The 68,796-nt window shown below is 48.5% G+C and overlaps 4 protein-coding genes across 7 annotated transcripts; all 4 read left to right on the top strand.

Moving 5' to 3' along the window:
- The first annotated feature begins 4,885 nt into the window (after nt 1–4,885).
- Nucleotides 4,886–9,618, top strand: ANKRD65 (ankyrin repeat domain 65). Its single transcript, XM_063317405.1, has 4 exons — nt 4,886–5,145; nt 5,595–5,823; nt 7,524–8,073; nt 9,036–9,618. The coding sequence occupies exons 1-4, from the start codon at nt 5,139–5,141 to the stop codon at nt 9,477–9,479; spliced, it is 1,230 nt and encodes a 409-aa protein (XP_063173475.1). The 5' UTR covers nt 4,886–5,138; the 3' UTR covers nt 9,480–9,618.
- Nucleotides 9,619–11,300: 1,682 nt separating this feature from the next.
- On the top strand, nt 11,301–14,991 carry MRPL20 (mitochondrial ribosomal protein L20). Its single transcript, XM_063317492.1, has 4 exons — nt 11,301–11,541; nt 13,194–13,304; nt 13,794–13,871; nt 14,743–14,991. The coding sequence occupies exons 1-4, from the start codon at nt 11,455–11,457 to the stop codon at nt 14,914–14,916; spliced, it is 450 nt and encodes a 149-aa protein (XP_063173562.1). The 5' UTR covers nt 11,301–11,454; the 3' UTR covers nt 14,917–14,991.
- A 2,111-nt stretch (nt 14,992–17,102) lies between these two features.
- On the top strand, nt 17,103–32,627 carry CCNL2 (cyclin L2). Of its 3 annotated transcripts, none has more exons than XM_063317573.1 (7): nt 23,348–23,755; nt 26,594–26,693; nt 27,422–27,526; nt 28,097–28,238; nt 29,046–29,163; nt 30,344–30,436; nt 31,248–32,627. In XM_063317573.1, exons 1-7 carry the CDS (start codon nt 23,700–23,702, stop codon nt 31,603–31,605), a joined length of 972 nt encoding a protein of 323 aa, XP_063173643.1. In that variant the 5' UTR covers nt 23,348–23,699; the 3' UTR covers nt 31,606–32,627. The 3 variants fall into 3 exon arrangements, with proteins under 3 accessions (XP_063173646.1, XP_063173643.1, XP_063173645.1); XM_063317575.1 differs by having other exon boundaries at nt 23,349–23,755; nt 24,475–26,693; XM_063317576.1 differs by lacking the exons at nt 26,594–26,693; nt 27,422–27,526; nt 28,097–28,238; ... (1 more) ...; nt 30,344–30,436; nt 31,248–32,627 and adding exons at nt 17,103–17,507; nt 20,584–20,658; nt 21,337–21,446; nt 22,099–22,219; nt 24,475–26,536 and having other exon boundaries at nt 23,691–23,755.
- Nucleotides 32,628–34,065: 1,438 nt separating this feature from the next.
- Nucleotides 34,066–36,949, top strand: AURKAIP1 (aurora kinase A interacting protein 1). Of its 2 annotated transcripts, none has more exons than XM_063317734.1 (4): nt 34,066–34,165; nt 34,415–34,477; nt 35,420–35,889; nt 36,790–36,949. In XM_063317734.1, the coding sequence occupies exons 2-4, from the start codon at nt 34,426–34,428 to the stop codon at nt 36,895–36,897; spliced, it is 630 nt and encodes a 209-aa protein (XP_063173804.1). In that variant the 5' UTR covers nt 34,066–34,165; nt 34,415–34,425; the 3' UTR covers nt 36,898–36,949. The 2 variants fall into 2 exon arrangements, with proteins under 2 accessions (XP_063173804.1, XP_063173802.1); XM_063317732.1 differs by lacking the exon at nt 34,066–34,165 and adding an exon at nt 34,180–34,224.
- The last annotated feature ends 31,847 nt before the right edge of the window (nt 36,950–68,796 follow it).

The following is a 68,796-nucleotide window of genomic DNA, read 5'->3' on the forward strand; positions in this document are numbered from 1 at the left end:
TATCTACTTAAGGAGCAAGAAGTGGGACTCCTATGAGCAACGAGGCCTCCTCATGGGAAGATTACAAAGGTCTCTGGTGTTTTGCCCCTGAGCTTCATGCAGCTGTGATAGCTCTGGCTTAGCCTACAGTGCCCGGTAGCTAGAACAACATCTGTTTACTGGCCCTCGCTTTGTTGGTCTTGTCCAGTCAGTTGCTTGCTCCTTTATTGAACTCATCACCTCTCTCAGACTTGGACTTTAGCTTCATCCCAAATCAGAGCATTTTCACTTAATGTGCAGGGTTTGTTTTTTTTTTAAAAAGGGAGAGTAACTTGGGTACCATAGGGGGCATTCTGATTCTGCAGAACAGAATCAGATAGGGAATGGCATCTTCTGCCACTCCAAGAAAATTTCTCCTCTAGTATTAGCATTTTGTCAGGTTCCACCACTCCTTAACAGCACCATTATGGAAATGGATCAGTCCTTGGAGAAACTGACCATTTCTGATCCCAGAGGGTAGATCAAGGGGAACTGGAGGCCAGTAGCCCTCCTGAGATGACTTCCCCAGTGGATGTTCCCCTTGAGAAGGTTATGATTCCAGAATTGGAAGAACCAAAGCACCCAAACTCTGAACTTCCACCTCCAGGATCAGCTGCAAAACTTCAGAAACACAGGATTTGAATCCCTACCTGGTGGTATTTTAGAGTTCCTGGGTTCTCCTCTTGAGAAGCAGACATGTTCTGAAATCCAGCTTCGTGAGATGGTACAGCAACCCCAACCTACTTCATAAAGCTTCTTTCTCTGCTGGAACTTGGCCACTGCTCCACCCTAGACAAGAGCTTCCACTAACCAGAGCTTTTTATCTGCAGCTCAGAGGGCTATTCTTTGTAAGGCGCACACAGATCCATGGAACGGGTGGAAAGGAGAGGATCTATTTGCCCTTAGGATGAAATGCCCCCTTTGGTACCCAAGTTACTCTCCCTTCTGGCCTCTCCTGGTTTTCAGGTTCAGCAAGAATAGGACAGAGATTTCTAGCTGGATGAAGTGGTTCTTCAGCAAGTGCTAATTAAGATAGCGATGCTAACGCGATGGCATTAGTGCTGATTAACTGCTGCTGTGAATGGTCACTTAATTGAATTGCCACAGATAGCACTCTTCTTTGGCATTTTATTGCTCTTGGAGTTCAGCAATCCTCATTTTATCCCCCTCAGAAGCTATATATAGACCTTCAAACGGAGGACCATCTTGATGGTGGACTGTAACCCACTTCTCTTGTCAAACAAACGTATAGAGATGCCAGAGCTCTTTTGGAGGCGTCAAATGGCTATGGTGCTGTCTCTCTTTTGTTCTTGCTTATAGCACCATCTTGTGAGCAGCTGCAGAATGTCTTTCTTTTCTTTTTTTTTTAAGAAAAACCTCCTAGTTGTAGTTCAGTACCTCTCCTTTCCTTGTGCCTTGTGAATGGGTAATGGTATGTGGGAATGACCTTGAGAGATGGGGTGAAGGGGGGAAGAGATGCTGCCAGGGAATGATCAGATAAGAGAGGGCATTGCCCACAGCTGGATAACGGGAAGGGAAAGAGGCTCAGAAAGGACCCTCCTTAGTTTCTTGGGCTGTAAAGGAGTTGGTGGGACATTTGTACTTTCAGACTTGCAAGATTAATGTAGCCTTACAGTAAAGTAGCATTTGGTCATGTTTCTTGTCTGGTCTACTTGGGAAGGCCAGCAATCTGATTGCTCAGTGCTGGGCCCCAGTTAAAGAAACAAAAACAAAAACAGCAAAGGCATGATTCAAAATGTGAAAAGGGGTCCAGAGGGAACTGGAAATAAGCAAACAGTGGTGGGGTGTTGTTCCCTACCCTAATGGGATTTACATCCATTGCCTTCTTCCCAGCATGAAGTTAATCCACAACCTCACTGTCCAATCTTCCTTGTCAGGAGCAGAAAATGGAAAAGATTCCTGCATGCCTCTACTTCCTGAAGTAGAGGATGGAAATATAATCAATGACAATATAAAAACGTTGCATACAATATGGCAGCTTTGGGTCCACAAATTTAATTGCGTTCCTCTGCTTTGTATAATGGGCTTATTAAGAAACATTGGACAGATCATATAAGCAATGATGTCTAGATAATGAGCACAATGACTTGGCAGGTTAAAGGAAGCCCAGCGATGGTGAATTGCTTGAGTCGGTGACTCCATAATACAAGAACGTAGCTGGTTTCCTGCAAGCTGCAAAGCTGAAATGAAACATGAAATGCGTAAAACACATTTACGAGTATAATATGGCCTAGCAGGATGTGCAGGTTTGTTTGTTTGTTAAGCCGCCTGATTCTAAGTGGATGTTAGCCCTGTAAGGTAGTCAAGACAAGAAGCACAACCAGGAGTATTAGCTCCATCTTTATTCTCAGGTTACATTAACAGAATCTTTGTAATGGTATGTGGGAATGACCTTGGGAGATGGGGGGAAGAGATGCTGCCTAGGAATGATCAGATAAGAGAGGGCACAGCCCAGAGCTGCATAATGGGGAGGGAAAGAAACTCAGAAAGGAACCTCCCTAACTTATCAGGTGGTAAAAGAGATGGCAGGAGAACTGCACTTTCAGACGCTTCCCGTTATGCAGCCATGGGCTATGCCCTCTCTTATCTGATCATTCCCTAGGCAGCATCTCTCCCCCCACCAAGGTAATTCCCACATACTGTCCTGATTACCAGGAAACACACTGAGGCGAGGACTTGGTCTCTAATATTTATTAGTAGTACTTAACAAGAATCCTAACAAACTGAGAAAGCGTGGGAAAACCCAGCCATATAAACCCCAAAGGTTAAGGCGGTCCCGATCTGTGTCTCTTGGAATGGCTGAACAGTTCCTCAGTGCTACGCATGCGCTTGACAGTCTGGGTGAGAGCCCCCTGCTCGCCATCCTTACTCATGACACATACCATTACAATCTTGCAAGATTGAAAGTATTTCTCCCCTCCTTTCCTTTTACTCTCCTGAAAACTAGGGAGGGTCCCTTCTGAAATGCTTCCCATGCCCTCCCTCCTCCTGTGGGCTGAGATACCTTTTACGTGACGTCTGCCGCTATCCCTCCTGTCTCCCAAGGTCATTCCCACATACCATTACATACATTAAATCTAGAAAGAGCTTTATGGCAAGAACTAAAACCCTTGAGGGGCCCAAAGAACAGAGTCGAATAAGTAAATGGAGGAATGAGCTCACTGATTTAAGAATTCTACCGAAGGAAGAAATAGCCGCAGGAAGCACTCTCCCATATACAGTTTGGAGGACAATCAATAGGATGAGGGTGGGGGTGCCAAAGTGTAAGATGAATCTATTTAAGTGGGGGTTGCTGGCTGACGGCAATATATTATGTGAATGCGAAGAAATCCAAGACCCGGCGCATCTGATGCTGCGCCGATTATTGCCGGAGCCTTGTACCGTCAGTGACCTACAGCAAGCTAATGACAAAGCTGTGGTGGTGGCTGCATTCTGGCAGAGCAAAGTTTGGTCTGGACACGAAATAAGTAAATAAAACCATTACAGCGGCTTACAAAGCAACAGAAATATAAGTTAAAAAAAGAAAACAAGGACCCTGGCCAACCAGAAGAACAACACCCCCTGCCCACATTTGGCAGACATCGCAAACATAACGAAAGAGTTTAATTGGCGGGTGGCGGATTTCAGATCCCTAAGCAGTTCTGGTGCCAATGATTAATTCCTACCCAATTGGGTTCAGAGAACAGTTGTATGCTTTTAAAAAAATCATTGTTTCGTTGAGCTGAGGCCCAGCACCCTCCCTTCAGATCGTGGTGTGCAAAGAAGGGATAATGACTCAGAGTGACTGAGTTTTGAGGTGTCAAAGGCCAGCTTGCCAGACCACTGCAGAGAAGCAAAGTTAATGATCAATCCTTCTGCTCTGAACATCTCTAGACACAGCTCAGACTCTGGGCCCAATCACCATATGATCACTGTTCTACTATTTATTTATCTAAACAAATCAATAAGTATTCGGCGTAGACTCTTTTCTTTTGATTGCATTATTTTAACAAGTAACATTCATTTATTTAAAAAAGAAAAGAAGTTCCAGTCATGAGTAACAAAACAAAACAGGTCACTGAATAACAGATGTAACCTCGGAAAGAAGACATGTTGGAGCATGCCAGATGGTCTGTAACAAAATCTCCCACTTGTATTTGTTTTTGTCTGCTATGCCTCCAAGGTTAAGTATCCTTTTGGCTCTAAGCTACCCACCCAGGTTTTTTTTTTCAGAAGCTGCGAATGGAACCAGCAGCCAGCATTGAATCAAACCGGGGTGCCCACAAAGGGTGTTTTCACTGTTCCCTTTTCCTTTAACGTGGGGAAGGACGAGTGAGGATTTGGTTCAACTTATCTTTCAGAGTTTTTGTTTTTTTTAAAGAAGAACCCAGCAACACAGGCATTTCCGTCTGGATGGGCTGAGGAGTTTGCCAAAATTGGATCCGTCTGGTGGAGAACTCTACAACCCTCTGCAAATCCTAAGCTTTGGGTTTCACCTGGGAGGCACGGCATGATGGTCTCTGCCTAAGCACCACCACCGCTTTTCACAGCTGCCTTCCCAAACCTGAAATCAATGCCTGTGTTGGACTACAAGCCCCATGTTCCTCAAGCGTCAGGCTGCTTCAAACCTAAACCGGCTTAAAAAGCATTTCCGTAAGTGTGTCTGTTGTCTGCGTGTACACACAAAAGAGAAACAAACTGGCTAGGTGACATCCAATCAGCGATTCGTAGACACGTCCTCTTCCCTCCTTATGTCCACTTAGTTATTAAATAAACAGCTCTTTGCACGCTCAAGCGTAGATTGTAAGGAACAATCTGCTGGACTTGGCTCACCGGCTCCATTCCTGGACTGGCTGGATACTTATGGAGCAAATATTGTCAGGATAAAATATGGCCTGTTCCCATTCTTTGCAGAGCTGCCATGGGAATTCTGCTTCGTGGGCCAAGAGTAGCTACACCGTGTTGCACAGGCATCCCAGGCAGTGAACCAACCCAGGAGAACAGATTGCCAAGCTTCACAGCAGCCCCTGAAAAGAAGCAACTAAGTGGCATAAACACGCCTTTTCCACCCATCGTTGGTGCATCTTGTTATAGTGAGAAGTCAGCAGTGGAGGAGGAAAATGACTGGTAAGAAATAAAAATGTCTTGCCCCTTAAAATATATTTTTATGCTTTTAGAACGGAGCCAAGAATCTCAGCTTGGAAGCATTGAATTAGATAGTGCAAAGGACCATATAGCTCAGATTGGATAATTTCTCCCTCTAGCTTAATGTTATTTATAAATGACCAGCTATTTACCAACGTTTCAAGTAGAGGCCAATCTTTCCTGCCAAAGGGGATGGCCAGACATTTTCAGTCAAGGGTCACATTTCCTCAGAAGAGGAAGAGGGGGGATGAAGCCCCAGGTGGGCGGGACTTATACAGGGACTGGGCGGGGCTTCCCAAAGTGGGTGGGGCCTCCCCTTCCTTTTCTTTTTGATGCCCTCCTTTCTTCCCGTCTTTCTCTCTGCCTCTCACTTTTTTGCTGATGCACAGAGTCTAATGTTGACCAGGTTTTCCCCATCCTCCCTTTGACAGATGCAAAAGCCCAGGCTGAGCTGGTGAGAAAGTGGATGGTGCTGGCGGAAACAACGGCAGGGGGAATCCGAGAGGAGGAAGGCTGGGCGCTTGCTGCGAAGGGTCCTGAAAATTGTTTGTTCCCAACAGCCAAGCCAGCGGGGTGGAGGGAGCTCCACCAGGCAGCCAGGAATGGGGACCTGCGGCTGGTAAAGCAGTTGTTGAAGCGAGGGGCAGCCACGGACAGCAGGTGAAGTCTGGGGGCCCTCACAGAAGTTTCCCACAATTGCTTTTGTTGAGTGTATTTTTTAGAAAATCACTATTGCATTTCTAGCCCACTTTTTCTCTTGAGAGCACCAACCAGCTTATGTGGAAGTATCTCCTTTTTATCGCCAGCACAACCCACAGTGTAGATTGATGGAAAGAGTAGCCCAGACAGCTCCATGGCTGAGGAAAGACTAATTAGCTTAAAGGTTGTGTTGATTCATTAGCTAAAGGTTGTGTTGCTTCATGCTTGAACTGCTTCCTGATTTAACCCCTCTTCTGGGTTTGTACCGGTTATTTAGTTGGACTCTAAACTAACCAAACAGGTAGGCTTCACGTAACTCAGTTAACCACTGCGACAAAAAAAAATTCCTTAAGCAAGGTTAATGCTAACCATGATTAGCGTGTAGCTGCTAGGTGGGCAAACTCCATTAAAGCACCAGCCATTTTGTTTCTGAATCTGGCTTTCACAAACGCACACGCCGGAACTGAAATCAGCAAAGGGTGGGGTGGGGGGGGAGACCTTTCTGAATAAAAAGGTCTTTGCCTTAACTATTTGTTTAAAAAGTGGCAGAGCAGAGCCATGGTGAACTTCCTTGGGGAGAAGAATCCAACACCATGCCATAATTTCTGACTGTGCACTTTACAGTCTGTTCCTGCCAATGGGAGCTTAAGACAGCTTTGGGATGGCTTCCCTGAATTCAGAATGTAAAAAGGCAGCCCCTGCTTCATTTCGATTCCACCCAATTCCTTTTGCTACCCACCCCCTGCCAGTGGGGCCTCAATTCCCCCCTCCCCAAATCCTCTCCAGCCAGCCAAATACCCATGAGAAACAAACCACAGGCCAGTGTTAAGGGCTGGGTGGGCTTCCAGTCCTTCAGATAACCAGGTCCCTGTTTCCCACCAAAGACTGAACTTGGTACTTTGGCATAGGATGTTAGTGGCACCAGCCCTAAAGAACATGGGTATATTTTCCAGGCCTGTGGCATAGTAAGAGATCTTCTGGCCTATCTTCTCGGTTCATTTATCTCACGCTTGCCTGTAGATGTCGTTCCAAGGATCCTGACCAGTTGAAAGATGGGGAAAGGGAGTGGATAATGGATCCAGGGAAGAGAAGAGTATGGGAGGACTTGATGTCTTTCTCTCCCTGCACTGGGTCACTCAAACGAGGACCGTGCAGGAAAGTTCTCTATCGCCACGCGAGCAAAGTTGTTCCCCAACTTCCTTTCAAAGCAGAAGAGGATTTGAGTGTCATTTTCCTGAGTAAGGATCGGTTCATTGCCAGGAAGCTAGAATGACCCGGGAATGTTAGAAAGCGGCATCAAGGGAAAAACAAAATCCCCAACGATAGCTCCTCTTCGCCGCTTCAAGCCATCAAACTCTCTCAGAAACGCCCCAAGAGAAATATGAAAGAAATTCTCAAGCTCCTTGAGAATAAGTTAGAAAAGCCAAAACATCTTTTGCTCGAGGAGAAAATGTTGGAGAACTTGCAACATGCATTTTGGCTTAGCATTCATTTAAAGGCATGCATTCTTAGTTTCGAATCTGAAGAGACTTGGCTGTTGCCAAACTCCAGCTGTGCGTAGATCCAGAACTACCCTTCCCAGCATTCCCTGGGGAGGGTAGCCCTGCTTTCCGTACGAGGCCTTCTTAGCTTTCTTCCTTTTTTCAATCGACCCTTTTTAGAGACGAAAATGGGTGGACCCCCCTGCACGTCGCTTCCTTGCACAGTTACATCCCGTTGGTGAAGTTTCTCATCCAGCGTGGAGCAACGACCCACACAGACAACAGGGCCAGCTACACCCCTCTGCACCATGCTGCGTGGAGTGGCCATACACAAGTAGCGGATCTCCTCTTGGCTCGGGGGGCACCAGCAAGTGAGTCCACCAAAGGGGGCCTTACCCCGTTTCATTGTGCGGCCGCCAACGGCCACACCTTGATGATGCAGCTGCTCCTACGGAATGGGACGGATCCCACCGCTACCGACTGTAATCAGTGGACCGCCTTGCACTGGGCTACAGCTGGCAACCAGCTTCATATAGTAAATGGGCTGATTTCCCAAGGGGTCAATCCTGATCTCCAGAGTAAGGGGGGCTTTGCACCTTTACACATAGCTGCCGAGATTGGAAAACCCAAAACGATGCGTCTCTTGCTTGCAAAAGGGGCCAACGTGAATCTTCAAGACGACTGGGGAAGGACTGCGCTCTCTGTCGCTTCGAAAAACAGCCATCATGAGGTAGTCTTACTTTTTAGATCATACCTATACTAATAGCAGTGTTATTATTCATCATAATAATTAACAACAGTTAATATTATTATGAGAGCCAGTTTGGTGTGGTGGTTAAGGCGAGGTGGTTTGGTGTGGTGTGAGTTCTAGTCCTGCATTGGGGTGTGTGGGTGACCTTGGGCCAGTCCCTCTCTCTCAGCCCCAGGAAGAAGGCAATGGCCAACCACTTCTGAAAAGCCTTGCCGAGAAAACTGCAGGGACTTGTCCAGACGGTCTCTGAGAATCGGACACGAATGAACGGGAAAAAAAATTATTATACTGAAACTAGCGGGTGTGATTTCTGTTCATGAATCAGGAGGGCTGTTTTTTTATTCTTTATCACAAGTAGAAAAATATTTGGGGAATACTTTGTTGGCTTTTCTTGACCTTTCAGCTTAGAAAAGGGAGTCTAACCATCAACAGACCAGACACCAGTTCAACTCCCCAGTCAGAAGTTCTCTGCTTCTAACTGAAGCAGAGCAGCTGTTTTGGGTCCATGAAACCCACATCATCAGAAGCTCCATTTCCATTACAAGGTGTCTGCAAAATAGCATTGTGCAAAGATTCTTTTTCAGAGATCTGTTTCTCAGAGGTCTGGGTTGTTCTGATCATTGTGTTTGAATTTCCATAGTCCCCCGAAGCACTGAATCTGAGTTGATTTGAAGTGATTTCTATCCCAGGCAGCAATTGGATAGGCTTTTCTGCAGGTGCATAGACACGTTGGTTTCCAAACTTAACCCATCTGGTTTTCTAAATGGATCGAAAACCCAGATCTGAAAAGTCAAGTTGTTTCAGAAACTCAAAGCGAACTTTAGCGCAAAACCTGGGCTGTTGGATTCCTCAACTGGGGCTAAGCTCTGAGGCACGGCTTCCGTTGCTCCAGAGTCGGCTTGACCACTGCTTTTTCAAGCTTTTCCTCTCTCTCCCTTCAGATTGTGAAGCTGTTGCTCGAGAACCAAGCGGATCGAAACTTAGCCGACTCCCATGGTTGCATCCCGCTCCACAAGGCGGCAGGTGCTGGGTGCCTGCTGGCTGTCCACCTTTTGGTCAAAGGAAGCACCACTGCGGGCATTGATCAAAGAGATGCCCTCCGGCTCACGCCGCTCCACCGAGCAGTCATTTGTGGCCATGCCGATGTTGCCAGTTATCTCTTGGAGCATGGGGCACAGATTAACGCGGCTGGGCGGCTGGGCAAAACCTCTTTGCACTTGGCTGCAGAAAAAAAAATATTTCCCCTAATGGAACTTTTGTTAGCAAAGGGCGCAGATCTTAACCAGAAGACTCGGTGGAAGGAGACCGCGGAACAGCTGGCCTTGGGGAGTTCGGGGCCTGGAGTTTGCTCTAGTTATGCTCTCCCTGGGTGTCCCCAAGTGTAGCGTCTGTCTTTTTGGCTTCATCATCCCCGTCTAACATTAAAAGCTTATCCTTTTCAACTGCCCGGAGAGGTCATACTGTGTCAAAGGGGGCTAGTAATTTCCCACTGCAAAGGAGCTTCTGCTTTTCCTCCTCCTTCCCAGGGAGCTTGAGAATTTCTTTCCCATTTCTCTTGGGGACGGGTGTGGGTTTGCTGGAGGTGATGAAAGGAGCATTTGGGGTGGTACCTCTTTTACCCCTCACCGCAGCCTCCTGCCCAGACTTTCTGATCTTAAAAGGTGTTTCCCAATGATACACGAAGACCTCACAGCTCTTGGAGTGGTGTTGGGTGCATAAGCGGGTTCCTTATGGCAGTTACACTCAGGATCTAAGACAGTTGGAGCTGGGGATAGGAAAGAGCCCAGGATGGGGGTAGAACAGATGTCCTTTGGGCTCTTTCTACCACTTTGCTGAGCAATTGAAGCAAATGGCTTCCTTCTAATAATAATTGTGCCAACAGCAGTGGAGCCAAATGGAGTGGGCACCAACAGGACAGGTATCAGAAAGCCCTGATGAAGCCTACTGATCTAGAAATATGTATGAGGATAACTCTCTTTCCAGTGGCCCAACATTGACTGAGGTTGCTTGGTTGCCACAGACCACCATTTCTCAACCTGGGGATAGCTTAGCTGTCTGGGGAATTCTGGGAGTTGAAGTCCACACACCTTAAAGTCCCCAAGGTTGAGAAACACTGCCAGAGACTATAATTGGCAAGTCAAACAAGGAAAAAAAGATACAGAGTATTCTGTTTCTGGGGGACATTTGGCTTGATCAAATCAGCAGCTACTCCATTGCGTCCCACTTCTCCCTTGATACAATCAGGCTGACCCTTTGCTGGCTGGGGAGAATGAGATTTGGAGTCCGACATCAACCCACCTGGATTCTGGACTGATTGCTCTCTCAACAGGAGCTGGGGAGATTGCCCCTCTTCTGCAAGAATGCCCCCCCACCCATAGAGAGCGTCTAGACACCGAGGGAAAGGCAGGATGAGGCCCTTGGGTGACCCCAAAAGGCATTTAGGCTGCTGCAAATTGAACCTTGGGGGCACCCGAGACTTCTCTGGAAAAGGCATGACGTATAATGCACGCAGAGACAAAAACTGGAGGTTGGCAAACTCTTTACGAAAGGGGAAAATAAACCTCCTTTAGTTTGATTTTTCTCCTTCGGACACTGCAGTGTGCTTTGCGTGACAGTGTCTCTGGCGCACCCCACCTTTCCAGAAACAAAAGTGCGTGAAAAACGTGGGTTGCGTTTGCCGGGGCACGTATAAAACGAACAGGCGCCTTCGTGCTGAGCCTGGTAAGTGTTGGCCGTTGTGTGCGCGTGTGTAGCCTGTGTGAACCCAGTGAGTTCATTATTCAGTGTATCGTGCAAATAGAGGAAATAGCATCCTCCAGGAGACAGGTTGTGGTGTAAACGCAGGCTTTGAGGTGCGCGGGAAGCACGAAACACAAATGCAGAAAAGGAAGCCGCTTTGAGCCCCACGGGATTTACTTCCAGCGGGGCGCGTCGCTAAGAATCGCAGTTGCATTTTGCTCCTTGTTTTGGTTTTCCTCTTTCCTTCTTGAGGGGCAACTCCCACTGAAATGGATGCGAAAGGGGCACGAAGAGGCCTGCACGGCGGGTCGGTCTCCCATGCAAAGAAGCAATCTCCCCCCACTTACCCCTGCCCCCTCCCACTCCGAGCTGAACGCAAAGGCTGGGTTTCCTCTTCCTCCCTTCTCCACTCAAGCGACGATGCCCCACTAGCGTCGGAAGTGCGGGGCTGCGGGTGGCGCGCGCTTCCTCTTGGCTCCCGGGCCTTTTGCAGCAATTGCCGCGAAGTCCTGCGGACGAAGCGGGTGGAGGCAGTGGCGCCGCGTGGCTCCGTGACCTCCAGCCCGGCGACCGCCGCCCCACCCCGCCACCCCCTTGTTTGCAAAGCTCAGGGTCGCCGGCATGGTTTTCCTCACTTTCCAGCTTTGGCTCCGCAGCCGGTTGACCGACCGCTTCTGGCGCAAGCAGGAGATCCTTAAGCATGCCCGGGTAAGGCAGGAGGGTCGCCACCCACCCCACTGGTCTTCCTTCTCGCCTCCTTCCGCCCCTTTAGCCCCGATGTGGCCGGTAGTTGGCTGATCTCGGGAGCCAGGCAGCGCCCGGCCTGGCAGCCAGGGATGGGAGACCACTAGGAAAGGGTGGTGCTGGAGCCTAGGTTGAGAAGTCAGAGAAACATCCTGGAAGGAGGCAAGGGCGCGCTACTTCCGTCTTGTTGCCAAGAATGCAACCTGAACGTCGAGCTGGAGCTGAGCTCGACTCAAGGACATATTTACTTCAGAACTGCTGGAAACTGTTGCTCTTAGTAGTACGGTTATTGTACTACTTATGGTTGCTCCTAGTAGTAATAGGATGGGTCTTAGTACTGCATTGTGCTTACTTTGTTATTGCTATGCTTGTTACTGCTCTTGCTAACTGTAAGCAATTGGAAACACAGATTGCTGCTTTCACCCAGCAGGCAGCTTTCCATAAGTTCCCCTGCCAGATGTTTGGAACTACAGCTCCCAGAATTCCCCATTCTCAGTAGACTGACCTCTGCTGAACAGGTGCCTGTCTTGGATTATGCCAATGCTTGATTAGTGGATTGAAGGGACAGGTTAACAATTTCAGATTCGGTACAGTGATGCCGATGATACCACTTTGATGGCTGAAAGCGAAGAGGAACTGAGGAGCCTTATGATGAAGGTGAAAGAAGAAAGTGCAAAAGCTGGCTTGCAGCTAAACCTCAAAAAAACCAAGATTATGATTGATAACTGGCAGCTTGATTGATAACTGGCAAATAGAGGGAGAAAATGTAGAAGCAGTGAAAGACTTTGTATTTCTAGGTGCGAAGATTACTGCAGTTGCTGACTGCAGTCAGGAAATCAGAAGACGCTTAATCCTTGGGAGAAGAGCAATGACAAATCTCGATAAAATAGTTAAGAGCAGAGACATCACACTGACAACAAAGGCCCGCATAGTTAAAGCAATGGTGTTCCCCGTAGTAACATATGGCTGCGAGAGCTGGACCATCAGGAAGGCTGAGCAAAGGAAGATCGATGCTTTTGAACTGTGGTGTTGGAGGAAAATCCTGAGAGTGCCTTGGACTGCAAGAAGATCCAACCAGTCCATCCTCCAAGAAATAAAGCCAGACTGCTCACTTGAGGGAACGATATTAAAGGCAAAACTGAAGTACTTTGGCCACACAATGAGAAGACAGACACCCTGGAGAAGATGCTGAGAGTGGAGGGCAAAAGGAAGAGGGGCCGACCAAGGGCAAGATGGACGGATGACATTCTAGAGGTGACGGACTCGCCCCTGGGGGAGCTGGGGGTGTTGACGACCGACAGGAAGCTCTGGCGTGGGCTGGTCCATGAAGTCACGAAGAGTCGGAAGCGACTGAATGAATAAACAACAAACAACACAGTGATGCCAATCTGCAGTTGTGCTGCTGAGTTTTGTCAATTACAGTGTTTCTCAACCTTGGCAACTTTCAGATGTGTGGACTTCAACTCCCAGAATTCCCCAGCCAGCCATGGTTAAAGTTGCCGAGGTTGAGAAACACTTGTCTAACACATCAAGCATCTTCAGGGTGGGTTTTGCGAGAGCTGTTTACTAGGACTGGAAATAATCTTGTTTTCCTATCTTTGTGTCCTTCTTTCCAGCATTTTCGTGGACGGAAGAACCGTTGTTACAGTTTGGCATACCGGGCTGTTCGGAGGGCCTTTGTTTATGCCACCAAGGCCAGAGTGCTAAAAAAGAGAGACATGCGGAAGGTAAAGAAGAGAGTGGGCAAGACGTTTGGGATATTTATCTGCCTTCAGTGTAGTGACTCCTGAACTGCCTTAAAGGATGAATCTTCTGCTCGGTTCCTATCTTCTGTTATTGTTGGGTAGCATCTGGTGCTCATTTAAGAAAATGTGCTTTATTTATTTAATGGAGCAGAGAAAAGATGAGAAGAGTATCTAACAGAGAGAAGCAAGGGATTTCCTGGCAATAAAAAGGGCGCGGAGAATCCATTTCCATCCTCTAGCGGTCAGCTTCCATGTAGTAGATACGTAGTTTCCGTGTAATAGATAAACACTTTGAAAGCCCTAGATTTAATCTAGCATCTCCAGGCACGACGGGGAACAGATTTTCCCCTGGTTTGGATGCCGGGGATGGCCCGCCGCCATACAGACAATAAAATGAATGTTAGATTTGTTAGCTAGTTCCTTGCCGTGTTCCGTACCAAAATCCCATGAATATTCCACTTTCCCTTTCAGCTTTGGGAAACCAGGATTGAAGCGGCATCGCTGGAGCATGATGTGAAGTACCACGTTTTCATAAGTGGCCTTTATAAGGTAATTGGCAGTGATGTTGTTGAGGTTTTCTCCCAATGCGTGAAGGCTGTTAAGGTCTGGATGGAGAAAAACTGGCTTAAATTCGTCCCTGAAAAGGCCAAGGGGCTGTGTATTTTTGGTTCTATGGATTTTTCATCTTCAGTTCTGAGTGGGGTTGCGCTTCCCTGGACAGAACTGGGGCACAGTTTGGAGTCCCCTTGGACTTGCCCAGATTGTTTGTTGACTATTGCAACATGCCACTCGAAAGGTGTAGCCGGTCCAGAACTCAGCAGCGAGGGCCCTTGTGGGTGTACCTTGGAGCACCAGTGTAAGACCTCTGTTGTATGAGCTGCACTGGAGCAATCCAGGGTGCTGGTTGTAGAAAGCCCATCATGGCTTGGGGCAGGGTTACTTGTGGGACCACCTGTCTCCCATTGTGTCTGCCTGTCCAGTAAAATCGAGATCAGCATGCGCCAGGTCCCATCATCTGATGGAGTCTAGAAGGCGTGCCTTCTCTGTCACTGTGCTTGCCCTCTGGAGTAGTGTCCCTCCAGAGTTTCGAGAAACCTTGACTATGCTATCCTTGAAACAGATCTTACAGGCCAGCTTTTATCCTAGCCTCTGGGTGAGGAAGTATGTGCCTTCTGAGTGAAATAATGTTAATGTGTTGGGTATGATTGGTCCCCTGGTTATTGCCATGACTTACTTATTTTATTGTACTGGCCTTTGTTTTTAATTTGTATGCCACCCAGAGTTAGCATGAGTCAGGCTGTATGATTTCATTTATAAATTAATTAAATTGAGCTTGGCTTCTGATTTTTCAGACCCTCTGCTGCTGTTGGGATCCTGGTTCCTGCAGATTTTATCTTTTTTCTTTTCTCTTGCATCATAGTGTCAGGTGGAACTGAATCGGAAATCACTGGCTGACCTAGCAATCTATGAACCGAAGACATTCAAATCTTTAGCTGCTTTAGCCAAAAGGAGAGGAGAAGAAGGGCTCCTTGCTGCCCAGGGAGAAGAAAAGGAACCTGAAGGAATATTTTCCCGCTTATTGAAATATCCGTGAAGGGGATGCTCTCCAGATGAGCTGGGATCAAATTAAAAAGGGACATTTTTAAAATAAAAGTTTTGAAAAAATTTCCCTCTGCTTGAGCCAAACCCACGTTTTCTGAGGTCATCCAGTTTTGCCTGTCGTTTGTTGCAATTCAGCTTGAGGCATATATCTTCATTCTGCAATAAGTTGGGTAAAATCTAGTTCGGGGACTTAATTTTCTTTTCAATTATTAACAACAACTAAAGCAAAACAAAGGAAAATAATACGTATAAATACATACAATGAACTTTACAGTAGAGTGAAGGGTGATGTGAAATACGATGGTTTTAAAAAGATTTTGGTTATAGTTTTTTTTTTAAGGCAAAATGAAAAGATAAACATTCTAGCAACTCTCCTCTCTCCCCTCCTTTCCTCCACCAGCTGACTTATTTTTAAGTTGTGTGAAGCACTTTTTAGGCCTCTCCATTCTCTTACCTTCCATCCCTCCCTGTTTTAAGTATTCTGGGCTTTCTGCTCAGGCCTGCTTTCCCTTGCCAAACAGCTTTTGCTAGTTGAAGTTTGGCAAGAGCAATCAAGCAGCTCTGCTAAATGGTCCCTTGCATTTTTTTTTTTAAATGCAAGAGATAGGAACAAAATGCCCTTTGCAATTTGGAAGCAATACCTCTATTTGTGAATGCAGATCTTGGGCCCAACTTTAGAAACCCTGGATTGGCCTTAGCTTCTGGCATAACCTATTTCAATTCTGAACAAGGCTGTGAATTGCGAATTGTGGTTCAAGCAGAGCACGTAATGGGGAGGCACCCACAATCCAGCATTTTTGCTTGATGCGTAGATTAACGTTTCTCTGAAGCAAATGGGCTGCCTTCATTTGCCTGTGGAACCAGGTTCAGAGGCTTCACTTCCACAAAGAGGTTCAGGTTAACTATGGTTAGCTTTTTGCCAGCTTAGGCTGTTGGGCAAACCTGGCCCACTTGATGAGTTTACACTTTGGAGGGTTGTGCAAATCCCCAAAATGGGTTAATTCATTAACCAGGGTCAGTGTTCTGTGCCAACACAGCCAGCGCAAGGACCATATTAGCAAAATCCACCCCAGATTATGAGCACAGCAGTTTTTAAAGCTTTATTGTATCTTACCTCATTTTGTCTTACTGTATTTTACTGCAGTTGATGTTTTGATATGGTCAAATAGACTAATCAGGTATAAAGCTATGAACTTGGTCATGGTAATACTAAAATAGGACAAGACGTTGGAATGCCTGAATCTATGGTAGATATTTTTTTGTTTTTATTTTGCTTTCTCTAACTACTCTGTGACTTTGCTAAGCATACATTTAAATTAAAAGTGTATTGTATTGTATTTTATTGTAAACCGCCCAGAGTCCCTCCATGGGAGGGAGATGGGTGATGATAAATTTTATAAATTTGATTTATGCAATAACAACAACAACAATAGGAAATGCTTCCATACGTGGTTCCACTGAATGATTTTGTGTACAGTGTATCAGTTCATTTCAGGGTAATGTGGGGAGGACTACATTCCCTATAATTCCCAGCCAGCACAGCTCTTGTTCATCCTGACTAGGGATGACCGGAGGGCTTAAAAGGACGCTTTTTAAAACATCAAAATGGATTTTGGGGAGGAATTATGCCATCCTTTGCAGCAACAAGCGAGCAGAGAAGCTGCCAATTCAGAAGTTTGCCTTGTATCTGGGCTGCACCATTACAACGCACGGGGGGGCTGAAGTAGGTGTTCTTCCCCTCTTAAAAAAATAAAAATAGCCGGAAAGGTTACCAAAAACTGTTCCTTGCCGTGTTATTTCTCTATACGGACGTCTGGCAAAATGAAAACGGACTATTCCATGAACAGGCTGCCCCCCCTCCGCTTTTTGTGGTGGTAGGGCCCCACATTTCCTGAGAATAAGCGGCGCGCGTGCGTTGCACGCTGGGAAGCTTTATCCTTCCGCTTCGCACTCCAACGGATTCCCACCCGCCTCAACCTCCCCCCTCGTTCGAAACCTCGGGGGAAAAAAATTGAATTTTCCACCGTTGCGTCACAAGGAAGAACCGGCGGGCGCGGGCCAATCGGAAAGCACCGCCTCCTGACGGCAGGCCAATGAGAGGTGTAGCGCCGGCAGGGTGGGGACAAAAGCCTTGCGCGAGCCGGAAGCAGGGGGAGGGGAGGCCGGAAGAGGAGATTGAGTCAGTCAGGGAGTGAGCGGAGGCTGCGACGTCGTCGAGATAAGATGGCGGCGATGATGGCGCCCGCGGGGGGAGCAGCGGCGGCGACGGGCTTCGGGCCTGGCTCGGCGGGGGTGGCCGCCGCTTCGGGGGGCTCCTCGTCCTCGTCGTCGTCGTCGTCTTCCAGCGGCGGCCCGGGCGCCCTCCCGCCGCCTCCCATGCCGCCTCCGCCCGGGGCGGTCCGCATCGGCGACCGGCTCTACTCGGGGGTGCTGATCACCCTGGAGAACTGTCTCCTGCCGGACGACGCCCTTCGCTTCACACCTTCCATGGGCAACGGCCTCGACGCCGAGACCGAGGCGCAGCTCCGAATCACCGGCTGCGAGCTCATCCAGGCCGCCGGGATCCTGCTCCGACTCCCTCAGGTGCGGAGGCCTCAGGCCTCATTCGAGACTAGTCCGCGAGAGGCGGCGGCGGCGGCGGCGGGGCCGGGGTGGGGGGGCTTGGAATGGGACCGAGGGAAGGAGCGCGGAACGGGCCTGAACCTTTCTAAGACGGTAGTCCACTGCCCCCAGAGCGCGTCCGACTGCAATACCCATCTTGGCCTGGGGAGGTTGGGAGTTGTAGTCCCATGCCGGCCTTCCGTTGCAGTCGGCTGAGATGCTAATGCATAATAAGTACAGTAAGCGCCACTTTGGAGTTACTGTTTACTGTCAGGTAATTCGATGTTGCTGTAATGGTGGGGATTCTTTTTTTTCTCAAGAATTTGAAAACTGATCTTTACCATATATAAATTCTTAACCTTCGAGGGTGGAGAAGAGTCCCTGAGAAGTCCAGTGGTGGTTTTCTCCCACTTTACAACTGTATTGTTGTAAGGGAGCTTATAACAATAGTCCATTAGCATTTTAAAAGAAGTACTTAAGCCTGCATAAAACCTTTATGCAGATGCCTTAACCTGGCAGGATTAAAAAAGATCCCTCTTGGGCACACTGTACCCTCCCCTGTGCTGGGTGGAGATGGTAGGAATTGTCATCCAAAATGTTTGGTCTGCCATTATAGCCTAATCTCAGATCTGCAAAATCTGTCCTTCCCAGGAATAGCAGGAAAGCTTGGGTCTTGTAAGCCTAATGGCTGTACAGAGATAGACATAAATTAATGTATGGTACTGCTTTTTGCAGGAAGTTAGTGCTAGATACTGATTTACTGTCTTTTCGTTCTCCTACTCTGCTCAGCCTTGCCAAGTGCTTTTTCCCTAGTCCCTTATCTGCTCACAAAATGTGCCCAGAGAATGGTAAGGCAGCAGTCTTGATTTGGGTTTTTGTAGTCTCTGGTATTTTTTGGAACCATTTCCAAATTTGGAATTTGGGGGGGATCCTCTTAAGAGCTGGCAGTTTGGATCTGGAAAAATCCAGACCTCTGCTGAACAATAACAAGGAGATACTGAAAATTCAGAGTGCCAGATGAAACTCAAAATTCCAGACAACTACTAGATTAGTAAAGGTAAAGGTTTCCCTTGACATGAAGTCCAGCCGTGTCCGACTCTAGGGGGTGGCACTCATCTCCGTTTCAAAGCCGAAGAGCCGGCATTTGTCCGTAGACACTTCCTCTGTGGTCATGTGGCCGGCATGACTACACGGAACGCTGTTACCTGCCCGCCGAAGCGGTACCTATTGATCTACTCACATTTGCATGTTCTCTTACAGCAGAATTATTCTTCTCAGATATGGTAGTCCTGAACTAATACTAACACAAAGGTTTCTTTCTCTGCTCAGATAAATGAAGTATACAGTAATGGTGGTGACAATGTTATACATGTTCCCCAGCTTTTGTTTCATTTTTTTGTCTGAATGGTTTGTCCTTCTGAAATAGTGTTTTGGATGTGTGCACGTCACTGGGAAGTACTGATCATAACATGTTTGTGAGGCTTTTATGTACAAATGTGGCTGTGGAATTCTTGTTTGTATCCACTGGTAAGCAGATTTTATATAAAAAAGTTGTTGGCTGATTTGTCGACTGATAAATATGTCATTAGGATCGCAATGGACAGTCCACTTGAAGCCAATTAGGGAAAGGGAATTTATAAACACAAAAAGTTGTAGTATTTAAAGTGGGAGATGAAACTATGTGGAATTCTCTTCTAAGGAGGAAGAGGAAATCCAAGTATAACTGCCCAGAGTCCCTCCTTTGTTGCATGGGAGATGGGCAGTGATAAAATTCGATAAAGTAGCATCCCATATTCTAATATTTCTATATCTAGAAAATATTTAGGAACTCAGTACAAAGAGGCTGCTTCTGAGTCAGTTGTTTTGGCTTTGTTTTGTTTTTTCCTTGCTGATTAAAACTCAGGGCTTTTTTCAAAGCGCTTGATCCCAGGCTTGCAAAAATAAGAGCTAATCCACGGGGAATTCTGCTACAGGAAACAGGGAGGCAGAGAGGAGAATGTTGCTTTAATGAATGTTCTCTAGCACAGCACAGCCCAGGCAAGCCGGCATTCTTGCAACAGCCCTTTGACCAGAAATGACAACCAGAAGTGACGCAAAAGCCCTTTGGCCAGAAATGACAGCTGTTCCCTCCCTTGCAAGTTCTGTATTGTTTGCCAAGGAAACCAGCTGATTACTGCTCTTTCAGATTGGATTGGAGTATTTCAGAGCTACAGTTCCAGCTTGCTCTTTGGCTGATTCATCCCCAAATTCCCGTACAATTGTTGAAGAATCTATTCTTGTTTTCTTCTCTAGAGCTGTCTTTTATGCCAACGTATTGGGTTTTTAATTGCTGCTTTCCAGCAGTAAATAGCTGCTGGCCCTTTCATTTTCTGTGTTCGGAGAAAGTGGGCGGAAGGCCATTTAGTGTTCTCCACCTTAGAATCCTTTCAAGTTGTCTATCAACACCAAACAATGCAGATTTCTCACTTGCCTGCTATTAGAAAGGGCCATCCTTTCAAATACATTAAATAGTCTCTCCCTATCATTTCCTTGGACCCTAGGAAGTGTGCAGTGTGAGTGCTGATATTGCCAATAAAAACATTTTTGAGTTCCTCCCTTAAATAAGGAAAAAAGATACTTTGTGAGCGTTTTTCCCAAGTCAAGTTGGGTATAATGCACACCTGGGAGAAGGCATAAGGGGATGGGGGGAAATGTAGCTGCAGAGTCTCTATAGCAGCCTTTCTCAACCTTTTGACCCTGGAGGAACCCTTGAAATATTTTTCAGGCATCTGGGAACTCCTACACATTCGGGCTCAAATATAGGCCAGAAGTTACAAAATTATATTTGTTTCATGATGCATTAACGATGTTCTTAAACTAAAAATGAAGAATGAAACTTACCTCTTTAATGTGAAGTTGCCTGAATTTGAAATTTTTTTTTAAACAAATTGTGATCTCCCAAGTAACCCCTAGTGACCTCTTGAGAAACCCTACTTTATAGGTTCCAAATCCCTGTTCATTTAAATTTTCTACTGGAAGAGTATTCATATATATTCTGGTTTTTCTTCCTATTTTCCAGGTGGCCATGGCTACAGGGCAGGTGCTGTTCCAACGTTTCTTTTATACAAAATCATTTGTGAAGCATTCCATGGAGGTATGTGGTATAATTTATGAAACCGGAGGGTGCAAACTCGGTCTTCATTTTGGAACATAAGACTATTGAGGGTTTGTTTTTTTTTGGCTTGACATCCCAAACTGATATTACTTGCCCATAGTTCCTGTTGATCTCAAATACGAATGTTTTCAGGACTGCAGTTTGGCATGAATATGAATCTATATATCTTTTTCTCTTGGTCTATATCCATAATATATTGATACTAAATTTTGGTTTGATTTAAATATATACTGCTTTCCTTTCATGGTTTACATTTGAGCAGCTTCTAAAAGATTAATTCCACCTCCCTCAACAGAAAAATATGCTAATGTCTCACCAAATATCTAAATACTGTACATATAGGATTGCCATTTTTTTCTTCCAAAGATTATAATGAAGGCAATGTTGAGGTCATTTGGAAAGACTTATATTGGAGTTTCACTGTGAGGAGCTTAATTATAGAAAAGGCCCCTTGTGAGGGGGGGAGTTAACAGTCCTGGTCTCATAACGGCACAGTCTTTTAAAAGTGAAGTGTTGCTTTGGACTGAGCTCAGAAACAAATGGGGCAGCTCAGTGAGGTTAGATATGCCGTGTGAAGACTGGCTCAGCTGCCACCTGTCCAAGTTGATCTGCTGCAGTCCAGAATCAAATTTCTGTTGTATGTCCTCCTTTTTCCAGCATGTGTCCATGGCCTGTGTTCACTTGGCCTCCAAAATTGAAGAAGCCCCACGGCGCATAAGAGATGTTATTAACGTATTCCACAGACTTCGGTATATGAGGGAGAAAAAGTAAGTCTGGAATGCAACGTGCTTGTGTCCGTTCTCATGCTGTAATTCTTCATTCTTGCAATAATTCTTTTAAGCCTCGGTAATGACCCCCTACAGCCACTCGCCTTGCCTCTCAAATTCATGCCCCGGCCATTTTTCCCGTACCCGCACCCAGCATAGGGGTGTTTTAAGGATCCTGTCGTTCGTGGATTGTGGATCACAACCAATTTGGAAAATGGGTTCACTGAGATTCCTCCCCTCTCCCCGTGAAGAAGACTGGTCCCTCGTGTTCTTGTCTGTAGGTTGGTCACCCCTGATCTCAGCAAGGGGAAGACTGCCGTGTGGCGGGAATAATTGCCGGGAGGGCCTAAACAGGGCTGGACTAGGAGTGGGGCTTTGAGAGGGAGTGAAGCTCAGTCATTCTCTGGCTGAAGGAGCTGTTAAGGGGGGTGAATTCGAGCTTGGCACTCACCAAAAGGATCTTGGGGATTCCAGATGGAGATGCAAGCCTTTCTCCTTGAATTCAGCTGCATTGGATTCCAACAGGGGATGCAGGTTGTGGCCTCAATTGGGCTGATTTTCCCATTCAAACTGTTCAAAAGATGGCCATAAAATTCCTGTGGTGTTTTACTGTTTGGGCTTCAACCAAGACCTTCCCTCCCTCCCCACACAGGAAACCTGTACCTCTAATACTGGACCAAGAATACGTTAACTTAAAGAACCAAATCATCAAGGCAGAGAGGAGAGTTTTGAAGGAACTTGGATTTTGTGTGCATGTGAAGCATCCTCACAAGGTTTGTGTTTGGTTTTCCTGTCTTTATTTCCCATACAATTGTTGATCAGGCAGGCGAAAGAGTTGTCTGTGCTGTTTTTTCCCCCTCATTTGAAAAAAATACCTCCTGCTTGTCTCAAGTGTGACTGAAGACTGGTGGCTCCCCATTTTAAGTGTTGATTATACCTAAATGTTATGAATTCCTTATTTCAAGCCTTTAGCAGGAAAGAAGTATATTTTGTCCAGATAACTCACTGTGTAACTTTTCATTAGCAAAACAAGTCTTTGCTGTGCACCAAATCTTCCGAAACGCTCACTTGTCCTTGTTAAGGGGAGCATTCTCTTCCTTCCCCTCTGCTTTGCTCTACAGCTTCCTTTTTTGCCCCAGAAACCTTTAAGTCAGCAGCACTATCCCTTTAAGATGCAAGCAAGCTGGCAATTTGGGGAAGTGGAGAAGCTGCATCTACTCAGAACTCGAATTCTAAGCCTCTTGTGTGGGGATGGGTAGCCTCTTCATCAGGTGTCCCCCGTCAGGGGTGGTGCTGCTTGAATTACACTGTGGCTCACAAACAGCTTGGCATGGTTTTCTCTCTGGTTGGTTGTGCCAGGAAAGGCATGGAGCATGGAGGCTTTCCTGTGCAGGCACCTTTGCCAACTTCACAGCCAAATCATGCACATCTCTGGTCTTGGTGGTCCGAGCCCAACATCTTAACAAAGGAAATTATCATCAGTAAATTACTGGTGGTTCTTCTGGGGCGCTCAGAAACAGAGCATGGTGGGTGGACTGCTTGTCTTGAGCTTGCTGGCTGACCCTGGATTCTGCGCTGTCCCTCACTTACTCTGAACTCAAACAGAATAGAGGGGGGGCGGAATCTGGATAAAATGCTTTTGCATTAATGAAATCTGGTTTGTCAGCTGCAGAAATGTGGACACTGCAGCCATAGCCTGGGGCTATCTTGAGTAGTGGAAGCACTATCTCCTCTGTCGCTCCTTGGGTTTTTGTCTTCCACCACCCTTCCTTTTCCGAGAAAGCGCCCGCTTCTGAATCAGCTTGAGTGTCCTAACCCCTCCTCCTTCCCCACCTGGCCAGTCTTATTCATCCATAGAAAAGCTTTGCAGCCCAAGCTAAGATAGAACAGTTCTTTTTTTTTCCCTCTCTTCAGCAATTAGTAGTGTGTTTGAAGTGGATGCTGAAGGAGGAAGTGCTCTCTGCTTTGAACTTCCTTTGGAAGATCTGTGCAGGGTGAAGAGAGCCAGGTGTTGAGGCCAGGACTGTAAACATAAATGCACAGGAGAAAGCTTTGTGCTATGTGTCTGTCCTTTGAGTCCCACTTCTCTGCTCCTGGCGGGCCTGTATTTAGCATTATATGTGGCTCAGTGAAGTCTGGCAGGAGGAAATCGGTCCAGAAGGATATGAGCCGGCCTCCTCTCTAAATTAAAACCTCTCTCCGCCGCTTGATCACCTGTATAACTCCGTCACCCGTATCTTCCAGATAATCGTTATGTACCTTCAGGTATTAGAATGTGAACGTAACCAGCACCTGGTCCAGACCTCATGGTAAGTTGATGTTTCTTGTTTCTGTTGAGGCCAGCGGGGCAGTGGCAGGAATGTGTCATAGTTGGGGGCTGTGTGCGTGTGCTCCACTGCCATGTGCGTGGCCTTCCGTTCTTAACCCGGAATGCCACCTCTGTCCCTCCGAGTGGACGGTCCTCTTTGCTAAAAGATTCAGGCACTATCTTAATGGTAAGAGAGCGCGCTCCCCTTTGCTCTTCCTTTCTCTACTGCTGCGGTTTTAAGGGAAAGTTTGCTCTGGGGCTTGGAGGGAGGACGTCTGGGCTTGTCGGGACCCCAGAAATCCATTTTACACAGGGGGCCCTTTCCAGGAGGGGCCAGACTAATAGCCTTGGAAGTGCTCTCCAGCAGCAGCCCTCCCATTCACAGCATTTGTGGTTCGAAAACGCACTGCCCCTGGGTGGGCCTTCTTTGCCGCTTATCGTGGGCGCGGGGTGGTGATCGCTTGGTGCGTAGCTGTTTGGGTGGAAAACTGACCCCTTGCAGCCCTGCAACAGTCCCCATTTCCACCTGTGTTTGTGGTTTTCTGGATTCTGAACCCGAGTCACAGCCAGCCTCCCCCTGTTCCGAGAAAGGTCGCAGCTAACCCGTGAACCTGCCAGGGTGTAAACGTTGATCTCGAAGCAATTGTTATGAACTGTCTGGCGTGGTTTTGAAGGAGAACCTGTTTTGACTTTTTTTTTTCTGTACTCTTTTGATCAAAGGGTAGCCTCTGAGGGTAAGTGACTAAGACTTCTCCTCTGCTGCCCAAGAACAATGGTGCAGGGATTACTGGCGTCTTCAGTCAAACCCAAGCAGGCTCCACAGAGAGAAGGCTGGCTCTAGACAGGTGGTATGCGTACGCTAGTAGAGTTAAACACTGGCCGAACTGCTGCTTGTGATTTTATTTTCCTTTGTTTCCAACCTCTTTACCGTTTTGTTTGCACACTTTTCCAGATAAGCCTGTGTTACTGTCAAGATGCTCTGATGCCATGTTTGATATTAGTTCAATGCAAATGTTTTTTTTTTAAACTAAAATTGGCTTTTTAAATTGTCGCTGAGGTTCGGGGTGGGGGTGGGGAATCGTGCTCTGAACGCCAGTCATTGCATCTGAATCTATTATGCTTTCGTATTGTATTGCAGTTTAAGAACAAAACAAAACAAAAAAAAGTGTGTCAACTTTCCTGGCTCTCGAAATCACATAGCGTGGCCCAGGTCTTCTGTTTGGGCTTTCAAAGTTGGATCTTCGCCATCGCTATTTTCCTGCCTTCTGGAATGAATTCCTTCAATAGTCGTTGAGTTAGAACTTTTGATTATCTGCTGGAATTAATGCTGTCTGAAGGGGGTGGGGAAAGGAACCCAAGATTCCCATTCTGCGTAACTACCCTTTTTAGTTGTTTCCAAGGGCTGTCCTTGATCAGAGTGTTGGAAGCCACCACACTTAATTCATTTTGGTGTGCCTTCTGAATCGAAGTAGCTACATCCAAAGGTTAGTTGGACAACTGGCCCCAGCCTCTTTGTGTCTCTAGAATGGTATTAACCCCTTCTTTTCCTCCCCTGGACCTGTTGTGCCATGTCCTGGGGCAATGGAGTTGATCAGATACCATTCAGCTCATTCTAGTTTGCCTAGGTATTTTGGAGGAGAAGAGGCATTCCTCTTAAATAACTGTAAAAAGCCTCAAAAGCCCATGCGCTTCTGCTTCGTTCTTCCATTTTTAGGACCAAACTTGCCACTCTTTAGACCCAAGTCTGGGTTTAATGGGCAGGCTTGGCTCTTGTTCTAATAAAGAATGCAGCCTGGAAGTTAAATCCCTCTGGGTGCAAACATTCACAAGACATAGTTCCCCATAGCATAATACAGCCTGTTTTGGGCTCTAGTAACCCAATACAACTTGGAAAAAAATGACAACTTGGAAAATGACAACTTGGAAAAAAAATCTTTGAAAAGGTTGAGGTTGTGAAAATAGACTGTGGTGCTCACATTGCCTTTCGTGTTCCAGTGTGCAGGATGGACTGATCGTAGGTCATGTGCAATATTTTACGCTTGCTTCATTCTGTGAACATTTGTTTTGAGAAGCCTTGTTACGGTGGGGCGGCTGGAGCGGCCCAAGGACAGCTGAAAAGCTCGACTGGTTGGAATCATGGTCCATCGGCAAAGACAGCGCATCAGGACGGAAACGCCCGGGCCGGCTCTCTCAAACGGATTGGGGTCTGGTTGTTTCCCCAGGCGAAGGAGGGTCCCTTCAGAAGCCGCTTGCGACAGAAGAGTCTGGCAGTTGGAAAAGGCCTGGATTTCTCCCCCCAAAAAACAATTGAACCTGCTCCTTCAGACTTTGTTTTTGCATTTGCTGCGTTGCGAGACAGTCTTCTGGCTGCTACAACTTGTGCCAAGCGATAACTTTAACCGTGTTCTTTGCGTAAGAACAGGCCAGTAGATTGTACCCAAGAGGAAAGTTAAAACGGGTTCTCTTTCATAAAACGCCCACATCCAGTTGGTGACATTCTAGGTCAACGTTTCTCGACTGTGGCAGCTTGAAAATGTGTGGGCTTCAACTCCCAGAATTTCCCAACCAGCCATGTTGGCTGGGGAATTCTGGGAGTTGAAGTCCACACATCTTCAAGCTGCCATGGTTGAGAAACACTGTTCTAGATTGATGCTCTTCTGTGAGATGAAGCAGCTCATTCCCTTTCCATCTTGTTGGGTTTCACAGGGTTACCTAGCGAACCAACCTAGCTGTAAAAAGTTAGCTCAATTAGATCAAAAAAGCAGGCTACTATAGAAAGAAATTTGATGGAAGTTAGCAACTCCTCCCTCCCATTTCTCTCTCTCTTCAATCTTCTCAGGAATTACATGAACGACAGCCTGCGGACAGATGTCTTCGTGAGATTTCACCCGGAGAGTATCGCATGCGCCTGTATTTATCTTGCTGCTCGGACTCTTGAGGTTGGCATATAAAATCAGGCCGTGTGGTTCGTGGGAGTTCTGTGTTTCCTAATAGGGTGGCTGCTTTGGTGGGGCATCTAGGAGTGAATCGTTTTTCTGTATTGAGCATCAAATGACTTTTCTTCTCACAGAGAAAAAGGAAATGTGACTGTAGGAAACTAGGTTAAGGAAGAAAAATTACTTAGAAGTGGTTGAATTCACTGTTTTCGGTCCTGGGCTTCTACGGAAATCGTGTTGATTCCGAAACACCTTCTAAAAATGTACTAGGAGTTCTGAGTGAGATTGCGGTTAAACGCTTTATACTTTGATTCCCAAAGCAAGTCTTCCTTGCTTTGGGTTGTAAGTGGGGAAAGCAGTGCCTTTTTTAAACCAGTCGGGAAATTTTTCCACTGCACACTTACATTTTTAGAAATCAAGGGATTGGTTCTGAACGTCCCAATGGTCTGAAGGGTAACCAGAAGTCAGGATGATACCCAGTAAAACATTTCCTGTGTCAGTCTTCTGCACTCTCTTCAGATTCATGACTTTGATGTTAGCTCAATCCTTGTAACGTCTTACCTAAGGAAGCAGTCTTGAGATTTTGAAAACTGACTGCAGTTTTGGGCAATGACCCATCATTACTGCCTGCTGTAAACAGTGCAAAGCATCAGACGGTGGGGGGAAGTGACACTGGTCTGAAGGGGGGGGGCGGCTGGTGGCTGACGATGGGCAATGCCTTTTCTTTGCAGATTCCTCTTCCAAATCGTCCTCACTGGTTCCTTCTCTTTGGGGCTTCCGAGGAGGACATTCAGGAGATCTGCCTGAAAATTTTACAGCTCTACACACGGAAAAAGGTTCGTTGCTGCCTCTGTGGCAGATTTCCCCAATGTGAGGGCGTGGAAGTCGGTTAAGAGGCTCTCTTCCTGGGAAGTGTTACCCATATCCACGTCCATCCAGCAATCCTCCTTAAGGTTGGGGCTCAAGCCCTGCTGTTGGCAGCAAAGGAAATCCTATTCTGATTTCTCTGGAGGAGGAACAAAGTAAAACCACCTGCACATCCACTCCCAGTGATCCTGTGCATGGAGAAAGGGCATGTGTCGATCATGGGTGTTTCATGGTGGCGCCTTGAAGGCCAGCTGTGATTCGCAAGCCCGCTCCTTGTTGGTAAAGCTTCAGAGCTGCTTTCAAGAAAGTCCATTTTTAATGCCTGGTCATCTTCACGGCAGGAAAAGTTGCCTTGCTGTTCCACGCATGATATACTCCAAGAAATAATCTTACCTTCTACCCCACCTCCTCCTCTTTTTTCCTTTTTTGATCCCCATCCCACCTCTTGTCTCCGGCTTTTCCCTTCCATGCAGTGCTTTCATGCTTTTCGGATAAGTAAAGGTTGTCTTAAAGGCGTGGCTCTTCCTTTGCCCTCTCAGGTTGACCTGGCGGTTCTGGAAAGCCGCGTTGAAAAGAAGAAGCTCGCCATCGAAGAGGCAAAAGCACAGGCCAAAGGCCTCTTGCCAGATGGAGCACCCCACCTCGATACAGTGGCAGGTTTTTCTCCAGTCCCCAAAACAGGTGGGTGTCTCTTGTCCTGAACTTATTTATGTGGACAGGGTTTTTCTTGAAACTAGCCCATCAAAGGAGAAGGTGCTGATTGTTTTGTGCCAAGAATTTGTAGAGGAAGGAAGCATTCAAGTGTGTCATAATCCCCTTTCCTGTTAGCTAGTTGAAGCCTCCATCTACCCCCTCGTTCTGTTTCATCTGTTGGCCAGACCAAGGCTACGGGCCAGATCCTCCCACCCGAAGATCCAGGTTTATTCCCATCCCAGGTGAATCTCTGCTCACCTGACATCTTGGGTCTGGGTTTTATCAGAAGAAATGGTAGCCATGGCATGAGCCTCGAAAGCAATGCAGGGCATGTAAAGAATCAGCTCCACATCCTGGCGTTTCATGTCAGCCTGGCTCTCACCTGATGGGGTGCTTCAGAGGAGGCTTGCCTGTGCTTAAGCTAGTGAGCAGAAAGGCCTAGTTTAAACCTACATCAGTCCTCTGGATTGGGGGGGTTGGTAAATTTCCTCAGTCTCTTTTTTGAACTGCCACTCCTTTGACCCAGCCATCTCCCTCTGACATGCCGGCTGTATTCAAGCCCAGCGGAATTTGTAAATCATCATCTGTTATAGACACAGTGGGAGTTGCTTGTCTTACTGAACAGAATCCTGGCCAAACCTGCAGGCTTAAATTTGGGTCCCAGAACACTTCTTGGTTCTGATTTCCTGAGGGCTTTTTTTCATACACTGTATCCCAAGAATCAGGCAGTGCTGCCTAAAATGCTAGTGTTACTGGATTGGCTGTATTTTCTTAACTTTGTTACCTCTGCTTTAGAATCTCCCAAAGACAGCAAAGGTACTAAGCCTTCCCCACTTCCTGTGCAGATGGTCAAAAACGCCAAGAGGAAAACAGAAGGGATGAAGAAATTAAAGTCTAGCAGTCCTGTTAATGGGTAAGGCTTTGTGCAGAGGGCTCTCCTCTGCTTAACTGGATTCATGTTGGGGAGCGGGGTAGAGCTGGGGCAGCTTAGGAGAATGCAAGTGTTACTGTGAATGCCCAACTGGGAGGTAACAGAGAGCAACCCTCCTCCTCTGCCTTTCCCATGGTTGCACCTAACACGAACAGAAGGACTGCAAGGCTCTCTCCTTACCCATTACGGCCTTGGGGCACATTTGCCCAAAAGATTGTCGCTGCAGTTTTAAATTATTATGGGGGCAAATTTTGTGAGCCAGATTTTTTGTTTCTGGGTTGCTTCCCTTGGGGTAATTGCTGATCCCATCACTCAGTCACTCCTGGGAATTCCTTAGATAAAGCCAGGTGAGCTAGGCAGCCTTTTTCTGTGAACCGTTTACAGGTAGTCCTTGACTTACAACCACAATTGGGACCAGAACACTGTCACTGAGACAGTCATTAAATGAGTCATACTTGATTTTTACAACCTTTTTGTCACAGTCGGTAAGAGAATCCAGCTTCTCCCATTGACTTTGCTTCTCGGAAGCTGGCTTGGAAGGTCGCAAATGGCGATCACATGGCCCTGGGATGCTGCAACTGTCATAAACACATGCCAGTTGCCAAGCAACTGAATTTTGATCACATGACCGCAGGGATGCTGCAACGGTTGTAAGTGTAAGGACTGGTCACAAGTCACTTTTTCTAGCGCTGTTGTAACTTCGAACAGTTGCTAAACGAATGGTTGTAAGTTGAGAACTCGCTGTAGTCTTGTGTCAAAACCAGGATTCCTGGACAAAGAAGCAAGTTCCCTCCATTGTTGTTTAAGATGTCATGATTTTGCTCGGTTGCCCCTCTTGGCTCCTGTAGAAAAGCAGCCTGGGATGGCTCTGTTGAGCAGCCATAATATAGTTAGCTTGTTACTTGGTTAGTACAGAGTGTCAGTGTAGCTTTTATAGTTTTGTAAGCCATGGTTACAGCAAGGGCACCTGCACCAGATCTGGAGCCCCTTTCTTCAGTTTGGATCCAAATACTCTCCCCTCTCTAGTGAGACCCATTTTTAAGATTACCCTCTGCTGTGAAAGCTCACTGGGTAAACAACGAGAAGGAATGAGCGGAAGAGAGGGATAGAAAGAAGTTCAAAACAGCCGCAGCATCACGTCCCTTATCCTCTGAATTTGCAGCATTCAGAAAGGCCGTGAGAGCAGGAGTCGAAGCGGAAGCAGAGACCAGAGCTATTCTCGTTCGCCCTCTCACTCGCCTTCTCCAAAACAGAGGTAGGTACCGAAGGGCTGGGGCATTGGAGCTGCGTTGTTGGCTGTACCAGCAGTTGCTTTTGGGGCAGGAATACCAGGTGCCAGTTTATTATCTTTCAAAAGGTGGGCACCTGGTGGCTGCAAAGCTGGACATGGGGGGGAAAGTCTTGGAGGTCTTGGCAGCCCAGCCTAGCTCTTTGTCCATCTAGGTACAGTCATCCTGCAACACAAAGATGGGGATTCTGCTTGCGGGGTATCTGGACTTCTCCCGCAACCGCAGTACTTCTCTGAAATTTGTTAGCTAGGTGTTTGTCCTCGCTGGATTCATCCATCGCATTAAGCTAATTAGTAGGAAGTTCAGCCCTTTCAGGCTCCACACCAAGACTGCATGCCTTAGCCGTACAGTTGTACAGGCAATCCTCACTTAATGACCATTTATTTAGTGATGGTTCAGACTTACGACGGTGCCAGCAAACCAACTTATGGCTGATCCTTGCACTTAAGACCATCACAGCATCCCGGGGTCATGTGATTGCCATTTTTTACCTTCCCAGCCTGCTTCCGGCAAGCAAAATCAATGAGAAACCATGTGGTTCACTTAATGACCTCCACAAAATGGTCGTAATATTGGTCAGATTCACTTAGTGACAGAAATTCTGGTCCCAATTGTGGTCATTAAGTGAGGACTGCCTGTAGTTTATTCCATGATTAAGCAAATCATTACCCAGGCAAATTATTCTGATTATTTTTTAAATGCTTTTCAAACCTGCCCTGGCAGGGCCTTGCTCCCGGGCAGTGACAGATAAAACCTTCCTCTTGCCCCCTTCTCCAGGAAGAGTGAAAGCTATTCCCCCTCGAGCGGCTCCAAGTCCCACAGCCGTTCCAGGAGCCGCAGCGATTCCCCTCCCCGCCAGTTCAGCCACGCCGCCTCCAGCTACAAAGGCTCCAAGATGCGAAGCTACAAGAAAGCCAAGGGGTACAAGTACAGCTCCCCCAAAGCCCAGAAATCCCGCAGCCGGAGCTCCTCGAGGTCCCGCAGCCGCTCACGGGAACGTTCCGACCACTCGGGCAAGTACAGGAAGAAGAGCCACTACTACAGGGATCAGAGGCCGGAGCGGCCCTGCTCGTATGAAAGGCCGAGCCATCGCTACGAGAGAGAGCACCCCGGCCACAGCCGGCACCGGAGATGAAGTCGGGCAGAGCGCAGCCAAAGCCTGGACCCTCCCAGATCCGGCTAAGCCCCCGTTTTGCCCAGGGCCGGATTCTGGAGCCCACAAGCGCATTGGCTGGTTAAGGGCCTGTGTGGCACAGAGCTCAAAGGAGCGAAAGGCCGGACTGGGCGACCTTTTTGGGCTGCTTCTGGACCCTCTCATCTTGATATAGGGCCGTTGCTTGTCCGCCGGACGTTGTCTCTGCTTAACACTAGACTGGTGATGTCAGAGCAGGACTGTGGCCTGCCTTCATTCTTGTGGAGAAGAACCTCGGGGACGGTGTTCAGAGGGTTGAGATACTCCTCTTCCCAATTATTATTTTTTTTAATTTCTTTCTCTCTCAAAGGATCTTGGATGGTCACCACGACAACACTGCTTGGTGCTAACAGCATTTTCTTCTCTCTCTCCTATATTGCAGTGAACTTGATTGCATTGTTACTATAGAAGGTGATTTAGGATTCTTAAATCTCGGTGCCTATATTAGGCAGTCTTTGGGGGAAAGTATCTGATGTTGAAATGGGAAGGATGGAGGAAAGGCCTTAACCCCTTAAAAAGTGCAAATGTGTTTCATGAAATTCTGGAACTGGGAACCCGCATCCTGAGAATGCAGATGTTTACGCTCCTTGACTGAAGGTTTCTTCCACAGGCCCACGTTTTTTTTTCTTTTTTCTTTTTGCCCCCAGCAGAAAGAACTGTGGAATGGTGTTTAGATTCCACGTGTTGGAAGTGGTCTTTTTTTAATCCTGGTGCTGGCCACCAGTTCCGGACTGGGGATGATTTCATAGAGTATAACCTTTTATGTGGTTTAGGTAATAAAATTTACTCAGGATCTTTCAAAAGTCTGAAGAACTGATTGTTTTTGTCTGCTCCTAGCTTGCTGAAGAAAAGGTGTTTATATTAAGAGAGAAATGTATACAGCACAAGAATATCCGTTTTAGTGGTATCTCTGAGCTGTCTTCCTGTTCCTTGATTTCATTAAAGTATTTGATTTTGTATTTAAACATTCTGACTCAGACTCTTCAACCTGTCCTGAATGGCTGTTTTAGTTTGTGATATTTTTTCTCTTTCTCCCTAGTACCAGATCTTAGCCCAAGCTTTCAGTCACGTTGTTTGTCTTTTATATGGAACAGCATGTTGAAATTTGGTGTCAAATTGGATTTATGGGCATGGTTTTGGTTTCTGAAAAGTTGGGATTCTTGTTATATCACTGTACTTTGCCTTAATGTTTCATTTTCAGAAAGATACTTCCACACTGAATGGTTTTCCACATAAAGCACATTACAGCAGTTCACAACACATAGCTGGCCTTAACTAAGCCAGTTCAGCAGAAGAAAGAATGTGGCAGAATTACTTTTTAATTAGCAGATCTTTCCTATTTGGCATTTCTGAGGTTTGCTGCTGTTTTGCCATTCATGAGTGTTATATGGATGAAGCAAAGGCCATAGAGAAGAACTGGAGTCGAAAAGGATAGAATAGCTGGAGTTCAGTGTTCTGTGTGAATTTGGCATGGCAGCTTCCAGATACTTTGGTGGAGGACTCTCCCCATAATAGCCATCCCAAATGGGATAAAGGCCTTTAAAATAGACAGACCACTTCCAAGCAGGAGGCCAAAATTCTGCAGTGCATTTTGAAGATGTTCTGAAACTCAAGATTCTTGCTGGAGCAGATGATATGAAAATAATTTAGTTTATTCCTGCTACCTTTCCCATAATAAGGGGGATATGAAGTTATTTTCTAGCTTTTCTTACCTCCTCCATTTAGTTTTAAAGGGGCACTTCTCACCAAGACTGTAGGGTTCCACACTGATCCTCTGTTCTGGGTTGGCTCAAGATCTATCCACTTTGGAGTTCCAGGCAGAATAACCCAAACTCTTTCAAATTTTCTTAAGAGTTGGGCTGAAAGGAAAGGTGCTTGATTTTAAGTAAGAAAAAAAGGATGCTCCAGTTTTCCATGGTGAAGCATGGTTCTGGTTGGAACGAAACAAAAAATCAGATCAAGGGGTGTTCAGAAGATTGCATTCTTTCTAGGTATGTCTTTAAATGTTCTGTCAGTTTCCCTTTGGGAATTACTTGGGCAGCTGTCTCTGCAGATTGTTCCCAACTCTGTTTTTTCCCTGTTCCTCCTGGGGCATCCGCACACTGTTTCTTCTATTAATCAGTTGAATGCTGATTATTTTCTATGGCCAAAAGAACACTATCCATGCAAGAAGAGAAGGTATCAACAGATTTCCAACAATAAATATCACAAATAATAATATGGATGTACTGGGAAGTGATAGTTGTACAACACGAGAAATCCCTACCACAAAAAAATAGTTTACTAATATTTAATATATAAGTATATATAACCCTAACCCTATCTGTCGTCGTCAATCTCCTGCGCTATTTGATCACTAGAGGGAAGCAGAGACAATAATGGGAATACAGAAGAGGAACCTGCCGCTTGAGCACGCGTTTCCGGGAGGGACTATAAAACTGCCGGACCGAGACGCCCTACCGCAAGTGTATTCTCGTATTGTTTCCCCGAGTTCAAGTTGATGGTAAGCGCGTCTGCGAGGAGGAATAAGCTTATGGGTGTCCGAGGCATTTTTGTATATGTGTATTTACATATTTATGCGTGTGTGTAGATGTACATCCTTGTGGGTATACAAATTCGTGGGAGAGCGCGCGCGCAACGCTTCCTGTTTCTTTCCTTTCAAAATGGGGTCTGGCCCTTCTAAAGCCTCGAAGGCCCGGGCGCTTGGCCTCCGCGTTCATCTGACGGCCCTTTTCTTTCTCGTTTCTACTAGCCGGCCTCGACATGCTGGTCTCTCGGCTGACGGCTCACCTCGTGAAGGCATCGCGGTGTGCAGGTAAATACGACCTTTGCCAGGAGTCGAGGGTGTCGGATATCTTCCCATTTGGCGACAGGCTTTTCTGTGATTGGGGTGGTGGTGGGCAGTATTTGGGGCAGAAAAAGGCCTTTCCCATTGCCTATCATTCTTTCGCTGGAGTCAAAGAGGTAAACCATTCTCTGAATCGCATTCAGTTCTTGGTCTTTGTGAGGACACAACCAGGTAGAAGTGGTTTCCTTGGCAGTGCTACTGGAGAGGTTTGGCACTGCCAACTTCTGTGTTTTTTTTTCAGTTATCCCCCCAGTCTGGCCTGCCACCCTGTGATTTCCTGGTGGTATCCCATCCAAGGGCTTACCAGGCCCATCTCTGCTTGACATTCTGAGATCAGCCAAGATTGAATAAGGATGCTTAGCTGGAGGTCCTGGGGTCAACAATGCAGCTAGGGAAGCAGAAAGAAACTCCACTGAATCTGTAGTGGCGGCTGTGGTTATCTTAAGTGGGTTAAAAATGTAAAATTGCACATGTTCACAGTATTCTTTTTCTTCTCCTTGGATTAACAAAGTTTGCTGTCTAGCCGAGCCTTGACAGCAGGTGGCCTTTTCTTAATTGAGAGGGATGCATGTTATGGGAAACCTGGCCACTGTCGTAGCAGACTATGTGAACAAGCCATCAATGAGTTTGTTTGTTTGAGCCTTGCATGTGGGGGAATATAACAACTGTTTTGTTAATCTGGGTTTCAGATTAAGTGTGTTGTACGAATCCTACTTGGGAGTGTTGGGGGATGATTACACACGTGCCTTCTGTTTCTCTGTGCAGATTCACACAGGCGAGCTGCAATTTTGGGTCATGCTTGCTGTGTTGTGCAGACAGCCTAGGGAAATGATATATAAACATTCTCACAAATATCTGTTTATGAAATAAATACCTATTTATTCATTCATTCATTCCACTTGTCCATAGGGCGCTTTCTGTCAAGACCATCTGTTCCCCTTCCACTTCCTAGAGCATCAGTTTTGGCAAGTTACAGCACGCATCCCTCGAGCAAAAATGGAGCCCATCCCCACCAGTATTTTACACTTGACCCTGAACTGGAAGAAATACTGGTACCTCGCAAGATGTCCATCTCCCCCCTTGAAAGCTGGCTGACGGTCCAGTATTTCCTTCCTAAAAATGGAGGCATCATAAACATTCATGACAAGAGAGGTTCCCAACCACCCCAGCAGTATGATTTCCCTGCTCCTTCCGGAGGCACTGAGGCAGAGGAGGAGGAGGCAGAGCAAGGAGGGGAGATGAACCAGCCCAGAATGCAATGCAGAAACATTTTAAAGATCCGGAGGAGGAAGATGAATAAACACAAGTACCGGAAGCTGATGAAACGAACGAAATTTTTGCGGAAAAAAGTCTTGGAAAAGCGGCTGTGGCGGAAACAGGTGAGTTGGGGAGGTAATTTCTGGTAGCCAGGCAATGCGGGCAGTTGAACTCTGATCACCCTTCTGCTTCTGGATGAAGAGCACTTTGCGTCTGCACAACAGCTTTTAGGGGGAGATGGGCGGTGATAGAAACGTGAATAATAAAATGAAAAAATAAACATAGCTGAGTCTCTCCTCTCTTGGTGAACGCGCATCAACTGTACGTGTACCTCTATGCGGGAACATTGTATAGTCATGATTCACTCAATCACTTGTCTCTGGCCATGGTTTTAATCCAGCTACCAACATAGCATGATCCTAAGTGGTGCGACCAAAAATGGGTTGGGCCACCATTGGGGGTGGTTAAAAACAGATGTGAAATATCTCGAGAGACTCCAATTTTGTCTGGGCATTTCTAGGATTGTAGATACGAAAAAATTGGTACCTGGGTACTTTCGACCAAATCTGACCTGCTCGGGGCATCTCCCCGAGATAAAATGTTAGCAATGCCTCATTCCTAAAAGTGAGGCCCAGAGGCTTTGTATCTCTGGGATGGCCCAGAATCTCTGAAATGGCTTCCCATTGGAGGCTGCGTTGTTCACAGCCTTCTGGAAGCTAGTTAAAGCTAAGTTAATTTCACAGGGCTTTGGGTAAAACCCTGCAGTTATCAGGGTGGTGTTAGATTGTTTTAACATAATTTTAATTCTTTTGCCTTTCCGATTGCTAAGAGGCTTATCCTTCAGCATTGGAAGGGTAATGTTTCATTTGCTCGGCAATAAGGTGAGTGGAGATCTTATACCTGGGGACATGGTGCTGTAAGATTACAGCCAAAACTCTGTTAGACCACGTGCCCTGAATTCTCTGAATTAGAGCACAGTTTCTAACTTAGACTTTGATTTTCTGTTTCTCCTTTCTCTATAGAAAAAATTTGAAAATGAGCTGAAAAGGATATGGAAGAAAGCCGGCTTGAAAACACCCCCAGAGGGATGGGTAACACCGAAGATTTATCTCAGAAATGTGAAACCTTGATCCTGCTTTGAGTAGAATTTTCTTTAATTAAAAACATTATTTAAAAGACAAAGGTGATTTGCTTCTTCCCTCCCAGCGTATGGCATTGAAATGGAGCCTTGTAACAGTCGTCCGTATGGCAACCTTGCAATGTTGAATAGTGTAGTTCTCTCCCTATTGCAGATTGGGAAGAAAAAATAGTGAGTAATGCCGAGTCCCTTAGCAGGAGATTAGAAACCCAGGTAACTTCCGTCACCCTGTCAGAGTGCAAACTTCTTTATCTTTTTTCTTGTGGAGTTCTACCATGGTGCAAGTAACAAAATTCTAACTTGAAAAAGAAAACATGCTTTAACCTTTTTCCCGCTGCATGCGAACAACCAGCAAAGATGAAAACTGTTTCCTAGCAAATCTTTTTCTCACTGAAAGCCACTTGGGAAAGCAAGCTGTTAAAGAAGCAGGAAATTGGGTAAAAATGTTGAGAAAAGAAGAGAAGAGTTGAGGGATTTGAAGTCTGGTTTCGCCAAAACCTACTGGATTATTTTTATCTAGGATAGCCTGCTAGATGACGCAACAGAAATTGAATATCTGCCAGCCTGGAGAGTCAAATGAATTTTTAAAAAGCAGGTGGAGGGTTCACCACCTCTTTCAAAAGATTGTATTTTAATTTATTTAGGTAAAGAATTTATACAGGCCGCCAAACTCGACCAAAGAGACTCTGGGCAGCACAAAAGATCCCCAAAGGTAGAAAGCAAGATGATCAAGATCCTAGATGGCCACACTAGGGCTTTTTTTTTTTTTTGTCTTGCTGGTCTAGCTTTCTACTTTCAGAGAAATCCTTCTTTCCTAGAATTCTTGCCAGGGCTGGTCGCCCCGCGAGGAGAAAGTCAGTAGCAAAGTAAACTGCCCAGAGTCATTGTTGAGATGGGTGGTGGAAAAAAGCCATAAATCACTAAATCTAAACTTCTCTAATTCCCTCAAACACTTGATCCCGTGAGCACCTTCGAAGGAAGCAAGCAAGCAAGCTTTCCGCTGCAAAAGTGGAATGGCTTTGGATAGCTTTTAAGATGGCTGCTGTCTAGCCAAGCAAGGCAGCCTTGGATTTCCTGGGTTGCAGGTAGCCGAGTCCATCAAATGGGGGCCCTTGGGCTCCAAGGCCCTGGTTATGTGGTGTGTGTGAACGCGGCCTGTGCTCGGGTCTCCTCCAGGAGCTGCGTGGGTGGGTGAAGTTTTCGAAAGTTGGCATAACTGTGTCGCATTCCCAATTTGAGCAGGCAGGCTGTGTTTTTAGAAGCAAATTAAGCCTTCAGGATTCAGCCAGGTGTGTTGGAAGGGATGCTAGGCAAACAGCCTTGTCAAATTACGGAAATCCAGATGTCGGTGCTGGATTATGGCATAGAACTATCGCCCACAGACGTGATCAAGTTTCCATCTTGCGTTATGAGTTCCTACGGCACGAAGGCACCTCGTTTCCAATAGACACACCCACCCTCCAGGGCAGGACTCCAGTAGCGGGAAATAATGGCGTCCTTCACATGACATCCTTCTTCTAATGCAGCCGGAATTGCATTAGCCTTTTTCGCAGCTGTCTCACACTGCTGGCTCTAGGTCAGTGTTGTTCCTCTCAGCCGATCTTCCAACCTGTCCAAACGAGACTGCAGATTTGATGTGATTTTTGCAGATGCTCTAGGCAATCGTTTTAGTAGCTACAGATTGAAAAAAAAATCTTCAAAGTAACCCTCTCTTGCAGGTTCCAATGAAATGGGAGACTAAAGAGAAGCTAAGTTACTGTCCCTTTAACTAGAATACCGTACTGCAGTGTTTCTCCACCTCGGCAACTTTAAGATGTGTGGACTTCGACTCCCAGAAACCCCCAGCCAGCTGGGGAATTCTGGGTGTTGAAGTCCACACATCTTAAAGTTGACGAGGTGGAGAAACACTGCTCTACTGTACTATTCTAGTTTATTCTCAGGTAATCTATGGCTAAGATACTTTGCGTTGATGACAATTTCTCCCAAGGTTCAAATGCTACCCGAGACTATCCATGTGAGTCCCGCAGATGCGACCAGTGGCTGAGCCTGATGTAAGAACTGCTTTGGGGTGTTTTTCACCGCAATAGACGGTTGGATTCACACATTGCAAAAGCCGTAAGGCGTTTGAGAGGCTCTGAGGATCTGACAGCACACGAACCAAACCAATTGGGGTTCATTCAATAAACCACGGTCCATCAATCCACAGTTTAGCATACGAAGCACATCTCATATTTAGACCAAAAGAGGACTCCCAGATCTCCGGAGAGCGTCACCCACACCTAGGCGTCTTCGCCTACCCTGAAGTACGCTCCTCTTGCTGCGGCCACAGACTAAGGCTACACTTCGCATGTTGTGAACCCAACCAATCATGGGTTATTCAATTAATGGACTGATGATGATTCCTGCACATGTTTATTCAAACTCCCCGTTTTCAGGCCTGGTGAACCTCTGTTGCTCCAGACGTCACTGGAGTCTCTCTCCTCCCAGCCTGGGTGAACAGGGCTCAAGCTCCGGAACTGAAGGGCCGCCGAGCCCCCACTGCCCTGCCCTTCGCAACCCGGGAGGCACCAACTCGGAGGCAACGCTAATAATGCCCCTCCTGGGTGGTGGTGGTATGACTGTCTTGGTTGCGATGCCGAGCGCTTTCCAGCAGCCTTCCCTCCCGCCTCCCTGCGGTCTCCTGGTGGTCCCCCATCCCAGGACCGCCCGGGCGAGCGTGGCTCGACGCCGCCCCCTCCCGGAGCACGCTCACGCCTCGCGCCGCCCGCCCTGCCCGCGCCGCGGGGAGCCACGCCCCCACGCGCCGCCCGGCCGTCGCCCCGGCAACCCACCCACCGCCCTCTCCTTCGCCACGCCTCCCCAGCAGGGCGGCCGCTCGGGCCGATCCGTGGCTCGGCGCTCCGCCGACCGGGCTGCGTCGTCGGGGCTCGACCTGACGCCGGCCGGGAGTTCCGGCGAGGCCGCCGCCGAGTGTCGTCGCCGCCGCCGCCGCCGCGCCCGAGCCGCGTCGCAGGTAGGGGGCGGGGCCGGTGCAGCGACCCCGGGCTCCGGCTTTCCCAGGGGCCCCGTTGGTTGGGTGGGGGTCCCGGTGGGCGGGCGGCCGGCCGGCCGGCCCCGGAGGAGGAGCAGGCGGCGTTCGCCTCAGCTCCCGCAAAGGCTCTCGGGAAGGGGGAGGGGGGAGCGCCGCCCGCGCGCCCCAAAACGCCCGCCCTGCGAGGTGGGCCAGGAGGCCGCCTGCCCTGTCCCCCCCCTTCTTCACACACTCACACACGCACGCACGCACACACACACACACAGACCCCTCGGCCGCGCCGCCTCCCTCGCTCCCTCCCTCGCTCCCCGGGGCGCTCAGCGTCTTTCCCCTTCTCCTTTCTTCCCGGGGAGTGAGGAGGAAAAGCCGGCCCTGCAGTGTCGGGCGCCCTTTCGGCGGACTCGACTGAGCCTCTTTGCTTGCTTAGGAAGGGGGACAAAAGGGGCACAAAAGGAGAACGAAGCACAGGACGTGGGATCCGCTCCGTGTGTGGACGTGAAGGGAGGTCATCCGCGCCGCATAAACCGCGGGGGAGGAGCGGGAATCGCAGCGATCCCGCCCGACCCGCCGGGGGTCGATTCTCACTCCGCGGAAGATGCTTGGAAATTAGCATCTTTGAAGGCGGAGTCAGGGCGGGGGCGGGGTCTGAGGGGGGAGGGCGGAGACAGGCAGGAGGCAGAGGCAGCCCCGCCTATCAGCGCGCGAGGAAGGAGGCGGGAGAGGCGATTGGCTCCCGCGCAGAAGAGCAGGCCGGCCGAAGTGAGAAAGGGCGCGCGGAGGCGTTGGCGGGAAGAGGCGTTGGCGACGCCCGCGGGGGGCGCCGTCCGTTGGGGAGGCCCCGCGTTTGTCAGCTGCCAACCGCTCGGCCTTTTCCGTAGCATGAAATATAAGCCACAACCCGTGTAACGTCCTTTGATCGATAGGGTTTGTCAGGACATTTATGGACTTGCCTTATTACGTCCCAATAAAATAATCGTTTTTTGCAGGTTTTACAAGGAATGACTTCAGCAAAGGATCGTGACTTCGTCGTGCGTACCTCAGTGACGCCAAGAGCTAAACCGTGAAGGGCCACCCAAGTCGGGAAGGTCACGGCAGAGAGGTCAGACTGAATGCGATCCCTGGGGAACCCACCCCAGTACTCTTGCTGTGAAAACTAAATGGATCAGTACAGCCAGAGATATGTCGGTATGCCATCGGAAGATGAGACCCCCAGGTCGGAAGATGGTCAAAATGCTACTGGGGAGGAACAGAGGATGAGTTCAACTAGCCCCAGACGTGGTGACGCAGCTAGCTCGAAGCCGAAAGGACGGTTAGCGGCCGACGGTGCTGGTGGTGAACGGCGAATCCGATGGTCTAAGGATCAACACACCATTGGAACCTGGAATGTAAGATCTATGAGCCAGGGCAAATTGGATGTGGTTATTGGTGAGATGTCAAGATTAAAGATAGACATTTTGGGCGTCAGTGAACTGAAATGGACTGGAATGGGCCACTTCACATCAAATGACCACCAGATCTACTACTGTGGACAAGAGGACCACAGAAGAAATGGAGTAGCCTTCATAATTAATAGTAAAGTGGCTAAAGCAGTGCTTGGATACAATCCAAAAAACGATAGAATGATCTCAATTCGAATTCGGGGCAAGCCATGTAACATCACAGTGATCCAAGTATACGCCCCAACCACAGATGCTGAAGAAGCTGAAGTAGAGCAGTTCTATGAGGATCTGCAGGACCTGCTGGACAACACGCCTAAAAGCGATGTTATTTTCATCACGGGAGACTGGAATGCTAAGGTGGGCAGTCAAATGACACCTGGAATTACAGGTAACCATGGCCTGGGAGAACAAGACGAAGCAGGACATAGGCTGATAGAATTTTGCCAAGACAACTCACTCTGCATAACAAACACTCTCTTCCAACAACCTAAGAGACGGCTTTATACGTGGAGTTCACCAGATGGACAACAGCAAAATCAGATTGACTACATCCTTTGCAGCCAAAGGTGGCGGACATCTGTACAGTCGGCAAAAACAAGACCCGGAGCTGACTGTAGTTCAGATCACAAACTTCTTATTGCACAATTTAGGATCAGACTAAAGAGATTAGGGAAGACCCACAGATCGGCTAGGTATGAGCTCACTAATATTTCTAAGGAATATGCAGTGGAGGTGATGAATAGATTTAAGCGACTGGACTTAGTAGATAGGGTCCCGGAAGAACTACGGACAGAAGGTCACAACATTGTTCAGGAGGCGACAACAAAATACATCCCAAAGAAAGAAAACCGAGAAGGCAAAGTGGCTGTCTGCTGAGACACTAGAAGTAGCCCAAGAAAGAAGGAAAGCAAAAGGCAACAGCGATAGGGGGAGATATGCCCAATTAAATACAAAATTCCAGAGGTTAGCCAGAAGAGATAAGGAATTATTTTTAAACAAGCAACGCGCCGAAGTGGAAGAAGACAATAGAATAGGAAGGACAAGAGACCTCTTCCAGAAAATTAGAAACATTGGAGGTAAATTCCAGGCAAAAATGGGCATGATCAAAAACAAAGACAGCAAGGACCTAACAGAAGAAGAGATCAAGAAAAGGTGGCAAGAATATACAGAAGACCTGTATAGGAAGGATAACAATATCGGGGATAGTTTGACGGCGTGGTCAGCGAGCTAGAGCCAGACATCCTGAAGAGTGAGGTTGAATGGGCCTTAAGAAGCATTGCTAATAACAAGGCAGCAGGAGACGACGGCATCCCAGCTGAACTGTTCAAAATCTTGCGAGATGATGCTGTCAAGGTAATGCATGCTATATGCCAGCAAATTTGGAAAACACAAGAATGGCCATCAGATTGGGAAAAGTCCACTTATATCCCCATACCAAAAAAGGGAAACACTAAAGAATGTTCAAACTATCGAACAGTGGCACTCATTTCACATGCCAGTAAGGTAGCGCTCAAGATCCTGCAAGGTAGACTTCAGCAATTCATGGAGCGAGAATTGCCAGATGTACAAGCTGGGTTTAGAAAAGGCAGAGGAACTAGGGACCAAATTGCCAATATCTGATGGATAATGGAAAAGGCCAGGGAGTTTCAGAAGAACATCTATTTCTGTTTTATTGACTATTCTAAAGCCTTTGACTGTGTGGACCATAACAAATTGTGGCAAGTCTTAGCGGTATGGGGATACCAAGTCATCTTGTCTGCCTCCTGAGGAATCTGTATAACGGCCAAGTAGCAACAGGAAGAACAGACCACGGAACGACGGACTGGTTTAAGATTGGGAAAGGAGTACGGCAGGGCTGTATACTCTCACCCTACCTATTCAACTTGTGCGCAGAACACATCATGCGACATGCTGGGCTTGAGGAATCCAAGGCTGGAGTTAAAATCGCTGGAAGAAACATTAACGATCTCAGATATGCAGATGATACTGCTTTGGTGGCTGAAAGCGAAGAGGAACTGAGGAGCCTTATGATGAAGGTAAAAGAAGAAAGTGCAAAAGCTGGCTTGCAGCTAAACCTGAAAAAAAACCAAGATTATGGCAACCAGCTTGATTGATAACTGGCAAATGGAGGGAGAAACGTAGAGGCAGTGACAGACTTTGTGCTTCTAGGTGCAAAGATTACTGCAGATGCTGACTGCAGTCAGGAAATCAGAAGACGCTTAATCCTTGGGAGAAGAGCAATGACCAATCTTGATAAAATAGTAAGAGCAGAGACATCACGCTGACAACAAAGGCCCGCATAGTTAAAGCAATGGTGTTCCCCGTAGTAACGTATGGCTGCGAGAGCTGGACCATCAGGAAGGCTGAGAGAAGGAAGATTGATGCTTTGGAACTGTGGTGAACTTCTGCTCAGGATGTCGTTATGATGGGGATGAGAACGCAAACCTGCTCTATAATAACAGTGTTTTGAAGTGTGGTCATCATGATCTTTGATGACCACAGACGAAAGGCATCTCAAATGCAAAAGGATCTCAGCAGCAGGCTGAGGGCTGCGAGTGATCAACTGAACAGAGACAGCCTACTTCAGGAGGAAATGCTGAAGGAATCCAACTGCCAGGTTGAAGAGCTGCAAAAGTCGGTGCAGGTCCATGAAGGTGTCTTCAAGGAACTCCGAAATCTCCTCCTGCGTTATGGAGACAGTTTGGACAGGAAGACACAGGACTGTGAAGGCGTTGCCGGTGTCTGTACCTGCAGCCTGCCCTCTGCTCCCTCTGCTTTTTCCAAGAAAGTCTCTGCGGGAGCCGGAAACAGACGTGTTGCGTTTGAAAACAAGGCGGAGTCAGGAGTCAGAAACAGTGCTTGCCCCATTGCGTGAGTTGCCCTTCAAGTCACTTACCTTCACCCCAAATCTGGAAGTGTGCGAATGTGTCTGCGGTCGGGGCAGCAGCATAGTCAGGTCAGGCTGCGTGTAACCAACGGGTGAGAACGTCATCCCGGCCACCACGCTGCCGTTGCTTTTACCCTGAATTTTGCCTCCCTTGTCACAGGATGGAGTGCTTTTGGATTTAACCGTAGCCCCATTTTTTTCCAGAGCTGGTAGCCACTGTTACTGAACATATTCCTGGGCAAGGCAATTCCACACCGATTGGACCCTTTAAAATCACCAAGGCTTAGGTGCAGATACGTTGCTCCGTTTCTAACTAGCCCATCCCAAATCTAATAGGGCTATCTCAGTTGTGAAAGTGACGCATTTGTGTCAAACCTGGGTCATATCTCATTTCTCTAAAGCTAGAACTGAGATGTTGTATGGTACAGTGGGCAGTAAAAGCTAAAATCTTGCCTGTGTTGTTCTTTTTTTCCCCTGACAAGGATGCAATTTCAGGAAAAACCATTAGATGAGGGAAGGATTCAGATCCTCCTCCTATCTGCCCGGGATGTGATTTAAATGTCTCGTCCTTACTTCACCAGTTGGATCATGTTCCTAATACGTTCTGTTTTGTTCAGAAATTGGGCCCAATTATTGATAAGTAATCATAGAAGTCCAGTCAGTCAGTCAATAGCAGAGGCATCCACAGGAAGAGTCAAAAAAGTCACAGTGGTGGCTGCAGTTGGGCAATGGAAGCTGTGATCAATGGCTTAGATCATACAGTCACATCTTGACTTTTTTGACCCTCGAGGATGTCCCTGACAAGGAGACAATTGGGCATGTCTACCGTAGGATTTCACTGTAGTTCCAGTAAGTCACGTTCAGTTATTCAGTTAGGCTCACTGAAAGACCTTGAGACAGGCTATGATTTCAGAATGAAATCGAGAATTATCTTAAGTATCATGGCAGGGCTGGACAAGAAGAGTTTTCCATCAGCTGAGAATGGAAGAGGCCCGGTCTGGCCATTGGAACTCTTGTTTCAGGACTTCCAGCCAAAGAATCAAAGAGGACGCCTCGAGCAGGGCATGGTGACATTTCTTCTTCTTCTTCTTCTTTGTCCCCTTCTCCTGGCCCTTGGAGGCATACCACCCTCGAAGACCAAATGCACCATGGCCTATAAGAATCAGTAGACCCGTCTCCCAAACTTTTATCCAGTAAATTAAAATAAGTAAGTTATACTTACTTATCCAATAACTACCCTTCCAATAGCACGTAGACTTTTTTCCATAACTGCAAAACTGCATCTTTGGCAGTGATTTTCGCAACTCGTTGAGTGCTTCGATCGCAACCATCCTTCTCACCTTTATAACCGAGCTGTCCGCTCCGGAATATTTTAGGTTCTCGTTTTGGTTTATTTCTTCCTTTTGTTCCTCAGAGAACAAGGGAGTAATCAGACTCATTTGCATACACACCAGATCAGTCAGCAAGAAAGTCAGGTTTCCCAGCTGCGCTCTGAGCTACAGGAATCAAGGAGAGTGTCCCAGGATAGGATGAGCACAATAGGGATGTTGATGATACCTGGAATTTGAGTGAATTTTATCTTGGTGATCCTAAACGCAGCTCACTTGCTAACTGTTCTGAGACAATATAAAACTCATCCGTCTCATTGAAAAGAAAAGGCTTGATTTAGCCTAGAGGTAGAGAACTTTGTTTAGTCCAAATGTTTCTGCAGATTTCCTCATTATGCACTCATGTAATTGATCCCCAAAATACACTAAAATCCGCCACTTTCAGAATTTGGAACGTGGTTCAAAATCAGAACCAAAGAGAGTGTCCTTTGTCGTGGAAACTTCTTCATTTGAAGCTGCATCATTGAAAGCTTGTTTTTCTGCCTTGGTATGCGTCGAAGTTGGTGAAGAGGCCTAGAGAGCCCAGACCTTACCCATTCTTTTGGGACATTTTTGGTAGACTTTATAATGATATACTGCCCTAACGTGAATTTTAAAATGAGACCCTCGCCACTGCATTGCCACCCGCCTTTGGCACCAGATTCTGTGTAACTGCAGTCAGTCAATCTTTGGTCTCCCAGGTGGCTTACACTGAGGCGGGAAGTCAAGGTGCCGGCCTCCGCAGTGTGATTGAGGCGCTGCCTGGCTTTCAAGTGCGACCGGATGGGGCCCCTGAGGCCACCATCTGGAGGGGCCTCCCGTCTTGGTGCAGGCAGGATCATCTCTGTTACATAAGAGTCCAAGACGTCAAAGAATTGATGGTTGATGTCAGGTGTGGATACCCGGAATTTCTGGCAGCAATACAGAGGGGCATTATTGAATTCCACTTGCCTTTGATTTACTGCATCATGAATTCAACTTGAAAGTGCAAAGCTGGCACGCTTCTTGTACCAGTGGTGTTAAAGACCACCAATGAAGTTCAAGTCCAGATTCCAATATTTTGGCAGGTACATTCCCTACACGGCAAAGTAAAGGTTAAAAACTCCTCCGAGTTGGGCAACTATACTTTGCCTTCTTGTAGGATATTTTTCCTGGTAGTCTCCCAGCCAGCTCTTAACGAGGCCTGGCCCTGCTTAGCTTTTTCAGATCAACACAGGTCAGCTCAGCATTGCCACCTACTTGAGCTACACAACAAAGGTGCCTGTTTTTAAATGTAACGAACACCTTGAGATTCTCAGGAAGCTGCATTCCGTGCCCTTCCGAGAGTTGTTTATGAGTGTGCTTTTGTGTTAATACTTTAGATAGACAATCTGGAGATGTAGCTGCATTTGGCTCACTCTGAGGTGGCTGAGGCTCGGCATGGAAGGGGTCTGCACAGCCAAGAAGCTGGAAGCAGAAGATCAGATCCACCAACCGTTGGTGGGAATCTGGCACAGCAGCGCCTCAGTGAAAATGGCTTGTGTAAATCTTGTTAATAGTCTAGCTAAGTGGGCCAAATCCCATTCCTCTACGAGGAACTCAGGACATTGGCTCTTACAATGGAAGACTGACCCATCTTCATGATATGTGCTAGAAGTAGATAGATAGGTGATAGGTAGGTAGGTAGGTAGGTAGGTAGATAGAACCTAAGATGGTCAGCCAGCAGTCTGAAGCAGAAGCCCAGTTTGCGGCATGAAGGGGAGGAGATGGTAAAAGAGAAGAGAAGCAGGAGAGAAAGGAAGCTGCTGTCTTTACATCTTTTGCATTTTTTCTGCTGAAAATGTCTTCCCCTCCCTTCTTTTGCTGCTACCAGCTGCTTATTGTTATTTTCACTGTGGGCATGCAGAAAAAAAGCAGAGGGGTTTAAGCAATGCAGTTCAATGCAGTTCAATCTCATCTTCAGTTTACAGCTTTAAGGGCCTCATTTTGGAAATAAGGAAAACCACAGGAGGAAAAGACATCCTGGATCTAAGAGGCAGCTGTGTTTCTGGAGTTACCAGCTGAACAATTTCTGCCTCTCAGACTAGGCAAACCATCAGATATTTTGCTTAGTAGATTGGAAATTATTCTTACATTTTCTCTGAGCTTAACTTGGGTGTGAAAATGTTCGGTTTGCTTAGGACTGGCTGCTCCTGGATTAAGTCTTTCATGCATTTAAAGTTTTTTCCCCCACATTTAGAAACTCTTTGAAGCATTCCTGAATGGGTTGTCTCGCCTTGTAGGCTGAGCTCCACAAGAAAGATACGGAGCCGAATCTGGGTTAAATAGGATAAAACAATTTTATTGTATTTCCAGAATGAAATTTAACAGAAGAGAATCTCTGTGGCTCAGGGTGGAACTGCGGCGTCCTCGGGGCTCCCTGAGCTTGGTGGCTGCTTGCAGGCGTTTCGTTGCCCAGCTAGGCGACATAATAGCCGCAGTGTTAACCCCGGTCGGGGGCCATTGCAAGATGTCCCTGGGACTCCCAGGCCTGGCCGCAGAGCCACATCGTCTTGAGGGACTTGTGGGATGCTTAAAATACGATAAACAGTAAAACAGTCTTAGCGTATAACCCGTTCTGAAACGAAGGCAAGTGAAATGGTCTTGATTTCCAGAATGAGCTCCATCAGCTCCCCACCACTGTGCCTCTGGGAAACCAAAGGCCTCGATGTAGAAGATGGACTGGGCATTCAGACAGACCAGCCACCAACAGACACGTGGGGACAAACCCCGTTCACACGCCATTCCAAGGAGCTGAGAGGGAAGCAGGGAGGCCGGGACGCCCCCTTCCCCCCAGCTGATCAGTGGGGACCAACGCCAGGCAAACGGTCAGGCGGAAAATGGCCCTCACCAAGGCGCTGCCCAGGAGGACACCACACACTGCCCCCCACTGGCAGGGCGAGCAGCTGCACACAAACAGGGAGCAGACTCCACCCTCCCCGGCCCGGATGGCGTTGCCTCTTCGGGTGGCGAAGCGTCTGCAGGCCAACCGAGGTCTCCACAAAACGAGGTCGCCGACAATGCCACGACCCCCCTCCTGTCAGTGGAAGAGACGCGTGATGCTGTTGGCCATTGCCCCTGGCAGCTTGCAGTGCGACAAGAGGAGGTTGTCCAGGGACTCTTGAAGCCGCACGCACATCTTCCCCACGGATGCCACAGACGCGTGAAGCCATCCGTGCCCCGAGTAGCTCTTGGAGCGAGCAGGTGCCACGCAGATGGCTCGCTCCCTGCTGCTTCCCATGCCCGAGGTGGACGGCCGAGCATGCTGGTCTCCGAAATCCTGGAGGCAATCGGTGGGTGCTCCCAGCTCTCCCTGGGTCCTCGGGGGGGTGCCCCCGGTCTGTCCTTTTTGCGGCTCTCTGTTTCAAGTCTGTAAAAATCAGAAGGTTCGATACGAATCAGGGGCAATAGCAAAATATCCTTAGTCAACTCTAAGGAGAACTGCTTTGACGCCAGGAAAGTCTCGCCCTGAAAGCAGATAAACGTTGAAAGACCCAGCCTATGCATCCCTATGGAAAGGCCCCATGGACTCCCATGAGCAGTCAGCCGCAATGCATTAACGGCATTTTCCACTCTTGTGCCCGTTCCTCTGGCCTGAACCATCCTCTGGGACAACGGTGCGACTGACCTATTTGAGGGACGAGCTGCTTTCCTGTTGCACGGCCGGGCAGCTTACAATGTAAAGCAGCCTACTTGGAGTCCTTGGTGCTCTCTGAGCCTACCAAGGTGGTTCTTTAACCAACCTGCGAAGGGACGCGTGACCTCCGACCCCCCCGAGACCTGGGGCTGCCCTCGGTTCTGCTGCCACCGCCGCCTTCACCACAGGCAACATCTCTGGTGGCGAAAGTCTCAGGGCTGCCGTTCAGGCGTGTCTCACCTGCTCGCCCCTTCCTTCCACTCCGCATTTTCTCCGAGGAGCCGATGGTTCTGTTCCTCCAGCCAGCGAAGCTGTCCACAGAGGGATGTGTTCTCCCGCTGCAGCGCTTCTGCCCGGAAGCATCACCATGTTGCTTCTGCAAAAAAGGAGGGCCAGAGTGAAACAGCCCCCTCGGTTTTTTTGCTTGAATCATCCAAGCTTTTTTTTTAAATAAATAAAAAAGTAAACATACTTTGTAATTGGAGTGTTCTACCTGACAATCCAAATGCAAAGCACACTAAACCCCATAAAGTCACGTAGCCATGCACGGGTGTTCTAATTGGGGCAATTTTGCCCTTGGTATGCCAGCAGCCAGCGATTGCGACCCGTGCGGCCCCTCTCACGTCCCCTCCGGCACCCCCTGGCCTCCCCTGCACCCACACACAGCCCTTGGCTCCCTCCCCTGCCTGGATTCGCCCGCCCGGGACTGGCAGCTTCTCGCTGGCTTCCCCACTGACCCGTGGCCTTGCCTAACGACCCTGGGAGTAAATCAGCGTTTTCATCTATTTCATAAAGACAGAGCGCACGGTGGCCAAATGCATCCGCCGAAGGAGAGCCCTCCGTCGTCTGGGAGAGATGCAGGGAACGGCTGTCTTCCCTCTGTCCAGCGGGTCAGGAAGCCGGGCCTCTCCAGAGGGGCGGCTCTGGCAGAGGAGGGTCCTTCGGATGAGAGCAGAGGGCAAGCCTGATGTTCCACGTGGGAGACATACGGCTTCCCCATGTTACTTCCATCAGCTGAACTGCCCCTAGAAGCTGGGACCTCCGTTCCCCGTTGCAACCGAAGCAGAGCTCAACCCCACTGGATCCACCTGGGCTCCAAAACCCTCCTGGGGGCACCTGGATGCAGCCCCAAGCAGGGCGTGGTGGTCTGGCTGGGGCTGAGGAAAGGGGGAGCAGCTGCTTCTCAGGGCAGGACCCTGCGTGGGTCCCTTCGCTGAGGAGGAGGCGCAACCCTGGATCTCTGAACGAGGGACGACTTGGCCATGAACGTTCCAGGCAACGGGATTTAAAAAATGTAAATTCCCCCAACTCTTTTCCAGGCGATGTAATTAAAAAATTTCTCACCTCCTCAGCCTCTCTTTCAGGAAGTGGTTTTTGTCCTGGAGTTCCAGTGTTAATAGATACATCTCTAAAAACACTGTCGTCTTTCTGTAAAATATCAAGGGCAGAGTGAAATTAGGCCCCTTAGTATTTTTTATTTGAACCACCAAGACTTCTTTAAATTAAAAAAAATTAAAGACACTTTGTATTTGGATTGTCGAACGTGGCAATCAGTGTTGCCGTGTATGAAATGTGGTAAACTCGATAAAGTCCCTTAGAATCTCTCTCTACGTGTCGATTAAGTCCGCGTTGCTATTGCTCTTCCAACAGCTGGCGATCGGTTAGGATGGGAACCCACCAGTTACTGATTCCATTGAGGGTGAGGGTTAGACCCTGCTGGTGAGCAAGTGTGAGGTCACAACTGCTCCCCCAAACTTGGCCATCCCCATCAGGGGCTTCATTTGTAAAACAAGCTCAGCCATCGCTATGCCCAGCTTCTCTCCCAAAGCCTCACCGGAACGGTTCAATCTTGGTCCCCTCTCTTCCGATGCGCACAGGCAGACGGGGGAGTCTGAATTTCTGTGTGGGCGGAAATGTTACCTGGGATTGTCAGGCTTCCTCGTTAGCTTTTAAGGAAAGGCAGTGCTGGCATTTCTAACGTGGCAGCCTAGGCCTCTCTTCTAACCTTAGGAAAACGCGTTTTCTTCCGGGCCAAGGCCGTTTCCTCTGGTATGGGAGAACTTGCCCTTTCAGCAGCTACAAGAGGGCGCGTTCTCTGAAAGCCCTTGAAGACCCTTGCAGGTTTTAAGAGACGCAAGGCCCGCTGGGAAAGGGACTGATTTGTTTCTGCACCCTGTAAATGGTCTTGACTCCCCCTTAATAAGTTCTGAAAGAGAAAGTCAGGGTTTCTGTCTGGAAATTCCTCACCTCCTCTGGTCCTCTCTCAACCTTCGGTTTTCTCGATGGAGGAGAGCATTCTCCTCATGTAGCTCCTCGATCAGGTCTTCAAGACGAGCCATCGCTCTGCAGAAGGTCAAGAGCAGACTGAAATTAGGCCCTTTCGGGTTTTTTTTTTTTTTTTACATGAGTCCTGAAAACTTTTTTTTTTTTTAAATTAAACATACTTTGTATTTGGATTGTTAAACGTGGCAATCAGGGTTGCCGTGTTTTAAGTGTAGCAAACGCGATAAAGTCCCTTAGACTCTATCTGTACATTCCAGTTAATTCCGCATTGCCGTTTCCCTCCCAACACCTGGCGACCTCTTAGGATCCTTCACTGATTTCATCGGGCGCTTTAGAAACGCTCAGCAAAACTGGCCAATCAGTAAATCTTCCCAGGCTTCTGCTGCAGCTCCGTTCTATTCTTCAGCATCAAGGTTAGCATCCTTGTATGGATAAGAGTTTGATGCTTAACTAAAGTTCATGATTTTCACTTCAGCATTCAGCATTGCGCAATATACGAACGCCACCGAGGGGCCTTTAGATCCGATCCCGGTTTCCTTTTTCTCTTACCTACCACGACAGAAATTTCCAAATTCCAAACGGAATCTCAGCAACTTCTGGGTGCGCTCGCTCTGCTCCCAGACGCCGAAATGCAGAGGTCACTCCCCCCAAGTGGCTTTCATAGCAGTGGAGGCAGGAGCCAGTGTGAGGTCACAACTGCTCCCCCAAACTTGGCCATCCTCATCAGGGGCTTCATTAACAAGACAAACTCAGCCATCGCTATGCCCAGCTTCTCTCCCAAAGCCTCACCGGAACGGCACAATTTCCTCACTTCTCTTCCGATGGGAACAGACAGGCGGAGGAGTCTGAATTCCTGTGTGGGTGGAAATAGAGGAAAGGGGGAGCAGGGGGCTGGGGCCCCTGAATAGCAGGGGTTGACTTTGCATTCTCTGTTCACCCCCATATATCGGTGTTCGGGACGGGGGTGGCCACCAGAGTCCTGCAGACGTCCACCACGGCGTCTGCTGCGCCTGATTCTGATGTAAAAAAACCAGAAAACAAAAGCCAGAATTTAACCAAAACCTGGTGAGCTGCAAAGCAGCGTGCCAGCCTCTGTCCCCTTTATTGGCATGAATGTTCCCAGGGCCTACATTGGCATTTTCAGAAAATAAAATGAGGCAATGATGTCTGGGTGCTTTATCTAGAAGGAGATTTCCTGCTCCCCCCCCCCAAAAAAAGAGGACAGATGGTGTCGCAGAAGGCATTCTGAGCAGTGAAAGCAGCTTCCACTTATTCCCAGTTGGGGTTCCTCTCTCCGCGTGCCTGTTGACGGCTGATTTGTCTCACTGCCAAGCTTCCGGGGACTCCCCAGCATCTCTGGATCTGGCTTGGTCTAGGACGCTTTCCCAGCTGAAACAGGGTTGGTGAAGGGCTTGGTGGACTGGTGTAATACCAATAGCCTGGTTCTAAATGTGGAAAAAACCAAGGAGATCATCGTTGACTTTAGAAAGAACTGGCTCGGCCCTGCACCCCTCTTTATTACCAACATAGCTGTGGAGTCAGTTAATAAAGAGCATCCGGTTCCTGGGGGTGCCGATAGCGAATAGTTTGACTTGGTCTCTTAATACCCCCCCCCCCATAGGGGAGAGATGAGCGGTGAATAAATTTATAAAATAAATAAAATAAATACCGCGTCCTTGGTAAAACGGGCCCAGCAGCGTTTGTCCTCCGGATGGGGAAGGCACGTCGTCCACCGCCCGTCCTCCTCACTTGCTGCAGAGGCCCCACAGCGTGCGTACTGACCAGCGGGATTTCCATCTGGTTTGGAGGCTGCAGTGCAGGTGGGGAGGGCAGCAGAGCGGATAACTGGGATCTCACCTCCTCCCAGTCAGGACACAGCACAGACACGCTGTCTGTCCAGAGCCCGAAACCTTGTCAGGGACCCTCCCGTCGTCCTCGTGGCTTGTTCTCCTGGCTGCCCTCTGGGAAAAGGTTCGCTGCACCCAAGGCAGAACAGCCGGGCTAGGCAGCAGTTTAAAATAAAAGAAATAAAGAAAAAATAAAAAGATTCATATAAACCTCAACAACTCCCCCACCCCAAAATAACACTTATTTAATTATTCCCTTCCTACTACTATTCCATACATTTCTATCTACTATAACAAAAATCAAACTAAAAAGTCACGGATCCGGAAGGAAACTCTTGTTTTTCCTTCTCAGCTCAAGCGTTTGTTCCGCTATTGGATCTAACTTCGCCAATCCTGTTAGCGATACCCCTAAGGCAAAAGAAATCAAATGAATAATAAAAGACATTAAATGGGGCCAACCTTTGGACTTTCCTGCCTTGACATTCCAAGAAATAACCTCACTGACACAGTAACGCCAGGAAGCTTGTATTTCAGTGCTTCATAAAACTGACCTGCTTCTAACTGGTCTGTTTCTTGAATAAAAGTAACCCTAAAAATGTTGACGGTGGGCAGACCCAATATCTGCAACCAGTTGCATCAAGACCAAGCTCACCGGAGCCATATGAATCCACCCTCTATGGCTTTAGTCAGCCATAGTTAAAGAAATCTATGTTAAATTATTATATTTGCTATAGACCACTCCTCCCACACTTGGACTGTCTTAGATTCTTCACCACTTGGATTCTTTATTTTTACTTTTATTTATATTATTTTTTACTGTATTTTACTCTTTGTATTTATTGTGATGGTTTTAATCGATTGTCGTAAACCGCCCAGAGTCCTCCGATGGGAGGAGATGGGCAGGGATAAATGAGATAAATAAATAAAATAAATAAATGTTTATGCCACTTACTTTCAATTGCCATCCTCAACATTACATGGACATTTCAAGCTGATCCACTGAGACATTGTCTGTTGTGCTCTTTTTTCTGTCCCAGTTTTCAGCGTTCTTGTTAGAAAAATTGTAAAGCCCCAAATCCTTCAATTGATTACCTATTGCAGAAGAGGAATTAAGACGAGGAAAAAGGCGTGTTGTGTTGCTGAGGATCACAGAGCCTCAGGAATGTCACGGGCACCCAATTTTTTTCTGGTTCTGTTGCAAAGGAACGAACTGCCATTTTGGGGGGTGCTTACAAAGCTGGATCCAGGCAAGGTAAACCTTGGAACATTGTGGTGGTGGTGGTGGTGGTGGTCAAGCTGGCATCCTTAGAGAGGGTCAGACTACAACTTCCATCATCCCCAGCCAGTAAAGCAGAATCCTCTTTCTCCCATATCTCACTATAACCCTGTGAGGTCGGCTCAGCTGAAATGTCCCACTAAGAGAGGTGAAGCCCCACAGTGGGGTGGGTGTGCGGGGAAGGACCTTGTAATCCCTCACTGCCTTCCAACATCCTGGAGAATCAGCATCATTATGCACCAATGAGAGTTGAGGGATTTGAAGTCTGGTTTCGCCAAAACCTACTGGATTATTTTTATCTAGGATAGCTTGCTAGATGACGCAACAGGAATATATGCCAGCCTGGAGAGTCAAATGGATTTTTAAAAAGCAGGTGGAGGGCTCACCACCCCTTTCAAAAGATATTATTTTAATTTATTTAGGCAAAGGATTTACACGGGACGCTAAACTCGACCAAAGAGACTCTGGGCAGCATAAAAGATCCCCAAAGGTAGAAAGCAAGATGATCACGATCCTAGATGGCCACACTAGGGCCTTTTGTCTTGCTGGTCGAGCTTTCTACTTTCAGAGAAATCCTTCTTTCCTAGAATTCTTGCCAGGGCCGGTCACATCGGCCGCCCCGTGTGGGGAAAGTCAGTAGCGAAGTAAGCTGCCCAGAGTCATTGTTGAGATGGGTGGTGGAAAAAAGCCATAAATCACTAAATCTAAACTTCTCTAATTCCCTCAAACACTTGATCCCGTGAGCACCTTCGAAGGAAGCAAGCAAGCAAGCTTTCCGCTGCAAAAGTGGAATGGCTTTGGATAGCTTTTAAGATGGCTGCTGTCTAGCCAAGCAAGGCAGCCTTGGATTTCCTGGGTTGCAGGTAGCCGAGTCCATCAAATGGGGGCCCTTGGGCTCCAAGGCCCTGGTTATGTGGTGTGTGTGAACGCGGCCTGTGCTCGGGTCTCCTCCAGGAGCTGCGTGGGCGGGTGAAGTGACACCGTCGCCCCTGCCAAAGGCCAGCTGGGCGCAGGAAACCCCGTTCGGAACGCTGGGGCGAGCGACAGCTGGCCGTGAGGGAAAGGAGGCCGTGCCTCACGCTAAGCCAGGGTTTGCTTAACTGCGGCTTGCTGAGCAACCGTGGCGACGGAGCCCTCGTCGGCAGGCACGCAGGGAACGCCAAGCCCCGAATCCGGGCTGACAAACCATGATGCTGGGTCAACGCCCCACTCGTGAAGCCCAACCCGAGCAAGCTGGGTTGCACGCTAAAATGGGTCCCCTGCCGAGTTTCAACCTGGGTTGTTCGAATATAAAATAGGGTTGTTTTATTCCTTAGCAAAGGCGGGTAAGAAAGGGCCGAGTCAACTCTGAAGGGCTCCACAGGCCTTCTGTAAAAAAAAGGAAAAAAAAAACAGGAAAATTGGAAGTCGCAATCGGCAAGGGAGGACCCTGACCTCCCCCGTTTTTCCTCAGGAAATTTTGTTTGTTTTTTTGTTTGTTTTTTGCAGCTGGCTGTGCCAACGACGGCCGCCACGTTGTCCCTGAGCTAACCTAGGCTGCCAACCCGCCTAGAATTGCTAGAAGGCAGCCGAGGGAGGCGGGAAGGGCTGGGGCTCGCTCGCCCTTGGCCCCTCTGTGGGCTTCTGGAGGTTTGCCCCGTGGCTGCCATTTTGTGAGAGCGCCCCCATTCCGCTTGGGCAAGGCCGGGCGGGCCCCCCCAAGTCAGGCCTTCCGACTTAGAGCGGAAGACTGGATGTTTGCACAATGGGCTGGCTAAGGTTCCTAAGGAAGCGTGCCTATTTGGTTTATTAGCTAGCTTATTTCTTCATTTAAAGCTGTGTTTCTCAACCGTGGCCACTTTAAGATGGGCAGGACGTCAACTCCCAGAATTCCCCAGCCAGCGACGCATGGCTGGCTGGGGAATTCTGGGGGTTGACGTCCACCTATCTGAAAATTCTCAAGGTGGAGGAGCACAGATTCAGTGGGTTTCTACCTTTCCTTTCGACTCCCGCAGGCGCTTTTGACCGAGGTAGAGAGGCCGCACTGCAACATGTGTGCACGCCACCCCTTCAGCTGGCCGTGGCAGGTTTCCGTTTTGACCCGATGAGCCACTCTGCGTGGAGTGCGCTCTGAGGCCCGCCATCGCTGCGCCAAACCAGTTGACTAAGGGGTCTTTATTAGAGTTCAGTTAATAGGGAATGCAAGCAAGGGGAAAAAAACATTTCAGGAACATTGGTTCCTGTTCCAACGTTCCTGAAACATCGTGACCAGTCTCCACGCCGTGTTGGTGCTGACACGTGTTCCTGAACAGGAGGGTGCTGCTGCTAGTTCGCACCAGGCAGGGAGATGGATGATGCGAGCGCAAAGGCATTCCTGTTCGGGCTCTCTCTATTCCGGTCCTCTCAGCTTTGCCTGCGAACCTGCAGGCGGGGGCGGCGGGGCGCGGCGCGGCGGGGCGGCTCGCGCGGGGAGAAGCCGCGGGGCAGAGACCGTCTCCGGTGCGGGCCCGGGCGAGCGGCCCTCCGCGGGGGCAGAGCGCGCAGGCGGGCGCGCGGCCGACCTCACCCGTCCCCGCCCGCGGGCCGCCAGCGGCGCCCCTCCGCCCCCTTCCACCAGCGGACGGGCGCGGGGCTGCGGGCAGGGAGGCGCGCGCGCACGAGGCCGGCAGGGGCCTGGCGAGGGGGCGTGGCCCGCGGCCCCGCCCGTTATCGCGCGCACGGCCGGCCGGCGGGTAGACTGCCCTCGCCGCTGCAGGCTCCCCAGGTCTGTGGGGCGTCGCGGGGGGCGGGCTCTCGCTGGGCGCGGGGCGGCTGTTGTTGTTGTTTTCACTGTGGGGAAAAAAGCACAAGGGTTGAATCAATGCAGTTCGGTCCAATCTCATCCATAAAATCTCAGCATGAAGATGTTGCCTGGTCTGGCAATGAAAGGTCTGCAAGAAAACAACAAGGCTCAGAGAGCACCCAGGACGCCACGATCCCATCTCCAGTTTATAGCTTTTAGAGGCCTCACTTTGGAAATAAGGAAACCACATCCTGGATCTAGTCTCAAGAGGCAGCTGTGTCTCTGCAGTTACCAGCTGAACCGTTTCTGCCTCCCAGACTAGGCAAACCATCGGATACGTTGCTTAGTAGATCGGAAATTATGCTTACATTTTCTCTGAGCTTAACTTGAGTGTGAAAATGTTCAGTTTGCTTAGGACTGGCTGCTCCTGGATTAAGTCTTCCATGCACTAAAAGTTTTTTTCCCCACGTTTAGAAACTCTGAAGCGTCACTCAATGGGTTGCCTTGCCTTGTAGGCTGAGCTCCACAAGGGAGGTGCGGAGCTGTGCCCTGCTCCCCAATCAGACGCTCCCAGAACATCCGACCGGACTCGCATGCATGAACGGAGTTAACGCGGGTTGGGATTTGCGAGTCAGCAGAACTGGAACATGCCAGGAGCGCGAACGCATCTTGTTTGGGCTTTCTCTGGCGTCCAGAGTTAAGTTGCCGAGCCGTTGGAGACATCTGCCTGGAGCTAACTGACTGGCACGAAGAGGGGGGCTGCGTGCTTGGGGAAAGGGAGGGAGCTGAAACTCGTTGGGGTGTTAACTTGGGGAAAACCTGGGAACTTCCATTCGCAACCTTTTCACTGTTCTGTGTCCTACTCTCCATTAGAGAGATTTCTACTATAGTCATGTATGAATCGGATTTAATGGTGACTGAGTAATACAGTCGTTACAAGTTGAGTCTGGAAAAGGAGCGGAGCAGGAGGCTCCGGCATCGAGACGCAGAGAGCAGCATCACCGCTGACCGTCTGCAGAGAGGGGTGGACAACAAAAATACGGAGCTGCAGTGCATGGGCCCCACTGTGAAGTCCTTGCGGAGGGAGCGTCGAGGGCAAACGGGAAGTCAGGTCAGAAACGATGCCCACTGCCACAAGCCAAGAAGGCGCCAGCAAGCCTGGGGAAAGCCCAGACCGTGCGTTATTTCCCAGACTTCTAATAGCCAAAGGAGGCTCTGTTGTCCTTCTGAATTAAAATGGGAGGCCTCCTTTCTCAGAAGAGGCGGGAGCCCCACAGCAGCCCACTTACTGATCGTCCCTTCATTAGATTTGTGACTCGCTGCAATCGAGAGCTCGTCTTGGCAGCTCACGGGATGATCCGATGCATCAAACTCTCCATGGACCCCGCTTAATAACAGAAATACAATATGAAAAACAGCCTGTACCAAGATACACAACGAGGAACGACAAAAATAGTCAGTCCAAAGCCCGTCAGTCAATAACTCCAGCGTCTTTTAAAATAACTTCATTCTGAGCAATTCACAAAATGCACGCTGATGCTTGGTGATATCCTGGAAGTCTTTGAGAACCCGGCCGTTTGCCCAAGCCTGGGGATGGGGAGCCCTTGTCGGTTGTGCTTTTGTGGCAAATGGAACGTGGTCTGTCCAGACTCCCGTTTTCTCTCTGTTTAAAAGCGCAAACCACCCAGAGCAGTTCTGGAGTCAGGCTGCCTCCAATGAATGAATGAATGAATGAATAGCTAATAAAGTGGGAAGCTGACCAATATCTCAAGGGGAAGGATGTTTGTTAGTTCCTTAAAAAAAAACAACTCCCTTCAGGGCCAGCATTTTTTAAAAAGCCATATAGCAACTATTAGTCAAGTCAAGATAGCTTTATGGTAGGTGCCTCCAGGATCAAATTCATCAGACCTCTGATACGGTTACTAGGGGGAAAGGAGTGGAAGAAAAAGGCTTCAAGGCTTGCTTTGGTGCTTCGCCGTGTTGGCAATTGGGGAAAATTGATAGTGGACTGGATAGGCAGGGCCTTTCTCACATTATATTCATACTGAGGCCATTTTAACTACCAGATTCTAAGACAGAGGGATCCTTTAAATGGGAGAAGAGACACATCAGCTGCAGTTCTCATCTGCATGCCCTGAGTTTGAGTATGTAAGGAGAAAAGAGAGCAGGAGATGAAGCTGCCCCTGTGGGTCTTCCTTTTATTTTTAGAAGTTGCTGCTGTCCATGCAAGGTCTCCTCTGTCTTGGCCTCCTGCCTGGAATAACTTTCCTTGTGAACCAGGGAAGCAAGTGGGGGTTCTGTCGGGTCCTACTTGGGGCAAGGCAAGGCAAGAGCAGAGAATTGTGCCACTATAAGAAGGCCACAGACACTTGGTGGGACACATCTTGGACCAGTCAAGCATCTGTGGTTGCATTTTCAACTGTCTGCAGATGGCAGCATGACTCCACAGTCACAGCAAAATACGGAGGCAAGAGGAGGAGAACCCCGCTAGTCTGTGGCAGCAAAAATCAGGAGGAATCCTCTGGCACCTTTGCTAGCTGCCACTTTTTATTAAAAGCCATAAGCTTTTGGAAAAGATGCTACCAGGCTCGTGAGTTTTAGTAAAATACTGAAGAGGTACATATGTGGAAGGGAAGAATGATGGCAGGGCCTTTGATGCGTGCCCCAATGGAGAGAGGGAATAGCTTTCCATGGCAATGGCTCTAGGCATCCCAGCTCGTGTTCAAAACAAATTTCGACTCAACCTTTTTAACAGAAAATTAACATTAACTGCAGAACCTCACCCAGAGCGGGTGAAATCATTAGCAAGTGGTGGTAGGACTGGGCAAAGGAGGCTCCCAGGCGATGTGGTCCAGACCCAATCTCGGAGCCTGGCCTACCTCACAGCATTACTGTGGGGAGGAGAGGGGAGGTCGGCATCTCCTGAGGCTGGTGAGGCAGAAGCCAGCTCCCCCCCCCCCCGGCTGGGCTGAGAGAATCAGCTTTGGCCGATCTGGTTCAGTTCAGCGGGAAGCCGAGGGAAGATGGGGATTCCCTTCCACCTGCCCGTGCAATCCGGCCACCTCCGGAGGAGAGAGGGAGACTGTCTAGCCTTCCGAAAGGGGAAAGTGGGCCATACGTAACAGCGGTAACTAAGAGGAGCCTGCCGTGCAATGTGAGGACGGCATAAGCGGGGGTTCTTAGTGGCCGCCCCAAGGTCAGGAACGTCCCTCTCCTGGCAACCTTTTGCCACGAGGGCCGCTCAGTGGCCGTTTCGGTGTCGAGCGGTCAGCAGGTGTGAGAGCGCTGGTTGAATCAGCGGGAGGCCTCACTTGAGTCCAGAGGGGTCTGCGCTTCAGGGCTCACGGGCGATGGCAGAGGAAGGGCCTGTGGGCGTTTGGGAAGAGGACTTGCGCTGGAACATTGAGTGGGGGGGGGCGAAAGGAGCCACAGAGGTCGAAGGCAAGAAGGCTCACCCCCTTGTTGGGGTGTAACCGTTTAGAAGCACTGCCAGGGTTTTGCAGGAGCTTGGAGTTCGGTTTCCAGGCCATGGGGAATTTGCAGTGTCCCTCCTTTTATGAAGGAGGATGCCAGAGGCGGAGGGAGGGGAAGTCCATGGGGGAAGAGAGTGGCTGGGAGTATCCTGCCCACTCCTTGGATGTGAGGCTCTTGAGACAAGGGGTTGAATACGGATCTGGGCTGCTGCAATGCTCTCAGTGGGGGCTGCCTTTGAGGACCGCTTGGGGACTGCACCATTCCCGGGGGGTGGCTCCGATGTTGTCAGCCTCCCAGCAGAGGTCAGCCTAGCTCCCTTCATCGTGGTATTTCGCCACCTTTTGAAGATGGTGGTGTGTCAACTTTCCTTTTGATCCCAGGGTATTAGGATCAGGAGTGGAAAAAAAGACTAGGAGAGCTACATTTTAATCTAAAGTTTTCCACAAACTAGTGCTTTCCACCTAGCTTGGGAGCTTCCGTTTTGGCAAATATCAGGGATAAGTAAACAAACAAACTTCAAACCATAGCTTATGAAGCGGACTAATTTTCACTAAGTATAGTTAAGGCGTAGCTTAGGATTGAGGTGTGACGCTACACGAAACTGAATCAAAAACATACAAAGGTTTCGAACTCCCATCAGTTGAGGAGAGAGTTGTGTGCACACGCTTGAAATGTGTACAGCTTATCTTTACAAGTTTGCCCAGAGAAGCTGTTCCACAACTGCCTTGTGAGGTAGGCTGGGTGAGCATATTTCTGTCTAACAGATAGGTTGCTCACACCTCCCCAGTAAGGTTTATTTTATACTTCTGCTGAACCAACCTTGACGCCTTAACACAATGGTTCTTAAACTGGGGTAATTGGGGTCTATCCTGGGGGTACTGGAGCAATTCACAATTGCTTGTTTGCGAGCTGAAAATCCAGTTGGGGATTGCCGCTGCTGAGGTGCTTGTGTAAAACTACAGAGTCTGGATTTTTTTGTGGGGGTAATGACAGTATTCAAGACTGGAAAAAGGGGGAATTGGGTCAGACAGTTTAGGAACCACTGCCTTAACATATTTCATCTCCCAAAGTAGCATTCAGTCACAAAGTACAAGCCAGTTTCTCTGAATGCTCACGCAGAAAGAGCCAACTGTCCATTTCATCACAGCGTGATCCAGGTCCATCAAGGTCAGGGGTGTTTGCCAGGGATGGTAAAAGGAATTCAAAATGGTCACGACACACTTAAAAAACAGGTGGAGCTCCCATTGCACCATCATGGGCACCATTTTGACTTTTTTTTTTTAACCATGCCCTGCGGACATTGATCGTTAGACTTCATCGTCTGAAATCCAAAGCAGTGTGGCAGTCGCTGTTCATTGTTCAAGGTTCGGCAACAAAACAATTCACGTCTGCCGTATTTTTTTCTGTCTTGCCTATCCAGGAAAAGCATTATGTGAAAGAAAAGAGGAGCCGATTGTGCCAGGAGACGGCTGCTTTAAACAACAAATTGGCTGGAGACTTTCGGATCACAAAGTCATGGTCGCCGTCTTGATTTTTTTTATCTCACCCTGCAGACACCCCTGAGAATGACAAAAATAAATGTATTTGTAGGTGCCCTTCTTGACCAGATTTTTTTTAATATCCAAAGAGGGTTCGCCCATTACATTCTAAGGATCTTTGCTTCAATGCAGGTTGGGGCTCCTGATGCCCCAACCTTTATCCTTAGGACTCTGATCCTATATTTATATTTTATGTATTAATTGTGGTTTTGTTGTATTTTAATTTTTTAGCTATATTGTAAACTGCCCAGAGTCCCTTCTTTGGGGGGCAATGGGCGCTGGCTAAATTTGATAAAACAAATAAATAAATGGATGAAATCAAGTGGAAAACAATACCCCCATCAAGAAACTGATGCAAGGAAAGTTTGTTTTTTGTCTCTTTAAAAAACGTACAAGTGGCGGTGTAGGAAAAGGTGCTCTGCCCACTTTGTGATTGATAGATAGATAGATAGACAGACAGACAGACAGACAGACAGACAGACAGATATGCAGGTAGTCCTCGATTTATGACCACAATTGGGACTGGAACATCCTTCACCAAATGAGGTGGCCATTAAGTGGGTCACACCCAATTTTATGACCTTTTTTGTCACGGTTGTTAAGCAAATCATGTGGTCATGAAGCAAATCCGGCTTGCCCACTGACTTTGCTTGTTGGAAGCCAACAAATGGGAAGATCGCAAATGGCGATCACGTGACCCCAGGATGCTGCAGCCGTCATAAATGCATGCTGATAGCCAAGCGCCTGAATTTTGATCACGTGACTGCGCGGACGCTGCAACAGTCGTAAGCATGAGGACGAGTCGTAAGTCACTTTTTTCAGAGCCGTCATAACTTCGAACAATCGCTAAACGAATGGTTGTAAGTTGAGGACTACCTGTAGATAGATATGGAGAGAGATTTATTCAGCCTGTTTCTTGTTTCAGATGTGGGTCATAACCAGTACAGGAGTGAAGAGTGCATGGCCTTGGTATAAATTAGAGTTTGTTAGCTAGATATCCTTTTCTTTCCTCTTCCCATTCCTTCGGCTCTCAAGTTCTTAGTCTTTTTCAGACCTCTGCGTGAGACAGGGAGGGGAACGCCCTGGGGAGCAGCACGCCCAGGCGGGACAGAGAGATGGAAGGTTGGACACTGGGATCCTTCCCTCTTGCTTTTGTGCCTCCCCTTGGCAGCGCAGCTCCCTCGCCGTGTGATCCAGCACCAGAAAATGGAGAGTTTTTGATGGGGCTGGGGGAGATTACTGTAATGTTCCTAGTTCTGACCTCCCCTAAATAAAACCTAAATACAAGCCCCGTAGGCTATATCTAAGTTTGTTTAATGAAAGACAGCATCTAGAAGCAAGCCAAAGTCACAACTGGCTTTTTGGCGCGCAGTTCAGCAGTTTAAAGCTTCCCCCCCACCCCACAGCACACAAACAGCGTTTCTGTTAACTTTCACATTCCCCCTATTCACACCCCCTCATGCGTCTACTGAACTTTAAGATGGGAACTTTAAGATGGGTGGACTTCAACTCGCAGAATTCCCCAGCCAGCCAAGTTCCCAAGGTTGAGAAAACACTGCCCTTGAGAGTAACCCTAAACTCTCTGTCTGGAACCTGCCAGTCTGCAGAACGGCCATGTCTGTTTCATTGGCCCCCGTCCAAAGATGCCCAGCCTTGAGAGCGTGCTTTGGAACACTCAAAGAAGCCACCGCCTAATTTAACACCTTCCAGGTGTGCTCCCAGAATCCCTCACTGGCATCAGAAGGTTAAAAGCACGCTTTTCCTTCTCCCTCCTCATCCTTTTTCCTCTTTTCCTCCTCATCTTTTTTTCCAACCCCTAGATGTTCCTCTCTGCCGCACCTCATGTCTGCCCAGATTTTTGCAGCCAAGCTGGCAGCCAAGCTTTATTTACAATTCCTTTCTCCTCTAATTTTGTACTGTTGCTGAATAAAGTCCTAATACTTCAAAGAAGATGATTTGGGATACCGAGCCACTTCTGGTTGTCCTGTTTCAGCTTCTAACTAGCTCCTTAAGGGACAGAATTTTCTGCTCGCAAAGATTTCAGAACAAAATCTGCATATTTTGCTTTGTTTTTGTTTTTGTGTTGTTTTCAAATGCACAGTATTTTACCTGCTGCAATATGCCAGCTTTGTCTCTGAATTATCCTGAGTGGCTGATGGATAAATGCTCCCAGGTTTTTGAAAGTTGGCATAACTGTGTCGCATTCCCAATTTGAGCAGGCAGGCTGTGTTTTTAGAAACAAATTAAGCCTTCAGGATTCAGCCAGGTGTGTTGGAAGGGATGCTAGGCAAACAGCCTTGTCAAATAACGGAAATCCAGATGTCGGTGCTGGATTATGGCATAAAACTATCGCCCACAGATGTGATCAAGTTTCCATCTTGCGTTATGAGTTCCTACGGCACGAAGGCACCTCGTTTCCAATAGACACACCCACCCTCCAGGGCAGGACTCCAGTAGCGGGAAATAATGGCGTCCTTCACATGACATCCTTCTTCTAATGCAGCCGGAATTGCATTAGCCTTTTTCGCAGCTGTCTCACGCTGCTGGCTCTAGGTCAGTGTTGTTCCTCTCAGCCGATCTTCCAACCTGTCCAAACGAGACTGCAGATTTGATGTGATTTTTGCAGATGCTCTAGGCAATCGTTTTAGTAGCTACAGATTGAAAAAAAAATCTTCAAAGTAACCCTCTCTTGCAGGTTCCAATGAAATGGGAGACTAAAGAGAAGCTAAGTTACTGTCCCTTTAACTAGAATACCGTACTGCAGTGTTTCTCCACCTCGGCAACTTTAAGATGTGTGGACTTCGACTCCCAGAAACCCCCAGCCAGCTGGGGAATTCTGGGTGTTGAAGTCCACACATCTTAAAGTTGACGAGGTGGAGAAACACTGCTCTACTGTACTATTCTAGTTTATTCTCAGGTAATCTATGGCTAAGATACTTTGCGTTGATGACAATTTTTCCCAAGGTTCAAATGCTACCCGAGACTATCCATGTGAGTCCCGCAGATGCGACCAGTGGCTGAGCCTGATGTAAGAACTGCTTTGGGGTGTTTTTCACCGCAATAGACGACGGTTGGATTCACACGTTGCAAAAGCCGTAAGGCGTTTGAGAGGCTCTGAGGATCTGACAGCACACGAACCAAACCAATTGGGGTTTATTCAATAAACCACAGTCCATCAATCCACAGTTTAGCATACGAAGCACATCTCATATTTAGACCAAAAGAGGACTCCCAGATCTCCGGAGAGCGTCACCCACACCTAGGCGTCTTCGCCTACCCTGAAGTACGCTCCTCTTGCTGCGGCCACAGACTAAGGCTACACTTCGCATGTTGTGAACCCAACCAATCATGGGTTATTCAATGAAACATGATTAATGGACTGATGATGATTCCTGCACATGTTAATTCAAACTCCCCGTTTTCAGGCCTGGTGAACCTCTGTTGCTCCAGATGTCACTGGAGTCTCTCTCCTCCCAGCCTGGGTGAACAGGGCTCAAGCTCCGGAACTGAAGGGCCGCCGAGCCCCCACTGCCCTGCCCTTCGCAACCCGGGAGGCACCAACTCGGAGGCAACGCTAATAATGCCCCTCCTGGGTGGTGGTGGTATGACTGTCTTGGTTGCGATGCCGAGCGCTTTCCAGCAGCCTTCCCTCCCGCCTCCCTGCGGTCTCCTGGTGGTCCCCCATCCCAGGACCGCCCGGGCGAGCGTGGCTCGACGCCGCCCCCTCCCGGAGCACGCTCACGCCTCGCGGGGAGCCACGCCCCCACGCGCCGCCCGGCCGTCGCCCCGGCAACCCACCCGCCGCCCTCTCCTTCGCCACGCCTCCCCAGCAGGGCGGCCGCTCGGGCCGATCCGTGGCTCGGCGCTCCGCCGACCGGGCTGCGTCGTCGGGGCTCGACCTGACGCCGGCCGGGAGTTCCGGCGAGGCCGCCGCCGAGTGTCGTCGCCGCCGCCGCCGCCGCGCCCGAGCCGCGTCGCAGGTAGGGGGCGGGGCCGGTGCAGCGACCCCGGGCTCCGGCTTTCCCAGGGGCCCCGTTGGTTGGGTGGGGGTCCCGGTGGGCGGGCGGCCGGCCGGCCGGCCCCGGAGGAGGAGCAGGCGGCGTTCGCCTCAGCTCCCGCAAAGGCTCTCGGGAAGGGGGAGGGGGGAGCGCCGCCCGCGCGCCCCAAAACGCCCGCCCTGCGAGGTGGGCCAGGAGGCCGCCTGCCCTGTCCCCCCCCTTCTTCACACACTCACACACGCACGCACGCACACACACACACACAGACCCCTCGGCCGCGCCGCCTCCCTCGCTCCCTCCCTCGCTCCCCGGGGCGCTCAGCGTCTTTCCCCTTCTCCTTTCTTCCCGGGGAGTGAGGAGGAAAAGCCGGCCCTGCAGTGTCGGGCGCCCTTTCGGCGGACTCGACTGAGCCTCTTTGCTTGCTTAGGAAGGGGGACAAAAGGGGCACAAAAGGAGAACGAAGCACAGGACGTGGGATCCGCTCCGTGTGTGGACGTGAAGGGAGGTCATCCGCGCCGCATAAACCGCGGGGGAGGAGCGGGAATCGCAGCGATCCCGCCCGACCCGCCGGGGGTCGATTCTCACTCCGCGGAAGATGCTTGGAAATTAGCATCTTTGAAGGCGGAGTCAGGGCGGGGGCGGGGTCTGAGGGGGGAGGGCGGAGACAGGCAGGAGGCAGAGGCAGCCCCGCCTATCAGCGCGCGAGGAAGGAGGCGGGAGAGGCGATTGGCTCCCGCGCAGAAGAGCAGGCCGGCCGAAGTGAGAAAGGGCGCGCGGAGGCGGGAAGAGGCGTTGGCGACGCCCGCGGGGGGCGCCGTCCGTTGGGGAGGCCCCGCGTTTGTCAGCTGCCAACCGCTCGGCCTTTTCCGTAGCATGAAATATAAGCCACAACCCGTGTAACGTCCTTTGATCGATAGGGTTTGTCAGGACATTTATGGACTTGCCTTATTACGTCCCAATAAAATAATCGTTTTTTGCAGGTTTTACAAGGAATGACTTCAGCAAAGGATCGTGACTTCGTCGTGCGTACCTCAGTGACGCCAAGAGCTAAACCGTGAAGGGCCACCCAAGTCGGGAAGGTCACGGCAGAGAGGTCAGACTGAATGCGATCCCTGGGGAACCCACCCCAGTACTCTTGCTGTGAAAACTAAATGGATCAGTACAGCCAGAGATATGTCGGTATGCCATCGGAAGATGAGACCCCCAGGTCGGAAGATGGTCAAAATGCTACTGGGGAGGAACAGAGGATGAGTTCAACTAGCCCCAGACGTGGTGACGCAGCTAGCTCGAAGCCGAAAGGACGGTTAGCGGCCGACGGTGCTGGTGGTGAACGGCGAATCCGATGGTCTAAGGATCAACACACCATTGGAACCTGGAATGTAAGATCTATGAGCCAGGGCAAATTGGATGTGGTTATTGGTGAGATGTCAAGATTAAAGATAGACATTTTGGGCATCAGTGAACTGAAATGGACTGGAATGGGCCACTTCACATCAAATGACCACCAGATCTACTACTGTGGACAAGAGGACCACAGAAGAAATGGAGTAGCCTTCATAATTAATAGTAAAGTGGCTAAAGCAGTGCTTGGATACAATCCAAAAAACGATAGAATGATCTCAATTCGAATTCGGGGCAAGCCATGTAACATCACAGTGATCCAAGTATACGCCCCAACCACAGATGCTGAAGAAGCTGAAGTAGAGCAGTTCTATGAGGATCTGCAGGACCTGCTGGACAACACACCTAAAAGCGATGTTATTTTCATCACGGGAGACTGGAATGCTAAGGTGGGCAGTCAAATGACACCTGGAATTACAGGTAACCATGGCCTGGGAGAACAAGATGAAGCAGGACATAGGCTGATAGAATTTTGCCAAGACAACTCACTCTGCATAACAAACACTCTCTTCCAACAACCTAAGAGACGGCTTTATACGTGGAGTTCACCAGATGGACAACAGCAAAATCAGATTGACTACATCCTTTGCAGCCAAAGGTGGCGGACATCTGTACAGTCGGCAAAAACAAGACCCGGAGCTGACTGTAGTTCAGATCACAAACTTCTTATTGCACAATTTAGGATCAGACTAAAGAGATTAGGGAAGACCCACAGATCGGCTAGGTATGAGCTCACTAATATTTCTAAGGAATATGCAGTGGAGGTGATGAATAGATTTAAGCGACTGGACTTAGTAGATAGGGTCCCGGAAGAACTACGGACAGAAGGTCACAACATTGTTCAGGAGGCGACAACAAAATACATCCCAAAGAAAGAAAACCGAGAAGGCAAAGTGGCTGTCTGCTGAGACACTAGAAGTAGCCCAAGAAAGAA

This window comes from Candoia aspera, chromosome 18 (genome assembly GCF_035149785.1).
Source record: "Candoia aspera isolate rCanAsp1 chromosome 18, rCanAsp1.hap2, whole genome shotgun sequence".
NCBI lineage: Eukaryota > Metazoa > Chordata > Lepidosauria > Squamata > Boidae > Candoia > Candoia aspera.

Bases quoted from the DNA above. Each gene is read 5' to 3' on its own strand.
- ANKRD65 (XM_063317405.1), top strand. The intron at 5,824-7,523 runs GTGAAGTCTGGG...GACCCTTTTTAG, and splicing joins GGGGCAGCCACGGACAGCAG to AGACGAAAATGGGTGGACCC. The intron at 8,074-9,035 runs GTAGTCTTACTT...CTCTCCCTTCAG, and splicing joins CGAAAAACAGCCATCATGAG to ATTGTGAAGCTGTTGCTCGA.
- MRPL20 (XM_063317492.1), top strand. From the start codon at position 11,455: ATGGTTTTCCTCACTTTCCAGCTTTGGCTCCGCAGCCGGTTGACCGAC. The intron at 13,305-13,793 runs GTAAAGAAGAGA...TTTCCCTTTCAG, and splicing joins AAAAGAGAGACATGCGGAAG to CTTTGGGAAACCAGGATTGA. The intron at 13,872-14,742 runs GTAATTGGCAGT...CTTGCATCATAG, and splicing joins TCATAAGTGGCCTTTATAAG to TGTCAGGTGGAACTGAATCG.
- CCNL2 (XM_063317573.1), top strand. From the start codon at position 23,700: ATGTACCTTCAGGTATTAGAATGTGAACGTAACCAGCACCTGGTCCAG. The intron at 23,756-26,593 runs GTAAGTTGATGT...CAATCTTCTCAG, and splicing joins CACCTGGTCCAGACCTCATG to GAATTACATGAACGACAGCC. The intron at 29,164-30,343 runs GTAAGGCTTTGT...CTGAATTTGCAG, and splicing joins TCTAGCAGTCCTGTTAATGG to CATTCAGAAAGGCCGTGAGA.
- AURKAIP1 (XM_063317732.1), top strand. The intron at 34,478-35,419 runs GTAAATACGACC...ACTTGTCCATAG, and splicing joins GAAGGCATCGCGGTGTGCAG to GGCGCTTTCTGTCAAGACCA. The intron at 35,890-36,789 runs GTGAGTTGGGGA...CTTTCTCTATAG, and splicing joins AGCGGCTGTGGCGGAAACAG to AAAAAATTTGAAAATGAGCT.